The sequence below is a fragment of the Cornus florida genome, unplaced genomic scaffold (assembly GCF_030987335.1).
Source record: "Cornus florida cultivar Cherokee Brave unplaced genomic scaffold, ASM3098733v1 CherokeeBrave_3.0.0_Hap2_Chr02, whole genome shotgun sequence".
NCBI classification, from domain to species: Eukaryota; Viridiplantae; Streptophyta; class Magnoliopsida; order Cornales; family Cornaceae; genus Cornus; species Cornus florida.
Genome location: NW_026775572.1, coordinates 31,379,746 through 31,448,795, shown reverse-complemented (window position 1 = coordinate 31,448,795; position 69,050 = coordinate 31,379,746). Strand labels below are relative to the sequence as shown.

Below are 69,050 nucleotides of genomic sequence, written 5' to 3'. Positions count from 1 at the left end.
TTTGTTTGTCAGAAGAAGGGAAGAAGACTATCCAAGGAACAATAAATTGCTGCACTCATTTCTTTTGTTTTGCCTGTATCATGGAGTGGTCAAAGGTGGAATCTCGTTGCCCTTTGTGCAAACAAAGATTTGTGACAATTAGTAAGCCTGCAAGATCAAATAAAGGATTTGATTTGAGGACCGTGGTAACACAGGTCCCTGAACGTGATCAGGTAGTCAATTGATACTATTTTTTTCAAGATCCTTGAAGCATAAACTTGCCCAATTATTTCCCCCTTTGTTTCTTTGTGTATTTTTTTTCTCTGCTTTTGTTTGTTTTCTATTATCTTCTTTTTGTTCAAGTTTTTGATTGTTTCTGCCTTGTACAGGTCTATCAACCATCTGAGGAAGAACTTAGAGGTTTTCTTGACCCGTATGAAAGTGTTATGTGTACTGAATGCCAGCAAGGTGGGGATGATGCTCTGATGTTACTTTGTGATCTCTGTGATTCGCCTGCGCATACATATTGTGTTGGTCTTGGACGTGAAGTACCTGAAGGTAATTGGTATTGCGAAGGCTGTAGATTAACTGCTCTTGGTTTCTCAACTCCACAAGCTCCAAATCCTACAACTGATCAAAGAAGAAGTAACTTGTCTGTTGGCACATCTCCTTTTGACAATGTTGGGGAAAGTTTAGACCCCACTTCCATGTATGTTCCTGATACGCCATTGACTCAAGGAACTGGGCTTTTTTCATCTCCTAGAGATCGTGATGGAGATCTTGGATCTGCTTCTTCTGTATCTGGAGCAGGGGCATTTACTGTATCGGAAAGACGCAGGATTCAGAGTCATATACACCATCTACTTAATAATAGAATGAACCGATTGGATAGTAGAACCAATGGGATATCAGCTAGACCTTTGGGAAACAATTTTTCTGGCTCTGAGATTGATCAAGGTAGGGAAGTGGCATATCAAGATTCAGTAACATCAGAAAGGGTAGCAACCTCTCACAATTTTTTCGAGGGAAGGTTACAGGATAATCCCACATATTTAGCACAGAATAGGGATCATTCCTGTACAAGATTTAGCAATTCCAGGGCTACATGTACTGATGGTTCTGTCAAGGGGCGATCTGAACTTGGGATCAATGTGGGGATAAATTTAAGATCGGATAATGAGCAGCTCCTTCCACACCATAGCAGATCAAGCATTGGGTCTGACGCAAGTGTATCCATGACCCACTTCATTGTGGAGAAAGAACAAGTGCAATCAATGGTTAAAAGTCATTTGAAAAGCTTGTCCAGAGATACGGAGTTAGGTATGTTGAGTTTGCAGTTTCTTCTTCATATATTCATATAGAGTCCTCATTTTCAAAATAAATAATATGGTATAATATAAAATTTTGAACTCTAGTTGTACAGGCAAGGGAAAGTTGTTGAGCCAGATTATTCGAGATCTGGAAGATCAGATCCTTGTTCTGAATTTGTGAAGTAATTCATGCTGTTAAATGTTGATATTTTTAGGAACTTTATAGGACTTCAACTATATATCATTTCCTTTTTCATTTTGTCCGTCTTTCCATTTTTTTTCAGCTGGTGGAAAGGGGATGTATGTTTTAGCATGGGGCTTGGTGATAATTATAGCTTTACGCGATGCACCCTGGTTTACTGAATTATTAATTTTTTTTTAGAAATGGTAGAAATTTTGTTTTGTTTTTCTCGTAAACCGTTCCATGAAATTGAAGAAATTGAGCCATTTTTAGGGAACATCAGAATGAAATTTTGTTTTATCTGTTATTGTTTTCCGGTTAAAACTAAAAGATGAGCATTAATATTGTATACTCAAATGTTCTTGCTGTTCTCAAAAAACATGTTTCAGATAACTCAATTCTGAAACCTTGCCAAATAGGCCCATATATTCTTTGATTCCTGCCTTTTGCTCTTAGTGGTTGGCCTAAATTTTTGTTGGGACGATGATATTTGTTGTATATGAGGAGGGTGTGTGCATGTTATTGTGTGGCCATGCATTGTGCCCTTGTGGACTGCTGCCTCTTGTCTGTCCCAGGAATTATTCACATCACGGAGGGTGACCTCTTTAGATGTCTGCTTGACCATCATTCAAACTCATTCTTGGATGTAATCATATCATTGATGTTAAGAATAGCAATAGGTTTCGACTTTGGTTGTAACTTTATAAATTTTATACAGATCATATGAAGTACCTTTGTCATGCTTTTAATCTGGACTGACTTTCTTTCCCTTTGTTACCTAGCCTTGAAGTGCCTACAATTTTCATTGCATACTTGTTCAAACATGTCCATCTTCCATGTTATACTGAAAATGTGGACGATGCCCTTCATTTTTTGTTGCAGGCTACAGTACCTTCAAGGACATAGCACGGAGCTCTACACACACAATTTTAGCTGCATGTGGACTGGACCATCGTGGTAGTGAGGTTTACCCTGTGCAGCCACCGCCAATCTGTAATCATGTTGAACAAACGACAGTTGGGCAGATGAGTCCGACGAAAGGTCACTGCTCAAGTTGTTTTGATTCATTTGCGAGGGATGTAGTGCGCGTGATCATGAATTCGAGACTGCCTCCATGCTCTAGGGACTAGGAACCAATGCCGGTGAGTAACCTGTTCAGCAAAACTGTTTTGTATGCCTCCTTTTTCGATAGGATTTTAGACAAAATTCTCTAGTCAGATTGTTTATAAAGATGATGTTTACAGTTTTTTAGTCATTGTTTAGACTGGCTGTGCACAAATTGTAATATTTCCACTAATAATCTGCTAATTTATTCATACAAATAAATCACTTGGGTAGAACTGTTAGTTTATTGTTACCTGATCAGTTTGGTGATCAGTGCTTTAGACAGGCTGTGTACAAGTTAAACTTTTATTTTACTATTAACTTTCTGTTTGATTGCTTCTATGAATATATCATTGACATTTGAACATGTGATGCTTTGTTATATGTTTTTCGAATGGAGAATACTTGCTTGCCTACTACCCCATAAGAAGGAAGTTCCTTCTTATGAGTGACGTGGACCAAGTAAATAACACCACCTGTTCCAAATTTAAAATATTATTAAAAGGATATTAGTAGTGGATTCAACCTGTTTTTAATTGGGTTTTATTTCTCTCCAGGGTTAACCAAAATCTAGCCTATTTTTAGGGTTTCTACATACATATAATTCTGATTACTGATTTTCTATATTTTTAGACTTCCAATAATTTGTTAAATATCTTGTTTGAGTCAGGTAAGTGTTTCACTGCACCCATCACCGTCTGCTCTCCATCTTCCTCACATACACATAAATCTCTACTTAGTTTTCAAAAAACTAAACCAAGCAGAATTTTTTGTACAGTTTTTTTAAAACAAAAAATTATTTTGAAAGTTACAAACCAAGCCGGCAATAAAACACTAATACAATTGATTGAGTGGGGGAAAAGAGAAAGAGGGTGGGGGGCAGTGGTGGCGGGGAGAGGGGTCAGTGGAGAGAGAAAGAGGGAGTGGCGGTGGTGGCGGCGGTGGGGAGGCACATTAGGGCCTTTCTGGATTAGAGGTTAAGAGGGGATTTCAGATGGGTTTTAAATGGTTAACCCGTTAAAAATTGGTCAAATTTTTATTTTAATTTTAATTTTAATATTAATTATATTATTAAAACATGCGTTAAACTTTCATCTTCTAGAAGGAACATCATTCTTTATGGGTAGGAGGCAAGCATCATCCTTTCCCAATATTTTCAAGTACCTTCACCTTTTTTTCACACCCTTAGGTCCGAATTTAATAATAATAAAAAGAATAGCGGGTACATGTTTGCTCTTTAGAATAGCCGTTGAGGCGTGTGAGTATCAATTATATATATATATATATATATCTGATTCCAACTTCAAGGTGGTAATTCGGTATTCCCCAACACTTTTCAAAATGACAATATTATCTCCCTTGATGAAATATCAACTTCTGCATTCAGTCAAATCCATTTTATCTTATAGTTGCATGAGAGGATTTGAGCTGTGCAAGAAAACCTCCCATCACCGTTGCCGACTTGTTGCCACCGGAAACGGAAAAAGAACGTACACAGAATTATCATTATTTATCAAACCCGATATGCAGATGTGCTGGTTTTCGTGTACATTTTTCAGGCTTTTAACAGAAAAAAAAATAACAGAAAGTTGTTATCCAATCAGACGCGTAGATATCCTTCTATATGAAGATAGGTCTTAAGGAAGAAACTCAATACAGAGAGAAGCTGCAAAGACAAGTATCGAAATAAGTTTATTATCTTCTCGATTAAGCATGAACTGGAATGAAAATGGAATATGGAGTCAATGACTCTGCCTGGCTACAAAGATTTCACATGCAATATATATTACATTTACTACTACCTGTTATTTCACTCCCTGCTTTAATACATAGGCAGACACTACAAACAAACCGCTTCAGGAGCTCGTGGCTGTAATAAAAGCCCACAACAGCAGCAGCCATGATACATATCTTCTTCATAAGTTGTCATCAAGAATGGTGGAAAACAACATTCCCTGAACAAATTCACATCTCCTTGCCTTTTCTTCCTGATCCTTGGTCGATAAGGGAGGTGATTTGGAATTCCTGTCACAAGCCAATATTAGATTCGGAACTAAATAATTCTGAGGTAGTAAAAGCACATCAACAGAAACAGTATGAAACCACAATCCATTATAACACCTACATAATTGCCAGATATACAGAAACCATAATAGCGTGGATGAATTGCCCCATAAAAAGAAAAGAAAAATCATTCAGCGGAAAAAAATATATATTAAAACTACAATTTAAAAAAAAAAAAAAATTTAAAAAGTACAATAATTAGATGGTTTAACATGGCAGAAATGTAGATCGACACCCCCATGAATTTTCCCATAACGTCTTCCCCTATTACCTATTTTATGATTATCTTTTATCTTTGTGAGTTTTTCTTTTTCCCTCAGACGCAAACACACTGTAAGTTCTATCACAAACAAAAATTATTGAAGGTGGGAGTTTACCAATTATCAGAAAGAAAAAAAAAATGCTAGAGATGATCAAGAGAGTATTTTGCATTTCAAAGATTGATTCTTCCTTTCCATTTGGTTTCCATTCTATTTGATATTTTCTTCATTGGTTGCTTCTTGTTTCAGTGTTTATTTATATGGTATTCCCTATGCAACATTTGTTGATAGGTTTCTTGCGTGCAATGCCTGCAAATGCCCCATTTTACATCTTTCACTACTGTTGTAGCAAGGAGCTATATGCTTGTTTCTACCCACGAGATTTTCCAACTATGATGGGTTTGCACTTTGCAGTGATTTAAAAAGCTATGAAATGGATTAGATGGAAACCTTAGACAAAGGTGTGGAGAAACACCAAAAAATGGAACATCCTGCCAACACTTGGAAACATGAAGTAAAATACATAAATGCTTTAAACTATAAACCAACCAATAAAAAAACAGAATACATTTCAAGCTTACAAGAGAGCACACTAGGATAGAATTGAGAAATAAATACATGTAAGCCAAGCCATCACATTATAAAAACAATTCTTTACTACTAAAGGATTTATATATATAAGTTACACCCTCTCCAACAACTTAAGCTTTTGGAGTAGATGGTATATAACATGGTATCAGAGCCAAAGGTTCTCATGTTCAACCCTCACTATCACCCTGATAATTAAAATTGAAACACTGTGTTGGACAAAAAGAATGCCACAATTGAGGGGGCATGTTGAAGGATTTATACATTTAGGTTACACCCTCTAACAGCTTAAGCTTTTGGTAGATGGTTTCCACTACTACTACTCATTAGGTGCTATTTCCACTCCTACTACTCATTAAGCGCTATTTCTTGGAAAAATCTAAAATGATTTTCTTGTCTTGTTAGGTTTTAGCACGTCAATCTGCCTCTTATTTCTAAAATGATATTCTTGTCTAGTTAGGTTTTAGTACATCAATCTGCCTCTTATTTTGAGGAAGATATGGACTACTACCTTTTAACAGTCACCTGTATTGCGATTAACAAAGATAAATTCAATCCTTTTAAAGCAAACACACACGCCCCTATTATCCACAATATGTCCCTTTAGGGACTTGAACTTACACTCGGTTTTGGTATGTTTCAACCATTTTTTGGTCGGTGTCAAAAGAAACTACTTCATTCCCAGTAAAAATAAAAATTGCAGTTTCAACTATATTAAGTTTCGGCTCACTGAAAAACGGAGATCTTTTGGCAATATTGATTAAAACAAAATGAAATTTTGATCCCCGTGCCTGTATCTAAATATGATGGTTTACTTGTTGTCCAACAACTATGCCTTTCAATCCTTTTAAAGCAAACACACACGCACCTATTATCCATAATATGTCCCTATAGGGACTCAAACTTACACTCCGTTTTGGTATGTTTCAACCATTTTTTGGTCGGAGTCAAAAGAAACTACTTCATTCCCAGTAAAAATACAGGTTGCAGTTTCAACTATATTAAGTATCGGCTCACTGAAAAACAGAGATCTTTTGGCAATATTGATTAAAACAAAATGAAATTTTGATCCCCGTGCCTGTATCTAAATATGATGGTTCATTTGTTCTCCAACGACTATGCCTTTCTGATCTTAGGCCTTGCATCACCCTGGGTGGATAAACCTTGCAGAGGAACCCCTAGGTTTTCAGGGCATTGGATTCTCACCAATGTTGGGTTACACAAGCTAACATTCTCGCTTCCGCTTCGTCCACCGCTGCTCACGAAGGGTGCTTCCATGTAAGGTGGAATGCTCCCCTCTTTTACACACTCTTTCAAGGGTGGCTGCTTCTAGGCAAACCTCCTGGAAGAGGATATAACATATCTACAGGAAAATGTTACATGTAACTTGTGTTTTGGTTCTTCTATTGTGTTATGTACAGTCCCTAATAACACTTTGCCACTAATGATGCAAATAGAGAGAGGACAGAGTCTCCTTCCACCAATAAGTACAGAATGCTATTATTCTAATCAATGTAGAAGCCTATATTTCAAAAGGAAAATCTGAAAAAAGCCTTGGAACCGAAAACAGTTCATAAATTGATAAAACACCAAATCATACTGGAAGAAAATTGCTAGAATAAAGGAGTTGTCCTTTTATAATACGATCACTAATGACACCATAAACTTTGCTAAACAAACCTTTGATGTTCTCACACAAGACAACATTAGCAAAACTTTCAATTTCCTAAACTATCACCACGTATTTTCAGACCTTTATTACTGTTTTCACAGACACAAGATTAACTCTTTGACTTTTCATTGATAACAATATACTTTTAAGCACCATTAAATTGTTGGCACCCAATCACCCTTACTTGAAGAAAACTTGTTCCTGAGTTTTAGCACTGACCTGGAGGAAAATTGCTAGAATAAAGGTGTTGTCCTTTTATAATAGGATCACTACTGACACCATAAACTTTGCTAAACAACCTTTGATGTTCTCACACTTTTTTTTGATAAGGAAACTTTGATGTTCTCACATAAGACAACATTAGCAACACTTTCACTTTCCTAAACTATCACCAAATATTTTTAGACCTTTATTACTGTTTTTACAGACACAAGATTAACTCTTTGACTTTTCATTGATAACAAGATACTTTTAAGCACCATTAAATAGTTGGCACCCAATCACCCTTTCTTGAAGAAAACTTGTTCCTGAGTTTTAGCACTGACCTGTAGCTCTTACTTTCTTACTCTCGTGGTATGAATACAAAACTGAAAGCTTAAATGTAAATTTAGGGATAACGCTACCCAAGTGTTGTGAAAAGTCAGTTTGAGAAACATTTGCTCCAATCTTAATGATGATTCCATAGGGTCCAATATTCCTTTTTGTCTAATTCAAAATAAGTGTCAGTTGGAAACCTCTCCTCGCATACGTATTTTTCTTAAAAGCCACTGGCATGCCTTTTATTCTCTACATACTCCGTATCCTTGGCATTTAATTTTAGTCAATTTTCAACCTATTCTGATCATGGAACTCATTCATGTCATCTGCCACGTTTCCACACTTTATATTGCTCTGCTGGTATAGGGAATAGGGGCTGAAAATGTGTTTATTGTCTTCCATATACAAATAGTTCTTTAATGTTTTAACCAAGTTCACAGCTGATTAATGTGTTTGTTTCATTTCATCTGCCACGTTTCCACACTTTATATTGCTCTCCTGATATGGGGAATAGGGGCTGAAAATGTGTTTATTGTCTTCCATATACAAATAGTTCTTTAATGTTTTAACCAAGTTCACAGCTGATTAATGTGTTTGTTTCATTTCATCTGCCACGTTTCCACACTTTATATTGCTCTCCTGATATGGGGAATAGGGGCTGAAAATGTGTTTATTGTCTTCCATATACAAATAGTTCTCTAATGTTTTAACTAAGTTCACAGCTGACTAATCTGTTTTTGCAGATTCTTAGCATTCTCTCTTTTAATCATGTTGCCTATATTTATGGCTTGAGATGTCTCCTGGGTCTCCAGGATTCCCCTCGGAGTTGCTTCCTTACACATCCACAGATCCACAAGAAGAACGTATTATGGAAACAAATTTGATACTCCTAGATGCAAACAATCCACTTACTACTGTAAGTAAAAACTGGTACTAGTCCAGTTACTGTTGAAACCTAGATTTTTTAAGGAAGATCTAGAAAGGAGAAACTCTTCAAAGCTAGAGAAAAATTTTAGTGGATGTCGTCCATTTATAATACAATCACTAATGACCTGAAAAGCTTCCTTAACTAGACCTTTAGTGTTTCCAAACAACATTAATAACACTCTTCACCTTCATAAGCTATCACTTAACCACTGTCACCGGTCACGGGACAAGAGTTTCCTTTTTTCGTTCCAACCAAAAGCCCATGCGACACAAGGGCATTGTACCCCTAACAACAAGATTTTTGCCTGCCTAACTTGGCTTTCACCCGCACTTGGCTTACACACACCCCCACACACTTGCGCACTTGTTAACAGGAGAAAAGAACATTTGTAATACTAAGCAAACAATTATGTACAAGGTGGCACTCAAAATAGAGCTCCCACACGCACTAGAGCTTTTCTCACTCATATCATAATTTTACCCATGCCTTAAATATTTTCTACCCTTTCACTTGATTTCTTGTTTGAATCTAGAATTTTTGGTTTATTATTATTTATAAATAAATTTATTTTGATTAATTATATAAAAGAAGAATCTTGGATTTTCTTTTTTCTTTTTCCTGTTTGAATTTAAGAAATTTGGTTTACCTTCCTCAGCCGACCCCAAATAGTTGGAAAGAAGGCTTGGTTGTTGTTGTTGGTTTACCTTTCTTGAACAAAAGCTATGATCTGGCAACCAAATGCAATGAAAGCCACCTTTCTTGGACACAAGTTATCTGGGAGACTGAGCTCTTGAGCTCGGTTTGAGGCAGGTCAGGTTAGGTCATGCTTGGGGATGGCATTCTTCAGGTTTATTTGGGTTAATCTCTAACCTAAACCAATCCATCGGAGTTGCACTAAACTTTGTTTTATGGAACCGAAGTACCATGGTTTTGAACATGTTATCCAAAATGCAAATCGCCTGATAACATTAAACTTGGCTTACCCTTCGAAAGTTAGGTTGATTTGCTCTGGACCTTCCTCAAATCTTCTCCTAAAAACCTCCACTTGATCAAAATTCAGATCTTATTTACATTTCTTATTATGAAGAAGAAAACTAATGAAGAAATTGGAAAGAATTTTAGTATTGGTAAATTTAGTCATATAAATTATGTTCATTGTGCAATCAATGTAAACCTGTACAATAAAAAATTTAAGGTTATTCATTATTGGGATGGCTTTATGTACGATACAGAAGGTTGGGTGGCTAAAAAACAAAATGTTCATAAAATGAATATGTTTCAAGGCAGATGTTAAGATGGTGTGTGGTACAACAATGAACAACAAAATTAAAATGCCTAAAGATGTGAAACAGTTAAAGCGGCATCTATTAGATAAAATGAGAATAATTTGACTAAGAAGGATGACCACGTGCAATGATACCGATTATTGTATTAACGAGGAAGAGTTTTAGGGTATTACTAGGGGAAGAACAAAATTTTAACGTAGATAGATATGGTAAAGAACACATGAATATATTGTTGAGAAATAATGTGAGTCAATATTTGAAACCATGGATCAGGGTCATTCGCCCTCTAAATAACAAAATCAACTAACAAACAATGGTTTTTCATTAATGAGTGAGAACCTAACATACATTATTCAGTTTTCTAGTACAAGATTAATTAGGAAAGTATAGAAGGTTTCACATTCAACAAACAAGGAGGTAAGAAAAAAACGTAATTACATACCTTTCTGAAGCATTCTCACTAGAACTTTTCTTGACTGAGATTGTTTCAGCCGAAGACTGAGGCTGAAAACTCCCAAAATCATCACCCATAGGCAAAATAAATGATGACAACAATGGATCAGGTGCCACGTTAGCTGAAGAAACTATACGGGAGGACCCTCCAAAGAGGGACTGCAAATTTCCTTCTCGCAGTTCCCTCCTCAACAAAGAAAGTGTTGAATGGGCTCCACCTTTACGGGATTTCCTCTTGCGCTGCATGTAATCTCTAGTTAAGGAGTTCAGAGCATATGGTCGAATCCTCAAAGTGGTCAAATATTCATATGCTTAAGGCTTATACATTCATTGCTATAAATTAGTGGTCAAACATTCAAATATTCATATCCTCGAAGTGGTCAAATATTCATTGCTATAAATTAGTCAGTTGAACTTGACAAGTGTAATATATTTAAGGGTTTTGCACCAACTTTGGCAGAAAATCAATAGAGGAAAAAAGAGAAGAATTTAGATAGAGATATATACAGGCACATGCGTAAGCATGCTAGAGAGCTGCTAATCTTTCCAAAAACTTCACAGTAAGTTGTCCTTTCACATAAATGCCAAAAAAAGAAAAATCATTTTAATCAGGAAAATCATTAAGATTCATAGTTCTGTGTGACAAATGACTAAAACATCACATAGAAAGAACGTTTTTGGAAGCAAAGGACATGTTACATGGACAAGAACTATTCTTGAAGTGACAAAATGAGCAAACTGATCAGCGATCAGTACAAGCTGTTTTCATGGACTGTCTTGTTCATCCAAGGTACTTGTGTCGGCACAACGTTACATGGGCATGGCCACATGGATATGAGACATGTTCAACGCACAAACCCAAATCTCTACATGTAACATTGAAAGCAGAATAGAAATAGTTCAAATTTGATAAAGAGAAGTATTCCTAATAGAAAAACTTTTGTTCTTTCACCACGTCACATTTAATTTAAATTCTAATTATATTTATCCTTATATAACAAAACATCAAACATTACAATATTAGATACCTAAATGAGTAGAACATGTCTAGGTATCCATACTCAACTTTTGGACACATTTCAAGCAAATTCCCTGGTTCCTAAAATTTGGGGTTCAGACAAATCCGATACTTGGATACACACACCCTTACCAACAATACATGTACATGAATCCATGTAACAGAAGTGCAAGAATCAAAAGCCAAAAACAAAAAAATACCAACTAAAAGGATATCTTGAGAATGTTTCCGTGTTGCAGCGTTATATGTGCAACCATGTCAACCCCCACCCTCATTGCACAAACTGGGCACACCTGCAAGGAGAAAGCCTTCACTTTTAGCAAGATAAGCTCAAAAAATCAAACCTCCCCAATCAACAAAAACTTTTCATTATACTGCTCAAAAAACAAAAAAGACATGTATGCAGTTTCAAAGAAAAACCACAAGCCTCCATATCCTGGCTCACACAAGGTATGATTATACCCCCAATATCAGTCTTATCCAATAATTGACATGGGAATCTTTGAAACAAAGAAACACTCATAAACACAAGGAAAATATTTGCAAAACCAAAGGAAAGACATCTTTTGTATATATTTCCTTTAATGCTTCCACCTGATACCCAAAAAACAAAAAAACAAAAAAACAAAAAATAAAAAAACAAAAAAACAAAACGAATAAAAGCATTCTGATAAACTTGTATATGGACCGAACCAAGCCCCCAAAAGAAAAATGAAATAAAAGGAAAAAAATTGAATATACTTATAAATAAAAATCTAAACTTTGCAAAGTTATCTAGTGTAAGATGTGAAAAATGATCATCATGTGACAAAAAAATTAGTAATACCCCATGCTTTGCCTCTACAGGATGCTCGTCGTCAATATGACAACACAATCCGACGATATCAAAATACTCTGAACAGAACGGGCAAGGAAACTCCTCTCTTATATCATCATCTCCATCAATTTCTTCAAAACCCATGAACATATCTGCACCAAATACAAACCCATTTCAATTAGATCAACAAACACACACATTCGCAAACACATGTTCATCAAAACCCGTAAATGGAAGAATCTGGAGCTCACCAGATCGCGATTGAAGAGCTGATTGGTACCGCTTTGAGGCATAAGACAGACGAGCACTCCACGAATCAGCGTCCATGACTTTGTTCAATCGACAATCAGAGAGAGAAAATCAAAGCAGTTCGACTGCCAATGAATTAGGTTTTCAAGTGATTAGCTTTGTTGGACTCTAATATTTGATTTAGAAAAAATGGATGCAAAACCCTAAAGGCGATTTGGAAATGAGAGAGATATCGAGAGAGATGGGGAGGTGTTTGATTCGTGAGGAGTGAGAGAGAGAGCTGAAACAACGAAACAAAAGAGCAGAGCAGGTGAAATCACCGAAAGGAGGAGAGAGCTTCTTTGTACAGACCGTTTTTATACTCACCCTTTATCTGTTTCTTTTGTTTTTTGTTTATGAATTTATGACAACATATGTATCAGAAAAACAGGAAACAGAAAACATTCTAAATAATGTATGTCTATATAATGATTTTTTTTTGCCACAATTTATTGAGGATTCTATTTACAGTAATGTTACAAAGATTAAATTGGATATGAAACCAATTTGTCACCTTGTTTTTCGTGGTGCGTCAACTTTTGTTGAGATTAAATTAGATATGAGACGAAAACATACGGGTAATTAAAAATAAATAAAAAAATTGTCTATATTATTCACAGATTAAATTAATATCTAATTTTGTTGTGACACTTGTTAATTGACTGTTAAAAAGTCAAAAATTAACTAATTAAAAAAAATATAATACCAAAATTATCTTTTACTAGTGAGATGAGATGTATGAGTTCATAAATGAGTTTGAAACTAACTAGGCCATAGATGAGGTAAATCTTGGCTTTTTTTTTGTTTCATTTTTCAATGAGTCGGTTGTTTAATTAAGACATATATTAAACAAATTGTAAAATTATATTAACATATTGTTGGATTTTTAATTGAAGCATATGATTGATAAAACTAATTATATGTTTCATGCTAATTAATGTTTTAATGTTTCCCATCCATTCAATTCATAAAACGAAAGAAGACAAAGGAAAAATAAAATAAAATAATAATAGATAGAGAAAATAGATGACATCGTGTTATAAACATTATATAAAATATATTAAGTAATCGTGATTTATATTATTGACTTAATAAACTAAATTGTGTATCATGACTCAAAATTAATTTTATAATAATTTCATTGAATTGATTTAAAGAATAAATCAGGAACCAAATCAGATTGGGAACCTTAGATGTTATTTTTCGAATTTTTCATGAGATGCCTAATCATGTTGTGTGTATTCCAGATTCTTACATATATGGTACCTGCACTTTTTTTATTCATGGTTTATGCTTGAATTAAAATGATATATCTAAGTTAATTTAGATTGATATTTGTGTCCAAATTAAAATGACTTAAATTGAGAAATGGTAAACCCTACAGGATGGATCAGTTGGTCAGGCTTTGAGTTTGTTCTCTAATGATCATCCGTTCGAATTTCCTTAAGACCATTGGAGGTTTGCCTAATCGTTAACTCCAGGACCTGTGGGATTAATCAGGGTGTGCCCAAACTGCCCAAACCAAACACTCACTATTGTCACAAAAAAAAAAAAAAAAAAAAAAAATGGAAATGATGATTTTGATTTTATATTTTTTAATTAGTTGACTTTTGACTTTTCTTAAGTATGAAGTAACAAGGGGTGTCAGGGCAAAGGTTTAGATTTTATTTATTTTATTTTTTATTAATTTAATCTGGAAGCAATAAAAACAAACTTGAAGATGGTAGAAATATTTAACCCTTTTATAAATTGATAATTTAATAGGGGCTGAAGGAAAACAGCCGGACAGGTGTCCCATTGTCGTGCTGTGGTGTGTTATTAATTAGGGCAAATTTAAACCATATAGTCAGTGGGAATGTCCTTTTTTGTCCAGAACTTTTCTGTTGAATTTTTTACATGTTCGTGTGTCCATTTTTGTTAATGATTATCATGCTTGCATCATTAGGCTCTGTTTGGTAATTTTGCTGCGAATTGAATCACTAACGTTTTCACGACGTCGTTTACCTATGTTTCAAATCCAAATATATTTTAAATTTTAGAGGATAGGAATGAAAAGTCCTCTATATAAATATATCTACATATTATACATAAAAAGCAGCGGCAACCCTAATTAGATTGGGGATTATCCTAGAAGGTCTGTCGGCAGAGGAAGACATAACAACGTTATGATGGAGGATTGTTCAGAAGTGATCATCTGGGTGTTATCTGTGCTAGCCTCTGTGTTTTATGCTATCATCTGTGTGTTCGGAATGCCTTTGCTGATGTTTGGTATTCTACAAAATCTACAAAGTGACGGCTCTCTCAGCAATTGTATTGTTTCACTTTTTTTATTTCTTATTGGTCTCGCAATTACCATCTTGGCTTACAAACAATTAGTTGATCTTGCTCCAGAGTGCATCAAAGTGTTAAAGGGTCTCTGTGATCACTATGAAGAGGAGTCGGTCACCAAAAAATTGCACGAAGAAGAGGCTGACAAAGTATAGAAGCATGTGGGATAAATATATATGTTTTTAATTATACGGTCTATGTTAATTATTTTATCTCTATTAGGATGATTATTATTATTTTGTTTAAGTGACCTTATATGAAAACTTTTGAGTGAATTTATTACTTATTCTAACTTCACTTGAAATACAATACAATTTATATATGTCTTTTTTTGTGACCATGGGATTAATCAGTGTATTCCTTTTGTTTTTTTCGAATTTTCTACTTACTCTAACTTCACTTGAAATACAATTTATATATGTATTTTTGTGACAATTGGATTAATTAGTGTATCTTTTTTCTTTTTAACTTAAAAGCATCTTCGGTTGCTCATGTAGTAACTAACTTCTAGAAAAAGGGGGCCGAGACTTAACAAATTCAACTCTGCATTGTTCACAAAATTTCCGGTCTTTCTTTTCATCTCCGATTACTCAATAATTGATATAGACATAGGGCTGCTTGATCACGAGTTAATTAATCACATTTGTATTTGTATTTAAGCATGTGGCTGTTTTACATTCTATTGCAATCCCAATAAATAATGTGCTATTTTGATACAAATTAAAAATTAAGTACTAAAAATTTGTATTAATACAAATTATCAAGCATGAAAAAGGAATCGGGTTTGATATTGGTTTTGTTATATTACCTATTTGTTTGAGCTTTTAGTGCAAATTTGAGCACTATCAATAAGCCTAAGGTTTCTTCATCTTATTTTTTTGCTTCTTTTATTTAATGGGTTGAATTGTCTTAACTAAAAAGGACTTTAAAGGGAAGAACGAATTAAAATGAAAACTGTAATTCGTGAATTGAATTTGCGAGAATTTGGAAAATATGGGAATTGATATTGCAAAAGGAATGCAAATAAAATATAAGGGAATAACTAATAAAAGAAGTTGAATTAAAATATAATAATTAACTAAAGGAAAGTTGAATTAAACTATGAGAGCCGAATTAAACTAAAGGAATTAAGTTTAACTAGGAAACATGATCGAAAGAAATTGTATTGATACAATTCTTTTACAATAATATTTCTACAATTATTTATAGAAAACTAAAGAGTCCTAAAATGAAATAAATTATTCCAATTATTTATATAAAACTAAATAGTCCTAAAATGGAATAAATTAACCAAATCAAAGGGGGAGGTTTAGGCTTTCTTTTCAGTAGTATAATATTTGACGCAAACTAAAAAGTATAATTAATACATATTTCCTATTTTAATGAAACTTTCAAACTTAACATTTTAGAATCAAATTAGTCTTTAAAATTCTTACATCTTTATTTTCTTTCCTGTTTGTATATATACACATACATGTATATAACCTTCATATTTACCTTTTTGAACAATTTTATATATATATATATATTAGTATGTAAATATTAGGAAAAGGCACGTGTCGCACGTGTGAATGTTTCGTAACTGAATTTTTTTTTTTTTTTTTTTAAATTCTTTTAGGTTTTTATATTAATACTGAAATATTTATATTTTACTTTTTTTAATTAATATATATTTTTTAATATTTGTTGTAGAGTTTGAGTTTTGCAAAGTAATAAATTTTTTTAGGTAATGTAAATTTTATTAGGTAATTAATAATTTGAATTTTATTAGGTAATATTTAAAAATATATATATAATAGTATAGATTTGAATTTTATTAGGTAATTTGAAATTTAGTATAATTTTAAATTTACAATAGAAATTCAATTATATTAATTTTTAATTAAATTTTAAAATAGAAATTCAATTATACTAATAGTACATTAGATTGAAATTGATATAAATTTTTATTATATGGAGTTTGTAGTTTTTTTGGAAGACTCTAGGTTATATTTTATTTTCTTTAAATATATCATTGTCTAAAGATAAATACAAAGAAAATAAAATAGTTAATTTGTGATAGAGTCTATGTAATTTGTGTTAGAGTTTTATAAAATCTCTTTAAATATATCCTTGTCTAATGTGATAGAGTTTAATTAAAAATAAAATAGGTAATTTGTGGTAGAATTTTATATAAATTATTTATTTTCTTTAATTATATATATCCTTGTCTAATTAGATTTTATTTTATTAAAAAAAACTCATAATAAAAGATAATTTGGGGTAGAGATTTAAAAAAAAATTTATTTTTTATATCAATTATTAAATATTTTTATATTAATAATTCTTGTCTAGTTATATTTTCTTTTATTAAAAAAACTCATAACAAATAGACAAACAAGTAATTTGTGTTAAAGTTTTATATAAACTCTTTTAAAAAAAAAAATTATTTTCTTTAAATATATCCTTATCTAATTATATTTTCTTTTATTAAAAAACTCGGAATAAATAGATAAATAAATGTTATATGTGAAAGAGTTTAAAAATAAAATAAAATAGATAATTTGTTGTAAAGTTTTATATAAATTTTTTTATTTTTTGTAAAAATATTCATAATAAATAGATAAATATAGGTTATATGTGACAGAGTTTTATATAAAATAAAATAACTAATTTGTGGTAGAATTTTATAAAAATTAATTTATTTTGTTTAAACATATTCTAGTCTAATTAGATTTTATTTTATTAAAAAAATCATAATAAATAAATAATGTGATAAAGTTTTATATAAAATAAAACAGCTAATTTGTGGTATAATAGTTATCTGTTCGAGTCTCCTCAAGGCCACTTCAAAGCCACCCGTTAACTTTAAAACCTTGTGGGATTAATCGATGTGCGCCCAACCAGACACTCACGATTGTCACACAAAAAAAAAAAAAAAAAAAAAAAAAAAAAAAAAAAAGGGAAATAATGGTTTTGACATTATTTTTTTTAATTAGTTGACTTTTGACTTTTCTAACTATCAAGTAGGCAAAGGTTAAGATTTTATTTATTTACTTTTTTATTAGTTTAATATGTGAGCAATAAAAACAAACTTGAGGTTAATTAACCACATTTGTATTTGTGTTTAAGCAGGTGGCTGTTTTACATTTTATTGCAACCCCAATAGATAGTGTGCTATTTTGCTAAAATTGAAAATTAAATACTAAAAATTTGTATTAATACAAATTATCAAGCATGAAAAAGGAATCGGGTTTGATATTGGTTTTTTATATTACCAATTTGTTTGAGCTTTTAGTGCAAATTTGAACACCAGCAATAAGCCTAAAGTTTCTTCATCTTTTTTTTTTTTTTTTTTTTTCTTTTATTTAATGGGTTCAATTGTCTTAATTAAAAAGGACTTTAAAGGAAAGAACGAATTGCAATGAAACTGAAATTTGAATTAAACTGAAAACTGGGATTGAAATAAAAATCAAAGTAGCTACTTGTAATGAATTACCGTGAATTGAATTTGCGAGAATTTGGAAAATATGGGAATTGATATTGCAAAAGGAATGCAAATAAAATAAAAGGGAATAACTAATAAAAGAAGTTGAATTAAAATATAATAATTAACTAAAGGAAAGTTGAATTAAACTAGAATTAAAGTAAAGGAATTAAGTTTAACTAGGAAATACGATCGAAAGAAATTGTATTGATACAATTGTTTAAGAGGTGCTGACCTTTTATTACGATATTTCTACAATTATTTATAAAAAACTAAAGAGTCCTAAAATGAAATAAATTATTCCAATTATTTATAGAAAATTAAATACTCCTAAAAAGGAATAAATTAACCAAATCAAAGGGGAGGTTTAGGCTTTCTTTTCACTAGTATAATATTTGAGGCAAACTATAATGGTCCGTTTGGTTAGATAGAAAATTTTATGGAAAGTGAAAGTAAAAGAAAGTGAAGTGAAAGAAAGGAAAATCAAGTTTCTATCATACATTTGGTTAGCAGGAAATATTTTGAAGAAAGTCGTAAGAAAATATTATTTTATTAGTTTGGATAGTATGAAAAGGAAAAGAAAATGATTCTACTTACCGAAAATACCCTTATAATTTTAAATAGTAAAAAAATAAATAAATTTATGTTTGATAAATATTATTTATACTTACCGAAAATACCCTTATAATTTTAAATAGTAAAAAAATAAATAAATTTATGTTTGATAAATATTATTTATACTTAATTATTTATTTTAGTAAGGAAATAGTGAAATATGGAATAGAATAGTATGTGATATCATAACATAATTTTTTTTATTTTCTTCTCTCTCTATATATATTCACTTGTTCCTGTGTAAACTTGCATTCTCGATCTTTAAGGTAAGAAAAATAAGTTTTTGGTAAGGTGGACTATCAAAGTTCAAGTATTTATTTTCTCTTTATGTTAGTTTTAATTTTATTATTTATTATTTATTTATAAATGATGTAACTGGATACTAATATCTAATTACAACTTTCTCACTGAGAAAATAAAGCCATAGACAGATTATGTAAACTATTTACTAATCATCAATTATTTATTTCAAGATAATATTTGATGTTAAGTATGAAACAAATTGTATTAAGATAATATAGAGTATTTTTCACCTAACACTCTTGTTATCAACAAATAGTTATGTATATATATAATAACTCATAATCATTATCAATTATAGAAAAAAAATTTTTACTTATTTAAGACATTTAAAAAAAATATGAAAAAAAAAAAATTCAGAAATAAAAGGAAAAAATTAATTAATTTTGGATGTACATATAAAAAAAATACAAACAATTTAATTAGTAATGCATGATTTTATAAAAAAAAACAATTTATAGAAGAAATAAACTCTCATTTTCAAAGAAGTCTATATAATTAAGTAAAGAAAAAGAGATAACTAACATGGCTATAATAGGAAAGTAATATACAAAGTGCACACCTTTTGCGAGAAACTCAATTTCCTTGCATTTTTTGCACGAAAAATTTTGAGGAAAATTTTCAAATGTGGGAATCTTACTTTCCCGAAAACTTTCACTTTCCCTTCTACCAAACTTCCAAAAAATTTAAATATTTTTCTTTTATTTTCTTTTCTGGTTACTTAACGCTAACCAAACGGACCCTAAAAATAATTATGTGTCACATTTTTATACGTTGAATATATTTTTGAGATACTTATCAAGATAATGGAAGGGAATTTTAAATTCAATCTTTGAGCAATAAAAGCAAACCTGACCTAAAGCTCATTGGTTGAAAAACCAATCATAAAAAATATAATTAATACATATTTCCTATTTTAATGGAACTTTCAAACATAACATTTTAGAACCAAATTAGTCTTTAAAATTCTTACATCTTTATTTTATTTACTGTTTCTATATGTACATACATGTATTTAACCTTCATATTTACCTTTTTTGTACAATTATCTTTATATATATATATATATATATATACACACACACACACACACACACACTAGTATATATATTTATTTCCTGTGGTGAATGTTTAGTAACTTATAAAATTTTTTTTTTTCAAATTTTTTTTTTTTTAATTGTTGATTTGAAGCCGTAACAATAAACCTTACAAAAAATTACAATTTTTTGTAACTCTTTTTATATTAATTAATAATTTTTTTTATATTAACTAATAAATACTGATTTTTTTTTTTTAAAATTGGTGGTAGAGTTTGAATTTTGTAAACTAATAAATTCTTTTAGATTTTTTATTAATACTGAAATATTTATGTTTTAGTTTTTTTATCAATTAATAATTTTTTTTAATATTTGTGGTAGAGTTTAAGTTTTTCAAAGTAATAGATTATTTTAGGTAATTCGAATTTTATTAGGTAATCAGTAATTTGAATTTTATTAGGTAATATTTAAAAAATTATATATATATATATATATATATGTAATTTTTTTACAAATTACCTAATAAAATTCAACTTACAAATTATTATATGGAGTTTGTGGTTATTTGGAAAACCCTAGGTTATATTTTATTTTCTTTAAATATGTCCTTGTCTAAAGATAAATACAGGTTATATGTGATAGAGTTTTAAAGAAAATAAAATAGTTAATTTGTGGTAGAGTCTAGGTAATTTGTGTTAGAGATTTATAGAAACTCTTAAATATATCCTTGTCTAACACAATATATTTTAATTGAAAATAAAATAAGTAATTTGTGGTAAAATTTTATATAAATTATTTATTTTCTTTAAATATTTATATCCTTGTCTAATTAGATTTTCTTTTATTAAAAAACTCATAATAGAAGATAATTTATGTTAGAGTTTTAGAAAAATTATTTTAATTTTTATATCAGTTATTAAATATTTTTTATATTAATAATTATTGTCTAGTTATATTTTCTTTTATTAAAAAACTCATAACAAATAGATAAATAGGTAGTTTGTGTTATAGTTTTATATAAACTCTTTAATAAAAAAAAAAATTTTATTTTCTTTAGATATATCCTTGTCAAATTATATTTTTCTTATATTAAAAAACTCATAATAAATAGATAAATACATGTTATATGTGATATAGTTTAAAAAAATAAAATAAAATAAATATTTGTTGTAAAGTTTTATAAAAATTATTTTATTTTTTGTAAAAATATTCATAATAAATAGATAAATATAGGTTATATGTGATAGAATTTTATAAAAATAAGATAGTTAATTTGTGGTAGAAATTTATACAAATTAATTAATTTTGTTTAAATATATTGTAGTCTAATTAGATATTATTTTATTAAAAAACTCATAATAAATAGATAATGCGATAGAGTTTTATACAAAATAAAACAACTAATTTGTGATAGATTTTATAGAAATTTTTTATTTTCTTTTAATATATTCCTTTTTAATTATAATTTCTTTTATTAAAAAAAACTCATAGTAAATAGATAAATAGATAATATGTGGTAGAGGTTTACAGAAAATGTTTTAAAAACTTTTTTGATATGAATTAATAAATATTTTTATATATTAATAATTATTGTCTAATTAGATTACCTTTTATTAAAAAAACTTATGATAAAAATTAATTTGTGGTAAACTTTTAGAAAAATTATTTTATTTTTTATATCAATTAATAAAATATTTTTTATATTAATAATTTTTGTCTAATTATATTTTCTTTTATTAAAAAAATCATAATAAATAAATTAATAAATAATTTGTGTTAGAGTTTAATAGAAACTATTTTAAAAACTCTTTTTATACCAGTTAATAAATTTTTTTTTATAGTCATAATACTTGTCTAATTAGATTTTATTTTATTAAAAAAACTCATAATAATAGATAAATAGGTAATTTGTGTTAGAGTTTTACATAAACTCTTTTAAAATCTCTTTTTATATCAATTAAAAAATAATTTTTTGTATTAATAATACTTGTCTAATTAAATTTCCTTTTATTAAAAAACTCATAAAAAATAGGTAATTTGTGTTAGAGTTTTATAGAAACTCTTTAAATATATCTTTGTCTAATGTGATAGAGTTTTATTGAAAATAAAATAGGTAATTTGTGATAGAGTTTTATATAAATTATTTTATTTTATTTAAATATATCTTTGTCTAATTAGATTTCATTTTATTAAGAAACTCATAATAAAAGCTAATTTGTGGTAAAGTTTTAGAAAAAATATTTTATTTTATACATCAATTAATAAATAATTTTTATATTAATAATTCTTGTCTAATTAGATTTTCTTTTATTAACTATTCATAATAATAAATAGATAAATAGGTTAATTAAAATTTTATTAGGTAGATTTTAGAGTTTTATCGAGGTTTTTTTTTTTTTTTTTTTTTTTTTTTATAAAAATTCCTTTTTCTTGGTTGGTATAAATCCAAATATTGTATAGTGGGTGGTTTTTCTATTTTGTACAAGGACATTTGTTTTTTTGTATCATTTCCTAAAAGGTTGACAAACTGGGTGGATACGTAAAAGATATATATATTTTTTGTTTTCCATCACTTTGGGATGTATAAAAAAAATATTGTGACATTTCGTTTCTTACAATGGCCATTTTTTATATATCAGAATGGCCATTTTTCTTTCATATCATATAAATAAATACTAGTTCTGTATTTTATAGATAAAAACTCTTTTTATATCAATTAATAATTTTTCTTACATAAATAAAAAATACTGGAATTCAGGATTTCTATAATTCTCAATTTCTGTACCACTTCCTCCTTCTTCCATGCTTCTATTTATAAGCTTCTTCGATTGATAGAACGATGCCATGTGTTCTCTCCTGATAATGACAAATCATAACTGGGCCGCTGTTATATTATGATAATAATCTATAAAAATATAACTTTTCCTTTTACATCAATTAATAAATATTTTATTGTAATTAATTTTATTAGGTAATTTTTAAAGTTTTATAGAAACTATTTTTATAAAAACCTTTTTATATCAATTAATATATATTTTATAATAAAGAAATAAATAGGTAATTTGTCTTAGAGTTTAATGGAAATTCTTTTTAAAACTTTTTATATCAATTAATAAATATTTTTTATATTAATAATTCTTGTCTAATTAGATTTCCTTTTATTAAAAAACTCATAATAAATTGATAAATAGGTAATTTGTGCTAGAGTTTTTTAAAAACTTTTTAAATATATATTTGTCTAGTGTGATAAAGTTTTATTGAAAATAAAATAGTTAATTTATGATGGAGTTTTGTATAAATTATTTTATTTTCTTTAAATATATATCCTTGTCCAATTAGATTTCATTTTATTAAGAAACTCAAAATAAAAGCTAATTTGTGGTAGAGTTTTAGAAAAAATAGATAATTTATGATAGAGTTTTACAGAATTATTTGATGTTATTTAAATACATCCTTGTCTAATTAGATTTCATTTTATAAGGAAACTCACAATAAAAGCTAATTTGTGGTAGAGTTTTAGAAAAATTATTTTATTTTATATATCAATTAATAAATAATTTTTATATTAATAATTCTTGTCTAATTATATTTTCTTTTATTAAAAAATTAATAATAATAAATAGATAAATAGATTAATTTGAATTTTATTAGGTAGATTTTAGAGTTAGCTAATTTGTGGTAGATTTTATAGAAATTTTTTATTTTCTTTAAATATATTCTTGTTTAATTATATTTTTTTTATTAAAAAAATCATAATAAATAAATAAATATATAATATGTGTTGGAGTTTTATAGATAATCTTTTAAAAACTCTTTTTATATGAATTAAAAAATATTTTTTATGTATTAAAGATTCTTGTCTAATTAGATTACCTTTTATTAAAAAATATTCATAATAAAAGGTAATTTGTGGTAGAATTTTAGAAAAATTATATTATTTTTTATATCAATTAAAAAATATTTTTATATTAATAATTATTTTCTAATTATATTTTCTTTTATTAAAAAAGTCATAATAAAAAAATAATTAGGTAATTTGTGTTAGAGTTTAATAAAAACTCTTTTTATATCAATTAATAAATATTTTTTAAATTAATAATTATTGTCTAATTATATTTTCTTTTATTAAAAAACTCATAATAAATAGATGAATAGGTAATTTGTGTTATAATTTTATAGAAACTCTTTTAAAAACTTTTTATTAAATCAATTAATAAATAATTTTTTTATAGTAATAATACTAGTCTAATAATGTTTCCTTTTATTAAAAAAACCAATAATAAATAAATAAATAGGTAATTTGCATTAGAGTATTATAGAAAATATTTAAATATATCTTTGTTTGGTGTGATATTAGTTTTATTACAAATAAAATAGGTAATTTGTGATAGAGTTTTATAAAAATTATTTTATATTATTTAAATATATTATTGTATAATTAGATTTTGTTTTATAAAGAAACTCATATTAAAAACTAATTTGTGGTAGAGTTTTTTAAAAAATAGATAATTTGTGATAGAGTTTTATAGAATTATTTTATTTTCTTTAAATATATCATTGTCTAATTAGATTTCATTTTATTAAAAACTCATAATAAAAGCTAATTTGTGGTAGAGTTGTAGAAAAAATATTTTATTTTATATATCAATTAATAAATATTTTTTATATTAATATTTCTTGTCTAATTGCATTTTATTTTATTAAAAAATTAATGATAATAAATAGATAAATAGGTTAATTTGTATTTTATTAGGTAGACTTTAGAGTTAGCTAATTTATGATAGATTTTGTAGAAATTTTTTATTTTCTTTAAATATATTCTTATTTAATTATATGTTCTTTTATTCAAAAAAACTCTTAATAAATAGATAAATAGATAATATGTGTTAGAGTTTTATAGAAAATTTTTTAAAACTCTTTTTATACGAATTAATAAATATTTTCATATATTAATAATTTTTGTCTAATTATATTAACTTTTATTAAAAAAATACACATAATAAAAGGTAATTTGTGGTAGAGTTTTAGAAAAATTATATTATTTTTTATATCATTTTAAAAATACTTTTTATATTAATAATTATTGTCTAATTAGATTTTTTTTATTAAAACAATCATAATAAAATAATGAATAGGTAATTTGTGTTAGAGTTTAATAGAAACTCTTTTAAAAACTCTTTTTATATCAATTAATAAATATTTTATATATTAATAATTTTTGTCTAATTAGATTTTCTTTTTTTCAAAAACTCATACTCAATGGATAAATCGATAATTTGTGTTAGAGTTTTATAGAAAATCTTTTTAAAACTCATTTAAAATCAATTAATAAATAATTTTTTGTATTAACAATACTTTTCTAATCAAATTTACTTTTATTAATAAACTCACAATAAATAGATAAATAGGTAATTTTTGTTAGAGTTTTATAAAAACTTTTTAAATATATATTTGTCCAGTGTGGTAGGTGTTTTATTGAAAATCAAATTGGTAATTTGTTATAGATGTTTATATAAATTATTTTATTTTATTTAAATATATCGTTGTCGAATTATATTTCATTTTATTAAGAAACTCATAATAAAAGCTAATTTGTAGTAGAGTTTTAGAAAAAATAGGTAATTTGTGATAAAGTTTTATAAAATTATTTTATTTTCTTTAAATATTTCCTTGTCTAATTAGATTTCATTTTATTAATAAACTCATAATAAAAGTTAATTTGCGGTAGAGTTTCAGAAAAATTATTTTATTTTATATATCAATTAATAAATATTTTTTATATTAATAATTTTTGTCTAATTAGATTTTTTTATTAAAAAATTCATCATAATAAATAGATAAATAGTTTAATTTGAATTTTATTAGTTAGATTTTAGAGTTAGCTAATTTGTGGTAGATTTTATAGAATTTTTTTTTTATTTTCTTTAGATATATTATTGTTTAATTATATTTTATTTTATTAAAAAAACACATAATAAATAAATAAATAGGTAATATGTGTTAGAGTTTTATAGAAAATGTTTTAAAAACTCTTTTTATATGAATTAAAAAATATTTTTATATATTAATAATTCTTGTCTAATTAGATTACCTTTTCTTAAAAAATACTCATAATAAAAGGTAATTTGTCATAGAGTTTTTGAAAATTTATATTATTTTTTATATCAATTAAAAAATATTTTTTATATTAATAATTCATTATAATTATATTTAATTTTATTAAAAAAACTCATATAATTAGATAAATACGTAATTTGTGTTAAAGTTTTATAGAAACTCTTTAAATATATTTTATATCTTTGTCTAGTGTGATAAGAGTTTTATTGAAAATAAAATAGGTAGTTTGTGATATAGTTTTATAGAAAGTATTTTATTTTCTTTAAATATATCCTTGTCTAATTAGATTTTATTTTATTAAGAAATTCATAATAAAACTAATTTTTGGTAGAGTTTTATAAAAATTATTTTATTTTATATATCAATTAATAAATATGTTTATATTAATAATTGTTGTCTAATTAGATTTTCTTTTATCAAAAAAATTAATAATAATAAATAGATAAATAGGTTAATTTGAATTTTATTAGGTCGATTTTAGAGTTTTATTAAAACTCTTTTCATATCAATTAATAAATATTTCTTTATATAAATAAATAAATACTTAATACTGAAATCTTTGCACATTTAATAATAGTATAGATGTATTTTATTCTGGAATTCTAAATTTATAATATTCTCAATTTCTGTAGCCCTTCCTCCATGTCTCTATTTATAGGCTTCTTGGATTAATAAAATGATCACACGTGTCATCTCCTAATAACGACATAATCACAACTGGGCGGGACTGGTTATATTGTGATAATTATCCATAAAAAACAACTATTCTTTTTATATCAATTAATAAATATTTTATTGTGATCGATTTTATTAGTTAATTTTTAGAGTTTTATAGAAACTATTTTTATAAAAACTAAAAGAAAAAAATAAGATTGGTTTCATAATTCATACATGATATGGTTAACTGTGTGTGTGTATATATATATATATATATATAAAACAAATTAAAGAAAATAATTGAAAAAAAGAAAAAGAAAAGGAAATAATTTATTCACATGTGTTTTTTTTTTTTTCCTTCTTTTCGTTCACATAATCAACATTGAGCGCCCACATACATATATATATATATATATATATATATATATATATATATATATATATATATAAACAGTTAAGAACCATTTAAAAAAATAAAATAAAGAATGAAGGTAATATATATGTAACAAATGAAAGAAGGAATATTATACATGCGTATGGGAGAGGAAAATGTTAAGTTTTACAAGTTAACTTGGTCATAAAATTTTAAATTTTAGATTTTAATAAAAATAAAAAAAGATGCATAAATTATACATTTTATAATTAATTTTTCAATCAATCAGGGGCATGACAACTACGGTCCTCTTTTGTGATACTTATAAAGATAATTGAAAGTAATTTTAAATTCTATCTCGTTGCAATGTTGCTACACGTTATAATTAAGCAACAAATTATGTAATTTTTACATTCAAGTCTCTAGTACGAATGAAATTTCCTCTCAAATATATATATATAGTCATATTGTAAATTTGTAGCACAGTATAATTGTACGTTTGTTTTCAACTTCCTAAAAGAATATACATAGACAAGGAATTTAATATTAAAAAAACAAAAACTCAATGTACATCTCATTTAATTGGAGAAAATAACTTTGCTCTTACATTAACTCTATCACTCGTGTAAACAGAGACTCAAAATTGATAATAATCACTTTATAAAAATAAAATAAAATTGTCCCAAAAGAAATTTGGAGATAGACCTAATAATGGTAACCCTCTCCTCTCATCATTTTACATTAATAGAAATTTCCGCCCAAAATTAAATTTCATTTAAAATACAAAAATCTTAACTGCACAATATATGTCTGTTATAAAACATTAGAAAAAAATCCTAACATTTTAATAAAGTAATGCTCTTTAAAAAAGCAAACTCTCTATATTTAATCTTGAAAAAAAACAGAAAAAAAAAACTCTCTATATTTAATCTATGAATTAAAAAAAATACATTAAATAATTCGTCTAACAGAAATTAAATATTATTAATATTGTTTTACAACTTCTATTGTTTAGTCAAAGTTTTACTACTGTATTTCATTAATATTTTTGTATTTCCCTTAAAGTCCCCAAAACTCATTCATACGTGCAAGTATGCCCCTTTCTGGTACGTCATGACTATTCAACCTCTCCAATTAAATCGTCTAACAAACGTACGTACCTGTAATCCTCCGACTCGGCTACCGATTCCAACCTCACCGGAAGTCTGACAAACTCATCTCGGATCAGAAGATCTCATTCCCAGCATCAGTATTATATCGACAAACCCTAATCTTCATCGATTATTGGCCTCTCAGCACGAGCTGAACACGAGACAACGTCCTTTGACTCTTATCGTTTTCAGATCTGCATAGAATTGGTTTGTAGTTTGAACATTATATAGGGTTTGGTTGATCAATGGCGTCGAGGAACAGAACGTTCTTGTATAGAAAGTACCGAGATTCATTGAAGAGCGTGCGTTCGCCGACAAATTCTTCGCCGTCATTTTCATCTCCGAATTCGAGGTCCGGTGGTCCCGTCATCGAATTGGCAACCTCTTCGCTCCTTCATCCGAATCGGTCTTATGCTCCCCTCAGTACTGAGGATCCTGGAAGTTCCAGGTATATATATATATATATATATATATCCATATGCATGCATCCCTAGATATGCATATTCTGCATTTGAATTTCCTTCTCAGATGCCTTAATTTGTTATCTAAAATTTAGATTGGAAGTTCTTTTAGCTGCGATGCCTTCATGTAGTTCATGCATCTCGACACTGACCTAAACTCTATGCTTTATACAATGCATTTGAGAAAAAAATTGAGTGGAATGGATATACATGGAGAAGAGGATGCAATTATTAAATTAGAATAGAGTCATTCTGGTAGCATAATTCTTGAGAGATTTATTCTCTCTAGTAAATTGAAAATTTAGAGTAAATATTTTTATTTGGTATTTTGGAAGGAATGGAGGTACAGTTTTTTCTTAAATAAAATTTTCACATGTTTCTATGAATATAAAGTTGTTTAGTGATCAATGGGTACCGCCCAAGTATGAAGGTTTCAAGACTAAGTCAGAATGGTTTGGAGAACTGCAAGAGTTCGGGTATATAGATATCTGTCCATGAAAGGAGTAGGAGTGGATGATTTTTTTTCTATTTTTTTTATTGTTTTGCACAAATTTTCTTTTAGTGGAACAAAATTTAATGTCTTGATCTGTTCAAAAGTATGTAGGTCAAGCCCTTCTTGAGCTAAGTCGAGAGGATTGTAACTTTTTAGTGGACTTTGTTGGTGATTACACGAGGAGAGATAAAGCTACCAAAATTATGATTTCGGGATAATTGGAGTATTTTTTAATTCAATAGGACCATTGCCATCAATTATCTTATTTAATTGCAATAATAAGCTAACGGTCCTTCTTGGACATGAGTAAGCTCAAGAAGGATCTCAATATGCCTTGATCTCGTTCTTGTAGATATAACCATGAGAATGGAGCTCAAAGTAATACCACCAAGGCGCATTAGCTTTGCATACCTATCATAGATATTGATCTTCTGTTAAGATTTAAATTGAGCAAGCTTGGAGGTTTTAGCTTTATTACGGAAGTTCTCAACAGCTATTTCTTGGTATTCTTTTAATAAAGCAGCATCGAAATAGTAACTTCTTCTAAAAACACATAAAAAATGCATTGTCAAGTAATGATATGTCATCTACCAAATTATAAATGTATAAAATCTCAATAAAAATAGGTAAATGGTTAGATCAAAAGCAGATATTTACATATTGACTCATACAGTATCGGAATACATACCCAAATGCAGACACATATAATGTTCAAATGCTAATAAATACATAGATACATAACTAGGCATGTATAAAAACTTGAATTGACATTTGTAAATACACAAATGTGAATGCGAGGGGAAGCACTTCTGCAGTTAAAAACTGGAAGTTAGGCCAGTAACTGATTTACTGCTCCAACCTCCTAGATCAATAGGAATGCCACTCAGTAATGGGATTTCTTCTTATGCATACCTAAATTCAAAAAGCATGTATGCTATAATGCTATCTTTACATTTATAAATGTACTCTGAGGAACATCTTAATATGCAAAATAATATAATATGTAATACACTATGCAGCCTACCTGTTTTTTATACTTGGTTTTTCTAAGTACTAGCGAGAATAATATGAAATAATATAGAAAGCTGTTGATATTTTAATAATATATAGTTTCTCAAAATGTTTATAATGTTTTAGTTCAATGTTGTCAAATAACAGTCAAACTAGTGACCCAATACGGTATCTAAGTGCATTGAAGAATGGGTCTGAATTGTTTTTCATTGTTTTTCCTTTTTTCTTTCTTTTGAGATGGATAAAATCAGTAGCATCAACAATACAGTAGTAAGCGCCAAGTAAATCCCAAACACGATGTAAAGGTTGCTAAACCTCCCAAGCCATAACAAAAATCATTTTGAAGAATCTTGTAAAGTTCCTTCAAGTCAGAAAGTGCATTTAAATACCTTTTCTCACAGACCAGAATTCCTTCCATGGCATGAGTTTGAAAAAAATTGATTGGGAAGGGCTAGAAGTCTGCACCTTGCAAGGGAAAAAATAAAAGAAACCCTAAGAGTTTCTACTGTTTTGAAAGCAAGAGAGCTAACTGGTCATTTGTTAGGGTCAGTGACTCTGCATAAAATTTTATAGCCTTTACATTGAACCTAGACATGGTTGCTGCCATAAGAAACTGGTTTTCTGAATGAGTTTTTCTTTTCTCTGCTGACTTATATTTGATAATTGCCATATCCTGATGCAAAGTTGTGACTTCTGATATGCTGGGTTGTAATTAGGCTTTAAGTAAGGAAGATATGGGGCAAGAGATGAATGGAAAACAAGAGAATTGATATGCACAGATCTTGCATCTATCACAAATTTTACAGTAGTATGCTTAATAAAAGCGTGAAGTGGAAATGATCCTGAGTAAGAACTGTGAATTCAGAAACTTCTTGTAATATTACTAACAGTATGATGCAAACTATAGGCGAGTGTCTAAAAGTCAAATGCCTTCAATTTATATATTCAATTTATGAGGCTATTTATCTATAATGTCCTCGCTAAAACGAGAAAGAAGGAAGGAAAGTGCAGATGAGCAACTTTCCAAAAAAAAAAAAAAAAAAGTGCAGATGAGCAGTTACCAGTTTGATCATTTATTGGTTTATGGTATCTACTACCTGGTCTAGCATCAATAAGCTAACAAGCATACTTAGCAGAAGCAAAGCATAGCGTGCTGGTAATTATTATTTGTGGTACAGGACTGTTCTTGAACAGTATGCCTTGTAGAAGTTTATCATGGTGATGCCCACTACTTTTGGCTACTTCCAGTGTGTAGATGTGCTTGCTAAATTCTGCTTGTGCTGGTCAAGGGAGGACATTCTAAAATTGCTTCATTCGTCTCCTAATCATGAATCATTGAGTTAGTTTCTATCGTAGACATGGGGCATGACTATATCCACATCCTGAAGAATACAATGGTTGATCCAAATGCTTAATTTTATCCCGGCCTAGCTTGATTTATGAGTAAATTTCCCCTTGACAATCAATCACGTGACTACAGAGATCAAAGGTGCTTGCTTTGTGGATTTCATCAGTTCTTATAAGGTTTTTCTATTCATTGAAGCCAGGGCGGGAATTTGATTTGAATAGTTCTTGCTTAAACACCAGAAATCATAGTGCGCGACCCAAGATCTTTTTTCTTTTTTTTTTTCTTTTGTCAAATGACTTAATGAGTTGTCGATTCCAAAATCCTATGAGTTATAAGTTATAGGCTAATTTTAATTATTAATTTGTCTTCTTTTTTTCCCTGCTTTGGAAGAAAGGAGGGGGGGGGGGGTCTCTCAGATAGTTATTTGATAAATTTGTTCTGATATAAAAGACACATGATTTCACTAATCACATTAAGTGAAACCCAGGGACTCCAGGGAGTCATGGCATGAGCAATTCTGTGGCATTATTAAATTTGCATAAGACATTCATAACTAAAAACAAATGCAGCTAATCATTTAGTTTTCTTCAGAATTTGACCTTTATTTTCCTCAACTTTTGAAGACATTGCTTTCAGTTTCCTTTACACTCAGTACTCACTCTATAGTAGGAAAATGTGTTTCCTCTGCTGGTCAGAGTCAAATATTGGTTTACTGCTGCAGTAGAGGTGCACTTACGGTGGGTCTACCTCCATCTTGGGTTGATGTATCTGAAGAAATAGCAGCAGATGTGCAATTTGTGAGGGCAAAAATGGTAGAGCTATCAAAGTCTCATGCCAAGGCTTTAATGCCCTCGTTTGGGGATGGTAAAGAAGATCAACACAGTATTGAGGCTCTTACACATGATATAACTGCTCTGTTGAAAAAATCGGAGAAGAGATTACGAAAACTCTCCACTGCTGGGCCATCTGAGGATTCTAATATTAGAAAAAATGTGCAGGTATGATTTGATAGCTGATGGCCATTATGTTGCATCCTGTGTAAATTGTAACCTATCACCGCATGTAAAATTTTGATGGGATCTTTAAAATCCTTTTTATGCTAGAGGTTCTTCACTTAAATTATTTCATATTGCTGGAACAGATGTTGCCATGGTTCATTAGCACAGTCATGTATCTGATCATTTTGGAACAGACATGTCTGACAAACCATTTTGTTATAGGGAAGAGAGAAGAGGAGGAGAAAATTTTAAAATATTGCTTTTTCTGTGGTTTGGTCACTCATTGAGGAGATAGAAGAAGATAAATAAAGTGATCAGGTGAGAAAATTATTCTTTGGACCCAGGAAACTATCCCCTTAAAAGTGAGACAACTTGGAGTGACAGGAGAAAATTAAAATATCGTAGCCTAAAGAACAATATTTTAAAAAGGCCGTAGGTGAGCCTCATCATCTCTTTTCCCTTCCTCTCCATTTTCTTTTAAAACATTAGATGAAATATTTTAAGCTTTCTCTTCTTTTCTCTTATCTTCTCGCTTCTTTTCAAGTAAGGAACCAAACCGTTTATTATTCTCTCTCTCTCTCTCTCTCCTCTTCCTGTATTCTGATATTGCAATGATATTGCAATGATTTTTATTTATTTATTTATTTCGCTCAACTTGAACGGTTGGATGTTTGGGGCTGCAGCATATCAGTAAGCCACCTTTGAGAGATTGATTCTAGCATTATGGATTTACAGTAGTATGATCTACAGGGTTATAGGCATATAATTTTCTTTTTTTCTTCTCAGTGATGGTTAGAAATCAGGAAGAAAACTTCCTTTTTTTTTCCTTCCCCCATGGGCTCCTGTCCCTTTCTATATGAAATTTCAATTTAACATAGTTAAAGCTGGTGACTATGGCAAGTCTGGTTGTTGCTTTTTATGAGCATGAGTAAATTGTAGGGTCTTGCAAAATGATACTTATCATAAACTTGTATTTTTGCAAAATGAGGGGACATCCAAGTGATCTGTATTCATGTTTTGATGTTTCTTGACAGCGTTCTCTTGCCATCGACCTTCAAAACCTCTCCGTGGAACTCCGCAAGAAACAGTCAACTTATTTGAAGCGTCTACGGCAACAAAAGGAGGTCTGTGCTGAATGTTCCCATTATATAATATGTTGGACAAATTTTTTAGTAGACGCGATCAGATATATACTGAGATAATGTTGGCTTTGCTGTTCAGAATTCAATGCTATTCATTGCCCTTCTTTTTGGCCTTTGGAATTGCCTTTTTTGTCCATGATTCATTGCACCGCTCAATGTTGCTCTTCTATTATTTTTTAATTTATAAGGAACTTTTTTTTTCTTTTTTCTTTTATAATAGTCTAGGAAGTGCATTGTTTACTTGAAATTCCAGGAGGTACATGTTTCCAATATTTTCCTAATGTAATGTTTTTTGATGTAGGGTCCTACTCCTGATGGGGTTGACTTGGAAATGAACTTAAATGGAAATATTTTGAGAAGCGAGGATGATGACTTGGACGACATGGTATGCCGACTTTTTGCCTTGCCTTTTTATTCTCATAGATTTTTTTGCCATATATATTATGTATATATAAGTGGATAATTCCATTAGATTCTCATAAACATCTTGAAACATTAGTAGCTCAGTCACCGCTATCAATAAAATTGTTGAGTAAACCAAGTAGGAAATCTATTTGAACACAAAATTGAAATTACGTTTTCCGTTATTTGGGCACGAGGATCAAGAGGAGGGGGAGGAAAAAAGCCCAACTGAGGGTTATTATCATGTTTGAGTTAGTTTAGTTTCCATTTATTAGGTCCTAGCAAAACAATGGAGGTTCAGTAATGCGTTTAGCATGATGTCCCATGGACCCTTGGTCGTTCTTGTGCAAACTGCAAAGTTAAGAATAATTGCTGATTTGATTGTGGGACATAATGATATTATAATTTTTTACATAACACACGCTCTAATATTGTCGTGCAAATAACCTGTTTAGGGGTTTAACGAGCATCAGATGGCCAGACTAAAGAAAAGCGAGGCATTCACAGTGGAAAGGGAAAGAGAGATACAGCAGGTAATTGAAAGCTCTTGGCTCTCTGTTTTCAACACTGACCTGATGCTCCATTTCTAATTGATGAATGAATTATTGGTTTATGTTTTCTCTTATTCTGGTTATGGTACTAGGTTGTAGAATCAGTGAATGAACTTGCTCAAATTATGAAGGATCTATCAGTCCTTGTGATTGACCAGGTAAACAAGCTAAGCATCCTCTATAAATAATAGTTCAGGAACTTCATCGCAGATTGAAGGTTACTAATAAAAAAATTGTCCCCAAGCAGGGCACTATTGTTGACAGGATAGATTACAACATTCAGAACGTCGCAGCATCAGTGGAGGAGGGCTTCAAACAGCTTCAGAAGGTCCTCTTACTCATTTCTTTTTCGTCCAAGCTTCACCGTTTCCCTTTCTTTATGATTTTAGTTTGAAATTTCTGCTAAGCTCCGTTACTGGTTCCAGAATCTTTGTTTTGGTGTTAATATATCATGTTGGGATGTCTCGGGGTTTACAGGCGGAGAGAACGCAGAAACGAGGGGGGATGGTGATGTGTGCTACAGTGCTCGTTATCATGTGTTTCGTCATGTTGGTCCTCCTCATTCTCAAGACTATACTTTTCTGATCTGCTAACAATAACACAGTGATCTTCTTCTTGTGACCCTACCCTGCAGCACACTGAGGCAATCTGATTTGTGATGCCCAATGGAATATTGGGAATTTGAATTATCATAATTAATCATTCTTTGTTTTATACGGTTTTTGTTTCTTTTTTTTTTTTTCTTCTTTTGTAGGGGAAAGGAGGATTTGTATTATTCAAGTGACTAGTAGTAGTGTACATGTTAGAGCATTTATTGTTATCTTAACTCCCATTTTTTGAGACTAGATGAGTTGAAATTCTGTGTTTATATCGATTATTTCTTGAAATAATCGATACATGTACATAAAATTTAATTGCATATTTAAAAAAGAATGGCTATGCTATGTCATTGGGATTTTGGTTGTTTTATAGCCTGATACATGACGATTCTGATTTGTGTGGATTAAGAAATACCTGTACCTGATGCATTTGATCCGTGGGAAGTCTATGCTGCCTGGATGCATGACTCTGTGGAGGCATTAAAAGTAGTACCTGAAAAACCTGTATCTAATGCATGTGGGCTAGGGTTGTGGTCGGACCTGCATATTATTATTATTATTATATATTCCCTCTGTCCCTTATTAATAGTCAATTTTCTAATTGTCCTATTTGAAAAGTCAAAGTATCTTTTTTTTATATTTTCATAAAATTTCAAACTTTGTAACTATATATATTTAAATTAAAAAGGACAATTTGATAATTTTAAAAGGAGACAATGCATTAATTGCATGTCTATTTCCTTAAAAAGTTATAAAATAAAAAATGGACCATTAAAAAGGAACGGTAGTATTATTATTATTATTATTATTATTTTACTTCTACAAATAAATTTCAACAACTCTTAACTTTATAACTTATCAATCAGAAAGGAAGAAATGACATTTCCCTGTGAATTTGTAACGTAACAAAAACACAAAAAAAGAAGTAAAGAAGAATTGAGTTCCTCCTTCATTAGTAAAACATACTATGTACATAGATTTTCATTTTCCCACAAAAACATATCTCCCAAAAACAGAACTACCTTCCAACCTCGAAAGCAACACTCCCCTAAATCCGAACCCCTTTTACGAAAAAATAAATAAACAAGGGGTATTTCATATATATATATATATATATATATATATATATATATATATAAAACACAAAATCTAAAGAAACTAGTAAAACATACTATGTACATAGATGTTAAGTTGATTGGTTAGTGTTTTTTGTTTGAGCCCCTGCTTACCATGTAAGAACAGAGGCACAAGACAGAGCCATCAACAGAAAAGCAGCCTCCTCTTCCTCTCCCAACTTCCCAACCCTGCAAGAAGAAGAAGTTTGTCTCTTCATTGGAGGAGATCGCTGCCTCTTCTGCAACTTCACCACCTCTTTACCCAAAGCCATCAATCTCACCCTCAAACCCTCTTTCAACTCACCATCCTTACCATCATTACTCACACTGCTACTCTTCTTCTTCTTCTTGTTGTTGGTACTAATGGTGGTGGAATTTTCTTTACTCTTCTCTGATCCTTTGCTCACTCCTGCCACAGCAGTCCTTTTCTTCCTGTACCTAATCCCACAAGCATTACAAAGAGACTGATCCAAAAAAGAAAGAGAAGAAATGAAGAAGCCAATTGCAATGAAGAAGCCAATTGCATGAAATTAGAATCTAAATCATGAAATCATATACATTAATAAAACTAAGGATCAAATGGGTGGTGGTGATTCACCTTGGGCCCATCTGGACCGACCCTCCACAAGGGTGTGTTTGTTGTCTTGCAATCACCACAACATTTCTTGATCTCGTTTGTTTCCTCAGAGAATATTGATTCCTAAATAAAACCAAAAAAGACACACAAGCCCATCATTGAAATATCCATTTGAAGCAGACACAATGGTATATTACTTTGAAATTGCATGCATATATATGATGAAGCTTATATATGATGTTGTATGGATTCACCTTTTGGGTTTGATCCATAAGCTCTAATGGGTTTTTAGATGGTGGTCCTGTTAGGAGTACATGTGAATCTGAAGAAGTAATCATTTCTTGGGAGGAATGGAAAGGTAGATGGAAAAGCAGAGCAAGTCCTTTCTTTTGTGTGGAGAGAGAGAGAGAGAGAGTAATTTCTAGAGAATGTTTGCGTTGATGGAAGAGACTAAATAAACAAAGACCAAATGCGCAAAACTAGTAGTAGTAGTAGGTCAAAAAGATACTTTAGCAGAGGTATTGATCATCTGCACTGACAAGGAAATGAAAGAGAGAGAGAGAGAGAGAGAGGTGCATAAGTTGGTTTAGACGAGTGACTGACATGCAAATCTACGAGCTCTGGCACAGAGAGTGCGTGTAAGAGTAATGGGGTTCTTGGGGAATGGTGAACCGGACCGGGGGCTGAATACAAAACCCTAATCCTAGGAAGTGTAATGACTAAAATGCCCTTCACTCCAACTACCAAAATTATGAAAATGTTGTGAGAAAAGGAGGTCTCCATGTGTCAACATGCATGAGTGGCTACTGTCTACTTATGAAATACTCCATGTTTAAAATCGAAGTGATATGTGTGCAAATCCAATCCGCAAGATAACCATTAGTGTTCAAACTCGAATTATTGTTCTTAATTCAATTTTTAAAAATCTATATTAAAAATATTTACGTTTGAGTGGTGTTATTATCCTAACGAAAAGGTTAGAACCAAAAACTAGCACGTGTTCCCCTAAATGCATCAAAGGGTTGAACAATATTATTATTATTATTATTATTATTATTATTATTGTTCAATCTTAGGATCAAGGACCATAAGACGGGATATTAAAGGCCTGGCCCTTCAATTAGAACTGTGATGATTTCGAAACTATTTTTCTTACATTATACTTTCTCTCTTTTGACAAAAAATCCCCGTACCCATTTGTTCCTATTAGATTTTAAACATTTTATTTTTAAATAATTAAAAAATTGTTAAAAGGCACTGTTTGGCAGCAGTTGTGCATCATCTTTTTTTTTTTTTTTTTTTTTTTTTCAAATTAAAGCAAAGTAGAAATCTGAAGTGTTTGGGAATGTGTATTGTAATTTGAATAGTATCGAAACGTTTCCGAAAAAAAGGCCAAAACTATAAGCACCAAATTAGTATTTTGGATTCTTTTTGCACTACAGCAAAAACAGTATAAAATAAAAACAAAGGCGGTTACAAACACTGCCTAAATTAGATCACATTCTAGTATTAATGGTAACATTATATTTTCGGTGTCCAATAAGTACATAAAACATTATGGGACAATTTATAGAAAAAAAAAACAGAAGAAATTGTTAGAGGGAGCATCTCACCAGCTAATCTGGCGACAGAATGAAACAGAAAGCTCCAAGACCACAAACATCTTTTTGTCTTCGAAGAACAAACACAAAGCCCATAACCCTTAGCAACTAAAAAGAACCCACTATCCTTCAAAAATAATTAATTAATTAATTAAAAAATCATTCAACCCTCTCACTTTTTCTTGTTTGAGTGGAAAACAGAACAAGTTATAAAAAAAGAAAAAACCTGTGGAAGAAGAGATGGTTGTCTTTTGAAGTGCTCTCTGTCCAATGTTTATTACATTTGATTAGTGGGTTTGTGTCTGCTTTTCAAATTATCTATGCTGGAGACCATTTAATCAATTAATTAATAGTATATATAGGAATCTCTCCCCACATATTATAATTTATCTATGACTTTTTACAGCATGAGATAATCTCCCATTCTCTATTTTAACATAGCGCACGTTCAAAAACTAAGAGGTTAGCTCATATGAGATTACGTGGTAAAGAAAAAACTCATGTGAGATTACTCTATAGAAGCTTTTTTAAATAGAAATCACGGTAAAAGTTTAATATTCATCGTACAATATATTTGAAAAATATACATATTATTTTCCTGGCTTTTGATATAATTTTTTTTACAAAATATATGATAAAAATAAGAGTTACTTGAATTTGTAGAGATACAAATATCATCAAGTTGTGCAAGTACAAAGAGTAGTCAACTTTAACTACAAATCAATAGTAACTTTAAACTTTATAATTTTGCAAGTATATATTTGAGATTGATCCTTCTCTAAAAATTAATTAAATACAAATTCTACAAGTAAACAGGAAGAAAAAAAATAAAATAGTATATATATATATATATGCTAAACATTGTTAAAGAGCCATTCACAGGACGAAGTTAGGATTTTAAGTAAGGGAAAATGGTGCAAAATATATATATATATATAACATAACAAATATAAATATAAAATAAAATAAAAAGAAAAAAATTATTCAAATATACACGTTAAAATTTAAATAGAAAAACTTTAAAAATTAGAAATAGAAAAGAAAAATGAGAAAATTTTAAAAAGAAAAAATTAAATGTTTCAATTGAGGAAGGAAATTTTAATTTTTTATTATAAAGAATTTGAAGTGTGAAAGAAAAAAAATAAATAAATAAAGATAATTTAGAAACCACAAAATTTGGGGGGCACTAAATAATTTTGTTCAAATATATGAATTTTTTTTTAAAAAATTAATAGATATATTATAGAATACGGGCCAACTCAGGGACACCTAGGCCTTCATTTGCTCCGCCCCTAGCCATTCACAATCTTCTATCAAGCAAAATATCCCTCTTAACTTCCCCATCTCTCTCACTAACCCTCCCACTCTCCCCACAGACATTAACTTTTCAATTCACATTGCCATAAACACTGTACCTGAATTTCACAAGAAAATTTTAGAAACTCGCAACCTTATCGAAATTTCACAAGACAATGTACGAATTCGAAATTAATGTACATAAACTGCAATAAAATTATCACCATGCATGTTATTTGACACCCGAAGTCGGGTGGTAAGGTCTTTGGAAGTACTCCCCTAACCTAGGGATACCCTTATCCTTCAACATGAATCTAAAAAAATGCCTTTAACTAATAAGAAAAATAATAAAAAACAGAGAGTATACATATCAAAAGCAAGAGGGAGGGAGGACCCAAAAAAACCATCAATATAAATGCTTTTAAGGAAAAAGAATTCTCATGCTCCCAAAAATTACAAGGGCTAGAATAACAGTTTGTTGAAGTGCCCAAATCACCCAGTAACAAATAGTACAAAATAAAGACTACTTGGACAGTAGCAACTACGATACCAGAACCTATCATACTTCTCTATTGAACGAATTGCCTATTTAAAATAAACAATAGCGAAAAAAACCCAGATGTCTCAAGACATGGAATTGTAGAAGCAACAAAACCAGACACCAATAATGCTCTACATTTACCGGCATTGTTAGAAACCCGAGATAGCGCAGCAAAGCCTTCAACCACACTTGAGAATGGACCGAGCAGGACCCGAAACAAGAAGACAAGACACCTACTAGACTCCACAACTATAATCCCACCACATGCAACGAGGACCTTTCTTCTTTTTGTTCACCACACAGACTGAGGACTTCAATGAAACAGCTTCTTGGAAGTCCTGCAAATTTAAGATTGACATAAAAAGGACACTAACATCAGGCAACTCTGTGTAAAACTTAAGAAGCCGGTTATGTGAACCGCGCAAAATTATACCATTGAAACAGTGATTTTTGAGGTAGAAAGGGCATACAAACCTTTAGTTGAAGTTGAAGCCACCGGAAGGAACAGGAAGCTCACCCCCTCCAAATGGGACCCCTGGAACGGAAGCATCACCTGGTGGCATCGTTTCATCATCCTCCTCCAACCAGTATGTCTCAAGAATTTTCACTGCCTTCTCATAGATCTCATTGTTGTCATGACTCTGAAGGTTCTCAATTTTCTCTAAACCCTCGGCATCATCAATCATTTGAGCATAGACATTTACATCTCCACTACGACCCAGATTCTTCTCAACTTCACCAACCTTCAAGATGTTTTCAAGCCCTTCTAAACAGACTGTCACAATCCTCGGATCGGGACAAACAAGAAGATCACACAATGGCTTGATACATGCTTGACTCACTAGGTACCTGTCACCAACATATATATTGGAAATTGTATATTGAAAATATAATAAATTAACACAAGAAAACAAGAATTTTATTGAGATCATACTGTATTTGGTCATGAGTACCGCCAGAGGTGGCATTTGAGATTCCCCATGCAGCTTCCTTCTTGATATCAAACTCAGCATTTTGAAGCAGATTAACGAGAGGGCCAATAATATTAGCCTCAATCACAGCCTGTAGAAATTCAAAAATCATCCATGAGCATATATACATAAAATTGATGAGAATGAGACATAATACAACCAATCATTTTTCTCACGTGTCTATCAGTCCAGTTAGATAAAACCCAAGATGGTCGAAATACCAGCAAGATGAAACTAAATTTCACACTTAGGAGAGGCTTATATCTGTTGTATACCTGAATCTGCTCCTTGTTGCCAGCAGTGATGTTTGAGATAGTCCAACAAGCTTCCTTCTTAATGCTCTTTTTGAAATTACTTGTCAAAAGATTCTGAAGACAGGGTAGTGCCTGATGGTTGATGATGCACTGGAGGAAATTATAAAAAACAAAAAATATATATTAGCTCAAGGGCAACCTTAACACAGTCCAGAGTTTGAAAATCTACTTCTCATACAATGATACAATAATGCTTTAAAAATAGAATGATTGAGATGAAAAAATTACTACATAAAAAATAAATAAATAAATAAACCTGGTCAACTACAAAATCCACCAAATGTTGGTAATTTAGAAGTAGATGCATGAAACAGCATATTTACCCCATAACACATCATCTCAGGTATAATTTAAACACCCCATAAGAATGTCAGCTATATATATAGGCCACATGGATTACAATAAAAGAATTTTTCATAGAAGGTTCCAAACTCTAACCGTTGTTTATTATTTATTTGTTTAAATGAATGATTCTTGAACTTCAAAACACATCCACACACACACAATAAATAATAATAAAGAAATAAATAAATCATGCCAAGATTATTCACCTCAGATTGTCCTTACAATTAATCGTCAGTTTTGTTCACCTTAAAACCTCCATTTAATCGAATAGTTTGCAAACATAGCTCCTAATAGCTCCAATATCCCATCTTTAGAACTGTTCACCTGCTCATTGGTGTGGAAAGAATTTAACCACAAATTAATAAGCCCTCGTTGTTGGATATAGAAACATAAACTACCCAATGAGATCTTCCACCTTAAAAAAACCCTATTTTCAAACCAGCAACTTCCATGAACCGAACAAAAGACATGCAATCTAACAAAGAGGCGTGAAAAGAAGTTCAGATCCCTTGGAAACATCCACTGATACAATTTTCCATGAACATGTCTTCATCAGCCGTGTCCGATTGTTGCAATAGGGTGCCTGACCTATATCCTGCGTCGTCGTCCGTGTTGTGTCGACACAAACACTTTAGGCTAGCCAGGTGAGAAAAAGGTAACATAGGTAATTAGCATGTCTTTGGTTAGTTTTATGTGCTTACTTAAGTTTCATTAAATCTGCAATATTTGGAAGTGAATACAAGGCCCATGGATTTTTTATCTATTAGATGGACTTCGTTGTGTTGATGTTCCTTTTAATATATTCTATGTAGAATTTAGATTAGTTTAAAAATTAGCTAGAATATTGGAGTCTTCAACTATGAAAAAAAAATCTATGCCCAAGTTTTCAAACTCCCAAAGATTGAATAATCTCACACCCAAAACCAAGGTCTAATGCCACCAGCAATGCCAAGGGCGATTCTTTAAAATTTCCCATTTTCTCTTTATACAAGGAAAATCTTGTGTTCTGCACAAAATCAACCTTAACCTATTATCATGCAAACCAAATTCCTAAAACCTCAATTTTTCCAAGCTTACAAACCTTTAACCCCCAACATCCAATAATATATATTATGAAACTCCAGAATACATATTATGAAATTTCAGCATCTAACCACCTTTGAATCCATGCTCTAGTCAACTCGTCTCTAAAGCCCACTGCCTTTAGATCCTCAACCCATTCAGTACTTATTATGGCACTATACGAAACAGCACTATATCCCAATTCTGTCCTACATCAGATTCCTCAAAGAGTGAAGCAGTTCAAACAAATAACCTACTGCTGAATTTGAAGATTTAACACCATCCAGAATATATAAATTTTACCTTCCAAAAAAATTGAAGATTAAACCAATATTTATGCTCCATAATATAGCAACAAATAAAAGGCATTGCTAACGGTTTGAAGAATGCCAAAAACAATTACTGATTCAATTATTATTCCAATTGGGTGTAGAACTGGATTTTTTTTATAAATACTTCGGTGTTGAACTTCATGAAGAAGTACACAGTGTGAGAATTTTCTTTTTATCCAAATTTCACTAGACATGTCTCAGATTTCATAGCCCTTGAATGTATTCTAAAGTACAAACAGAATTTTAGAAATATGTTCCATGTCTAATGACTGGAAGAACTTTAGATAAGGGAGAGCAAAGAATGACTCATCTAATGACGTGAGGAAGCTTATTTTGGTGAAGAAGTTCTGGGCTACTAACATTCTGAAATTCAACAGCAACTAGCAAAGGTATATTGCCACTGATTGACTGGATGACTTGGAAAAATCTTAGAGAATCATTATAATCAATTCCACCATGACCTGAATGAATGCCACCAAGATGCGACTCTGTTACGTACTAAATGGAATTACACGTTCACTTTTTTTAGTTAATTATGTATTCCCACTTCATTTTATGTTCACTAACTATATTTCAACATGCAAAATTTCATAAGGTTGTTTCTTAAACCCAAATTCCACTAATAATGCCATCCTCAACTTCTAGACTCAGCTGACAAAAACAGTGGTAACTAGGATGTAGTTCATATAGATACTCAAATTAAATCAACTGATCAAGCATGCTATCATCAGTTCATTACTTATAATTACCATTTATTATTCATTAATTAATTGTCAACAAAATAATGCTTTCTGGTTAAAGTTCCTGTTATAGAATAAACCTTTAGAACCATAATCACACTAAGACTGTGACCCACATAAATCTCCATAATTTGCTAATTGCTTATAATAAAACACTTCCAATAAGGTGGTTGTGCTCCTGAAACTTTTGCAATTAAAGTTTTGAATCACACCAACTCACCCTCAAACTGTGAATGTAATTTAGGCATTTGCAACCTCATTCACAAAGAATGAAGTAGGCTGAAGCATATTAGACTTCAGAAATTAGCCTTCATTGAGCTTAAGTTGAGGTGCACCAGCCAAGAAGCCAACAAGAACTCCAAGCTAGCTTCAACCGTATCAACCTAGACTACAAATTCGAGGAGGATAATTCAAGTAGTCATTATTACATGCATAAGAAGGGAACATCAATCCTAGAAGCTAAGACTTTTTTAGTTGGTTAGATTTAGAAGATGACGACAAAAAGGACATTGCAACAACTCTACAGCCACAATAATTTTTTTTTTGATAAGTAACTCTACAGCCACAATAATCTCAGCATGTTTGTCCCAGTCATCAATTTAGTGCTGAGATCAAGGCAATTAATTGATGGAGCCCCCTACACTGAGCCCATCTGATGAAAAAGGCTCCAGCCAAATCCCTACCCATTATATATGAAACTGGATTAGAATATTAGCCCATCATCGACCACGATTTCAATCTGTAAGTTCATCCCATCCACTCAAGCCACAACTCCAAGTGTCTTCAACAATGAACATAGGAAAGAGATTCAAATTTGAAAATGTTCCAACCCAAAAGCAACAATAGTTTTTAAAAGCAAAAGTCACCTATCAAAAATCCAAGAACACATTTAAGCTCCGTTGGTTTTCAAGTAAAATAAATTATCTTTTGTGGTTGGCTAAAATTCTAAACTTTTCTCAACATGATTTTAAAAGAAATGGATTAGTCCTATACAACTTTGGGGATGATATTGGGGTGTATACTAGTGTATCTCAAGTCTCTCATCTTTTACCATAAACAAATTTATTAATTTTAAAAGGTAACCAAACACAAGTGATAAAAGGATTTTTCAGGAAAACATCTTACTTTGAAACAAACGAAGCAATGTTTTTGTAATACGAAACACAAGAATCAGAAGCAGTATATTTAGAAATGAACAGATTGAGATGGTGTATGTATAAAGAAACAAGTAATAAAATAAGATAAAGAACTAATGACCTTGTCTCACAATATTAAAGTAAAAATAAGAATAATAAATATCATATATTTCCGAGTGTGGACAAAGCAAATTATAATAAGATGCAATGTTTATGATATTGTTGATCACAAACCTAAGGGAGGATGTGGTCACTAGTGATGTGAGACAAGAGTGTGAATGGACTGAGAGATTAAGAATCCCTTTTAACACGCTTATACATAAAAGGGAAATTGTGGCATTTTAAAAATTACTCGAAGTAATATGATAAATAAATGTACTAGCTACGAGGATGAAGAGGAACCGAATGGATTCCCCTAATCAAAGCCCACACCCAATTCAAATGGGGCACACATTTTGTTCCCCAATCCCTCCCTAAATAGGGGCACAACGGAGCTATCACCAGAAAGGTGCATTGCCATCTTATGCATTATGTTTAAAGCTCAAACTTAAATCCAGTAACTAATCAAAGTGATGATCGTCATCGCTTGAGTCAACTTGGTGAGGATAATAATGATAAAATAATAATGGAGATTGCTATGACACGCAGTGATATTGGACCTTGTGGTGGTATCAGTGGAGCTAGCACCATTGATATACTGTACAAACCATGTTGGTATTTCTCCACATTATTACTATAAGGTCAAAATCCTATTCCACACTTACCGTTAACTGGTACAAGTGGAGGTACAACTACGTTGAAAAAAGAGAAAAAAAAATGCGATTCATCTAAAGAGACTTCATGTTTTATTAAAAGCTTTGATCTGGTTTTGCTGATTAATCTTATAGTAATGATAGCCAAAACCATCAACTACCATAAAATCCATCACTTGTCAAAAAAATACTACCATAAAATCCATCAAATATTATTATTTATGGACATGAAAATTGTATAGTTCAACTCATGTTTAATTCCATGTTATTATTTTCCCACCAGTCAACTATTCAGAGCAACCATGGTAGGGTGGCATGTTGGTAGCATTTGTGTATATTTCAAACAAGCTAGGGAGAGAGAAAAATAAAAACTAACTGTGCAAAATAAAGAAAGATGTTTCCAATGGCCCAGTACCTGAGTTTGCATATCGTCTCCAGTGACAATGTTCCCAACCGTGCGAAGAGCAGGAATCAGAACTGAAGGAGATGGGTGACTGAAAATTCCACCAAAAACATCCAGAGTTGGGATGCATAACACACATCAGAAAAACAGAAACAACAAATAACCAAATATACCCAACAACTACATAAAACTAACTTAAATACTCACTGTAAAAGCTCAACAAGGCGGGGGCAAACCCCTGCTTCAATAACAGCTTGAATTTTATCATTTGTACCATCCGAAAGATAAGAAAGGGCCCAACATGCATCAGTCAAAACTTCTTCATCATTTGAGTGAATAAGAAGCTGAAGAGCTGGAAGTGCAGGCTTTGTCTGTTCAATTATTGGGAAAGGATGTTAATGGCATATTATGTTCATAATATCATGAAACTGTTGGGAAATAATACAAATGAGGTAAAACATAGCCATAAACACAGAGACTGTTTTTGACATGATTCATTCACCATTAAGACAAATAGTAATTATGTTAAATTGATTTTGTGAAGATGAAACATAAAACCTAAATATAAAGCACGATCCCCAAAACATTGTTAACAACCTTAGGATTCATTCTTCCTCTCCAAAAAATAATAGTTATGTTAATTTGATTGAGCCAGAATAAATACCCCATGTAGGTACACAACCACAAAGGTAGACATTGTTTCCTCAACAATAACTTTTTTATTTAGAAATAATTTATAATATGTACATTAATTTTTAATTCTTCCCATATCAAATTTATACTAGTTAAATAGATAGCTGCATCTGAGGACTTATATACAAAGGCCAGCATCTCTAATTATCCAATATATTAATCCCTATTAAGATATGAGTAGAAAACAGCACATTTAAGAGACCAACCTGATCAAAAACAGGCTGTGGCTTGCCCCTACAAAAATTTGAAAGCGTCCAGGTAGCATTTCTCAGCATAGAAAGCTTGGCTTGCTCGTTTAACTGTGCCAGCAAAGGAAGCAAAGCTCCATGGCCAAGAACAAAGTCACGACATTTGGGGGAGTCACCAGCGATGTTTCCCAAAGCCCACACAGCCTACATGACCAGAAAGGAAAGGCACCACACACATATTACTTATACTTGCAAAATAAAATACTCAGTCATAGTAAAATTCAATTTCAATACCTCACAGCACCTAAAAATGAAGAATATACCCCAAAAAAAAGCCACAAAAAAAAGCCAGAAAATAATATATAAAAAATGACAACAAGAAAAACTAAAAAACTAGATAAAGAAATAAGAGTCTATCTTCTATCAAGAAGGTACCTGCTCCCGAACATCATCACTAGGAGAGCCAAGAAGTTTCACAAAAATTGGGACAGCCCCGTGATCAATTACCACCTTGGTGTTCTCAGATGTTCCAGAAGCAATGTTTGTGAGAGCCCAAGCTGCCTCGAACTGTAAAAAACAATAAAATTGTAAGCATTCAATCGCATCTAAAGAAATTCAAAAGAAATATAAGATATCGTGATAGACCTGAAGCTGTGGGAAGTCCTCCCTCATAAGAAACTCAACAAAACGAGGAACAACACCTGATTGAATAACTTCCTCTATTGGAGGACAGCGCTCTGGTAAATTATTAAAAATAAAAATTCATACATCAGCTAACCTGGAAATAAGTAAACTAATCAGCGTACTTCACTAAAAGGACATAATTATCACCTATTGACAGCAATTTCCGAAATTGAGTAGTAGCCTCGAGCTGTAAATTGCCATCGTCAGACCAGACACCCGCAACCATTGCAGGTAGATTTTCTAACTGCGAACAAAACAAATTAAACAATCAACCACAATTACAGAAAGAAAGGCGAAAAAAGGTTGAAGAACAAAGAGAAGACAATCCGAGAAGGCTCAACAACGGCATTAATTAAATTAACAAACCATCAATTAGGCAAATCTCAACTATTTTTCAAAAACATGAGAGAAATACTTTACTGCATACAGAATTTGCACATAAGAGTATAAATTTCAATCCCTCGTAATCACAAAAACCTCAACCCGTACAATTGATTCAACAATACAAACCCTAACTGTAAATCGATATAAAAAGTGAATTAGCCCCAATTTAAGTCCAGGAAAAAGAACAACTAATCAAAACCCTAGTTTTTATAGCGAAGAACACAGGATTATTACCTTCTTCTCGACGGCGGAGGTGGCCTGAACTGAGGTAGGGAATTGCTGATTAGCCTGAAGGCCCTCTCGTCGCTTCTTCTGCAAGCTCTCTTCTCTTCGATTCTTCCGAATCTCCACCATGTTGTCTTCTCTCCTCCGCCGACCTTCATCGGCATCGACGGCAACTTTGTATTGGTTGCGGCGAACCTCGGTTCTCGAGTTCGGTCTCAGCGACATGGTAGCCCGTCGATCAACTGATACAGTCTCTAGCTATATATATGTATACAAATATATATCTAGAGAGAGAGAGGAAGAGACTATATAGAGAGAGGAAGAGACTATAGAGAGAGAGAGAGCAGCTGCTGCAATGGAGGAGGGTTCGGGTTTGATTCTGGAACAGGAGACCTTAAATAGGGTTTTTTAACGGCGAGAGTTAAGTAAAATAGACATCGTTGGGGACTTATTTACGAAGAAGGACATTGATTTTGAATTTGAAGGTGAGGGAAAAGTAGGATGTAACGGGTGGGTCGGGTTTCGAAGCCGCACCACTATCCCAAATTCACCATGGTTCAAAACACCCTAATTAGTAGTAATTATATTGTTTTAGAAAAACAATTTAAATTCAGACTAATTTAAAATAAATTTTGTAAAAAAAAAAAAATCTAGGTAAAAACGAGTACTTAACAGTTATAATAACAAATAGAATAATATTTATCTATATTATTATTATTAATCGAGCTTGAGATAGGATGAGTTTTACACTATACATCCAAATTCCTTCTCATGCTGTTAGAATGATTCCCAAAACAATTATAATTGTAACAGAACTTAATGAGACATGTTAAATTGATGATGTCCCTAGTAAAAACTAATGACTGCATTTTAAAGTGCATGACTAGAATAAGAAAAATAAATTTTAAACCAACTTTTTAAATTAATGTGGATAGAATATTTGAGATTTTATTATTATCATATAAATAGGTCCAAATAACGAGAAATTATTAGATGATACTAAATTATTAATATTCAGTAAATCAGTTAAATATAGGTTTTTAAATTAATAAAATAACTCGCGTATACATAAGTACTACTATAAAATGTTATGATTGAAAAATTGTGTTGAATCACCAAATATCAAATAGATCAAGACCATATAGTAATTTCTCATGAATAAAGATTCTTCGGAATATCCGTTAATTATGTAATAAGTGAGAGTAGTGGCAAATCAGTGGAATACTAATAAATTACTCGTAGTTTAGATGTATGCAATGCAGACCTAGAAAACATTGGTTTCTATGGTAGGGCATGGTCCATAAAAACCTTAGCGAAGATGTCATTGTTAGGATGAGGGCGACCTTACAGTACACGACACAAACTCTTGTTTGGTTACTGTATTTAATTTTAAAAAACTTAGCTCCTAACACATTTTTTTTTTTTCTTTGTTATTTCTAAAACTGATAAATGATAAGAGGGAACCGTCCACATAACTAAACAGTGGTTGTTGCCCATTGAAATTGGCAGATTGTTAAAAATAAAAAATAAAATTGGCTGAGAGTTGTATAAACAATGTGCAATAAAGAAAAATCTATGAAAGACTAATTTTGCAATTTCCAACATTGCTCCCAACCAGGGGTGAACCAGTGTGTGCCCGGTGGGGCACATGCCCTCTGGCCTCGCCCGCTGGCCTCGCCCGCCTTATGTATATATATATATAATTTTTATTTTCTTTTTTACATATATATATATATATATATAAACTAGTATATTATGTCCTTCTAAAATTATTAGTTTCTAAATTTTTTTTCAACTTTTTTTATTTTTTCTATTTTACTCTTTAAATTTTTTTAATTACCGTTTTAAACAAGTCAAATTTCTCTTATTTAATCATGCTCTAATTTGTTTCCTTCAAAATTCATTTTTTTTTTTTCCTTTTTTCTTCTTCTTATTCTTATTTATTTTTTATAAAAAAAATCCCACTATGCTCCCCTAAATTCAAATCCTAGCATAATTAAATAAAAATAAGACACCTTGATGTTAGAGACACTGGTCATATTGGTCTCAAATTTTGTTAATCAATATAGCAGCACATTAGATGAACACACAATCTCTAATTAGCTTTTCAATGTCTAACTAATTTTTTTTTTTTTAAAATACTAATTCTACAGCTGAACATAAATTCATAAAAAAAATTATAAACAAACTCTCAGGACATTAGTTTTTGAGAAGATTAAGAGGTAATAAATTAAAATTAAACAAAGTGTATATTCTTCTAAGTAAAAGGTCAATCATGATCTGAAAGATATGTACTGTATTTATATAAAATGTTGAGTTAGAGTCCCGGTTGGGTTGGACTCAAGTTGCTAAGCATGAACTCAAACCCTAATTAAGTTTGATTTGACATTTCCACTCTAAATCAATTCTAAACAAAATAATAATAATTTTAATTCTAATATTGTATTTGGTAGGAAGGAAAGAAGATATAGAGAGAAAATAGGAAAAAATGAACTAATTACTTTGTTTCGTAGGAATGATACAAGAAAAGAAAGAAGAATAGAAGGAATGACTTATTTTTTTATAAATGGACTATTTTAAAAGTTTTAAATTAAATATTATCCAAAATTATATAAGTTTTAAATTACAGTATCATTCTCTATAAATTACAATATTATAAATATTATGGAATATAATGATAAAAATAATTAAAACTTTCTATTTCCTTCCCTCTTAACGAATATATTAAATTATATAAGCTTATTCTCTTCTTTTCTCTTCTATCTAACCAGAGAAAAAAAAAAAAAAAAAATACTCAATTTCTTCTATAAGGATGCCTTATCCATCCCTCTTCTTTCCCTTTCATCCAAAAATAATATCCCTTTCATCCAAATATTATTATTATTTTTCCCTACGTAGCATAACTGTAAAATGATTGTATAAATATGTGAAATATCAAATTGGGCTCAAATGGGCCCGTCCAAACTCCAAAGTGAACCCCAATGGGTATTTTGGCCTGGGTAGTGAGATTTAGCTTGTCATAGATATGAGAACACACATGATATAAGGCCCATTGTTTAATATAAAATCTTTGAAATATAAAATTCGCTCTTCATCTATTAAAAAAAGACTTTAATTGTCATAAACTAATTTATAAATTTACAATATTAAGAAGTAATCTATAATAAAATGTCAAATTACACTCTTCTTCTACAGCTCTAATTCAATGGTTTAACCTCCCACACCCTCAAAGAGGAGGAGAGGAGTTTGAGTGTGTGTGTGTGTGTGTGTGTGTCCAAGTATGTGTGAATATTTACTTATTCACACAATATTGACCCTACAAAGGATAATATCTTTTGCAGTAAGTCTTTGAAAAGATTGCTCTTATTCGAGATCGCAGAGATCGCATAGGCAATATTCAGAATAGGTAAAAAAGTTATACAGACCGTTGTGCTTGCACTAGTTAAAAAAATTCGAGCTAATCTAGTATGTTTTTTTAGTCACAAGACCAAGTTCGTATGTAGGCCCAAAAAAAAAAAAAATCTTATGAAATGAAAATTACTAATAGTATTTAAATCTTATATCATTCTTTTTTTCTCTTTACAACTAATCACTAATGGTTTATACATAACTATATCATAATGTAATATAAAAACATTATTTTATAATTTGTTGTTCGATTTGTAATTATTTTTAGGAATTCCATACTATTGCATATTTTTGTGAATTAACTAATTTATATTACTATTTACAATGAATAATACTAAAATGGACATCGCAACTACAAACCATGATCGGGAGTTATAAGGGCACATAATAAAGTAACAGAGGAAGGGGTCCATCTATGTGTACAATGGCAATCAGTTAGTACCAGTCCATGTGAAGCCCACCCATCAAGTCACGATTCATTGCATCCAATTCTTGTATACCCCACAAACACATCGTCCGCGTGGAGCCCATTTGTACCATGATTGTTCAATACCTTAATGAGTGCCACGTTACCAAGGTGCAATTTTGAGCCCATTTTATAATATTATTCAAATTTAACTTGATTTGCTCCTACTTAAACCATACTCGGTTAGGATTAATAAAAAAAATATTTATTCAAATTTGGATTAAGAATACCATGTTTGGGTCAAAGTTGACATTTCAACTATTTAAAAATAAAGTGAATGTATAAGTGTGTTTTTTATTAATAAAAAAATATTGTAGTTGTAAATTGTGAATTATAAGTATTTAAAAATTTAAAAATCAAACTTTAAGCCAAAATTTTAAATTAAAGATTTTTTAATATAATTTTTAAAAAAATTAGTGTTCAGAATTAAGTGACAAGTGAAGCCACGGACTCACGATTACTTAATTTTATTTTTTTCTGATTTTATATTACGTTATTTTTTAAATTGGCATTCCTATTGCATTTGATAACCAAAAAAAAAGAAGGTAAGACCAAGTACAACTTTAAATATTTTAATTTGAGTAAATGATTACCTCTCAATTTTTACTTGTGGTTTTAGGTTTTTATCATAATGAACCTTTTTTTTTTCCCAATATTATTTCTTCATATACAAGTATTTAGATCAAGAACTGTATAGTCTGCTGATTAAAAAAGAGGGTTAAAGTTTTCGTAAAAGTAAATAGGAATATGTGAATGTATTTCTTGAAATATATATATAAATATAAAGGTACTTAATTATGTGAACTTTGTCCATGCATGTTGCATACTAATCATGCTAACAGCCTTTATCACATAATTAACACGGTATAAAATAGCATGTAGACCGTCAAAGACCAGCGTAGCACGATTAATTGATGATAGAAGTCTTGTCACTTTGCCAAATTTATTTATCTTGGAAATTGGGCTATAAAATTAAAATTGAATGAAATAAAATTTTAAAATTTTATTTTTCCCCTAATTTTAAATCCCAAATGCTAGTTCCGTCCTTCAAAGTGCAACTTAAATATTTTTATAATTTAAGCTTAATAAGATTGAGAGTTATGTCCTCAATTTTTTAAGATTGTTTAATAAAATTAAGAATTATGTCCTCAAGATTTTAAGATTAAAATTTTAAATCCCGAAAGTTCAGGTGATAATTATAAGTAAAATTTTTTGTATGTACTTTGTTTAAGAAGTGAAATATCCTTAATTTAACATTTATTTTTTAAATGAAAATAAAGTTATACTATAAATTCACTTATGGCACAATTAAGTATCACAGTGAATTATCAAAATATACTTACAAGTTACGAGTAACACTGCATATGTGTTTCTTCTTGTCCCTAGGAGCATAACGGTAATAGTAGATATTTGGAAGGTAAGTTCTTGAGATCTTACTTTCGAATCACACTTCTGATTTGAATAGTACGTATGTTATTGAACAAATACCCGAGCTCTAACGAATATATATATATACTTTAACAATATGCTATTTTTCACCTAATCATTTTTTGTATCCTAAGTTTGCTTTTTTCTTTTCTTTTTTTAACAATATGCTATTAGGAAATGACTTCCTCAATTTGTAGCTTCTAAATTGAATTTTACTCACTAGGTAGCTAAAAACAGTTCAAATTGACAGATCTAAACAACATTTTCTTACCATTTTTTATGAAACTATGATGTACCTTAATGAATCCATAACACATTGTCACAAACCAATTAACTCTTAATCTTTACATTTTTGTTTTTAAATTACTCTAATACCACCTTATAATAGATATTTCCTCAGTCATAAAAGTAATGTGCCTATAAATTTTGTAAATTTTTGAAATGGTCCTACCAAAATTATGAAAAAACTTCAATAATGTTTTTTTTTTTTTTTTTTTTTTTTTTTTTTTTTTTTTTTTTTTGCGATAACGTCTCTACTTAACAAAATTTATGGGTGAATCACGAAAAATTTATGGGTGAATCACTGCCACTAGTATCTTCTCTTCTGTCATTTCATCCTATCCCTATCCGAATCACACCCCATTCAACAAAATTTTTTAGTCCGTCACTGCCCCAATACGACTCAAATTCTCTTTTCTGTCATTACGTCTTGTGTCACATTTTGTATTTTTATATTTGTTCATGCAACAATTTATATTAAATTACTTCTTCAGCAATTTTAATAAATAAATAAAATAAATCTGAATTCCTTCCCCAATGAGTAAAGAAATAACCATATGAATAGCCATTAGTGAGTTTGAATTTCCAATGTTTGGTACTAATTCTCATCTCAAACCAACTTTACCAAAATTGAAATGCAAAGAAAATAATTAAACTTCCAACAAATAATCAAAAGATAAATTTCATTACGCAACGCAATTACAATGGCTTCAAGCATTTCTTTAGCCACCAACCACATGAAAAGTCCAAAGGACCTGACTAAATTACCTAAACTACCCCCAAAATCAGTAACAACAACAGGGCGGGGGCTGTTATCCTCTAAGACGCACCCTGATAACGAGAGGTGGAGTTGCGTTTCGCTGCACTGACATTGGTTGCAGTAGCTTCATGTCCCCTCTTCTTGGCCGTTGGATATTCGTTCCCGTTGTGATTCATCAAATCTCCACCGAAGATCTCCATGAAACTTCTCTGGAGGTCCTCCAGAGTCTCCTCCTGCCAAGTTAATTCAAATTAACTATGGTCTAACCACACATTAAATTTACCGTAATACCCTAAGATCCGTGTACCTGCTTCCCAACATTGTCGTCCATCATCTTCACCAAATCATGTAAAAAATCGCCCATTTCCTGTTTCAGGATGTAAGGGCATAAACAAAATTAAACAAAGACTAAAATTTGAAGTTATTACAAATTGCCCAAAAACTTATCTAATTAACAAAAAGAAACAAAAAATAATAGACACGTGCACTCATCGCAATTAAATTGAGTTTTGACACATTATACATTACTTTAAGCAAACACAATTTAATTGTCGCGTGGTGTATGTTGCCTTGCTACATGGCAAAATCTGGCAATAGTCAAAACATAATAATAATAAGGATGAATCTAATATATATATATATATATATATATATATTTTACGGACTTCGTCTTCCTCCAGCAGATCGAGGAGTCCTGCATCGTAAATTGACCTCTTCGCCTGATCAGACAGCACTGCAAAAATAAATAAATGGAGATTTAATTAACCACCGTTAATCTATGTCAATTGAATCAGATACATTTCATGCTGTTCCGTGCGGTTGGTGAAATTTCACAAATAAGCTAATACAAATTCGTGAAATTTTAATTCCAATTAAATGGTTAAAAAAAAACCATTAAAATTTCTATATATATATATAACCTGAGTATGCTTCATGAATTTTCTGAAAACGGCGGTTAGCTTCTCCGGCCACCGAGGGTTTCTTCGTCCACCTGTCCGGGTGCCATTTCTTCACAAAAGCACAAATCACATAAACACACACATATCTCTATATATAAGTGAAAATTTGAACGAATTAAAATTGAACAAATTCAAAGAGGGAGGAGAGGAGATCGGAATAGAGAAAATAGAATACCAGAGCAAGCTTGCGATATGCTGCACGAATGTCGGAGGAGGAGGCATCCCTATGAATCCCGAGAACAGAGTAGTAGCAAGATCCGTTGAATCCTCCTCCCTCGCGATTCATGGCGTCCTCTTTCCTTGAGCCAAGATAAGAGGAGCGAGACAGAAAAAGAGAATATATGCGTGTATATAATTTTATATGTATGTACAATTGATTGATTGGTTACACCATGGAAAGATATAGAGAGAGAGAGAATGGAAGGAGATGGTTGGCTAGAGAGAGAAAGGAACAGGGGAAGGAAAGCCAATGGGGAGAGGTTAAAAGAGGATGAAAAATATCTAGCGGGACTACTGAAAAATTAGAATAATTGGAAACTTCGAGAGATTTTGGACTTTATTGACACACTAGATATTTTATTGATCACAAAGTGATTGACCCAGAGAATGATGCAAATTACAAATGTGCCATGGAATCTTACACGTATGACAATTTTTGGAGAACCAGAGAAAAACAGAACAATAATGAGCACTCGATCAAAAAGAGTCTGCACTCTGTTCATAACATCATATAAACAAAGAATATTTCCTTTTGTTTGTATTCCAAATTTTTTAATTTATATATATATATATATATATATATATATATATATATTGTTTTGTAGGGACCTAATCACGTACCAAGAAAGTTTATTTTATTTTATTTTATTTTATTTTTTTATTTTTAACTTAATGGTAAAATACACTGTATTAGTCAAAAATAAAATAAAATAATTTCCTTCAATTTTAGATAATAGAAATTATAGGAAATAACTACAATGTATAAAGGCATGTTTGGTATCCATTCTTGTTTTGTGTTTTTTTTTTTTCGTTTTTTGAAAGATATTATGTTTTTTTTTATTGTAGCATTGTTTTGCACTGTAACATGTTTAAATAATGATGAATAAATTATCATAATTTGTCATAGTTATAGAGACTTTCTACCTATTTTGAAAAATTATTCGAAATTTCTTTAAAAATGAAATTATCTTAAACCTCCCTTACATGTGAAGGGCCGTCACTAACATGCTTGTCAAATTTACTTAAATGCCCTTAAGTTTCTAAGTTAAATTACTGAAGTACCATCAGCTCATATCAGTTGTACAACTGCCCTTTTCTTTGATGGAAAATTTCCATGCCTTGTTGTTAGATGGAAAATTTCCATCAAGCACTTCTCTTTCGAAGAAAGACATGTCCTTTCATATGACTTAATGAGGATGAAATTGTAAGTTAGGGTTTGTGATACCCCTTGGATCCGAGACATGGGTTTATCAGGCCCAGGCCCAAACCCGAGGGAAATCAAACAATTAAAGTATTTTAAAACGAACACAGATGAAAAAATGAAATAAGAATAACTATTAAAAGCTAAACAAAATACTAATATAAAATCCTCAATAGCCTGATAAAACTTAATAAAATCCAACTTCCAAAACTTCCATGAATTACAACTCGGAAATCCATCTAGTGGACCCCTAAATAAAAATCTCAACTGAAACGTAAACAACTGACATAAAACCAAATACTAAAATATGAAAGGACATCCTACGTCGTCGGTGGAATGAATGATAATTCCTGCACAGCACGATTAGGCCTAAGACTGGAACTGTCCGATACCTGAAAAATAAGAGTGGGTCAGGCCCACGAACAAGTTCTAATCTAACTGCAATCCATACAGTGACCCGATACGCAGATATACCTAAATACCTCACAATATCTATCTAGTCCATACATAAATATATCCACACTAGAAGACCTTCACTGGACTATAATGGGGTCTCAACCTGAGTAGAAGGCAACATGCAAAAACGCACCCAAAGGTGGGCATGAATACCTAGACCTAACAGGGTACACCTCAACCATCATATCCAGCTATACATCCCAATGCATATACGCTCCCTAACCAACGACTCTGAGACTCATGCCCATATCGTGGTGCCATAACATATATATAAAGTCCGTCTAACCCAAGGTATGCCATTTTATTGTTTATTGAATTGACATAAGAATTTTAATCCAGTTTAGTCATTCAACTTAATCAGTCGATCTGACTTAAACACAACCAACATTTAATCCAGGTAGTCATTCAACTTAATCCAGATAGTCTTTCAACTTAATAAGTCGATCCGATTACACACAAACACAATTAATCCAGATAGTTTTTCAACTTAATCAGTCGATCTAACTAAACAAGGTTTAGGATTCAATATTTTACAATCCATCCCTTTCATCCGATAGGTTAGGTATTAGCATTTTGAGCTAAACCGTCCCTAGTATGCCACCGTCCTGTACTGGTGCATACAATTCTCCATAACCATATAATTGACAGAATATATCAATTCAGCAATTAAAATTCCACATATATATAATCCAAAACCAATATCCAAGTAATTGCAGGAAAACAGTTAAAGTTCCAGCAATTAAATCCAAGCATTAAACCATATAGTTGCAGATTGTGATTTCATAACTCAACAATTAACATCCAGATATGCATAGATCAAATCTAATATATCATTGACTCTATCACGTATTTAAAATCAATTCTATAATCATATTATAGTCCAGTAAATTGTTAAAATTAATTTAAGCAATTTATTTCCTTCCATCCGGTAACAGCGTACTGAGTTGTATACTTGTACTCTGTTTTATCTTTAGCAAAGAGCCCTAGCCTATCCATAAGTCTAATTCATCAATTAAAAGACTTCTCAGTGTATCTAAAATTTAATTTAGAATCCTATTTTAGCACCATAAATTAGCAAATTAGAACTAGACAATGAATTACCTTCCAGCCGTTAACCGCACGCAAAGTAGTTAATTTGCGCACTGTTAATTCCATTAATAAAAAGAGGGTATTTTATGCAATCCAAGACTTTGATTTCATGTTAAAGTATTTGTTTAAAACCCCCATTAAAGTTTCAAAACTTTTCCTGAACCCCAAGTGCCCAAACAGTAGCTGAAAACCCACTGAATACATCAACTGGAAAGAGCCTGCTCTTTTAAAACATTGAGCAGGCTCCAAAATGGAGTTGAGTCGGCTCCTTTAAACCATGGAGCCGGCTCCATTGGGTTAGAGCCGGCTCTATGTAACCTAGAGCCGGCTCCATTGTAGGAGGGAGCCGGCTCATCTCCATGGAGCCGGCTCTCTCCCTCTGTGAGAGCCCTTTCCCCCGTCTGAAGTTTCTGCAACCTTCTGCCTCGTCTCCGGCCAATTGCAACCTGTCTAATTGGGTTTAAACTTTTCTTAGGAGTCCTAATTATGTTCAGTATAGTCCCCAAGATGGGTTTACAGTAGTTAAAATCAACTACAGAACTACAAGTTCCACAGACAAAACATGCTTAGGTAACACAAGTACTGTAATGAAACTTTAGAAATCCATCACCTAACTAATTCAAAATAAAGATAAGATTAATTTGACATATAAAACATGCTTGATTCAATTATTGATCCATTAAACCCTAGAGTATATATAGGTGCACAGAGCACAGGCCAACGGGAAGGAGGAAGAAAAGAACTTGCCTTTAATTTCAGTTATGAAATCCCGGCGTCGTGTCTACTGTTCCGGCAATACGAACCACTGTAAAGCCTCCTCTGGTTCTAGTAAACCCACCACCACACCTCTTTTGTCCTTCCTTCTCCTAGGTCCGACCCTGAAGCCTCAGTCAGAAACCTCACAAACTTGCTCTGCTCTCTCAAAACCTCACTCTGTATCTCTCTGTGTTTTGCAGAACTAACACTTTATTTTTCCCCCAAACCCTAAACCAACGTGATCACTGTATTTATAGGCGTAAACACTAAACCCTAATCCTTGTTTAATTACAGCCCTATCGTATAACTCCAGTCGATCGGCCCATATAGCAGTCTATGTTAAGATACTCACGTAACTTCTTAGGGAACCCTAGTTAAGTAACGGATCATTTAATACTACAATTACTCAATTAATATAAAAACACAATTAATCAAATAATTTAAAACACTTAAAATAATTAATTCAAAAATCATCAGTTAATAAATAAATAAATAAAACAAATAATCAATTAAATAAACAAAATTAACAAATAAACAAGTAAAAATGCAATTTAAACAATACATTAAATACCAGGAATATCCTTTTAAATCTAGGGGTATTACAGGGTTTTTGCATTTCAACACATTGAGAGAGAGATAGAATATATGCTTTATGTGAAACCATAATATTTAGGGTTTCTATACCATCGATTAATTCAACAGAAGATTGTGATCCTATTGAATTTGGGGGTAATTATTTGATGTTGGTGTTCATGACTTTATTATTTTACTTGGTGTTCGTGACTTTATTATGATTTCAGAATTTGGGGCCCTAAGTTGCAGATGATGTCTTCTCCATCTTCATCGTTTTCCTTCAAAATTTTCACATAATCTTATTCTTCTTCTTCTTTTCGAAAACGTACCCTGAAGACTTGATTTGCATATGAACTTTTATAACCTGAATTTTGAGCCCTATGTTGTAGAGGATTTCTTCTCCATCTTCATCATTTTTCTTCAAAATTTTCACACAATCTTCTTCTTCTTCTTCTTTACCAAAACGTACCCAGAATAGTTGACTTGCAGATGAAATCTTCTTATAGATGAACTATGTAGAGCTGCACCCAAATTTGAGCCCTAATAATGACACAAAATTGGATCGTTGTGGAGCAACTGTTATATATATATATATATATATATATATATAATGGTATGGATAAGGGTATTATAGACATTTAACTTAATTAAGTGGATGACATTAGCAGAATTGGTTGTTGACTGGTGTTGAACGGAAGGGAGGTCCGTGTAGGATAGTTTCATTTTTAAGGGAGGTTTCTCAAAACAGAGGGGAGGCCCCTCTAATTATGACAAACTATATGGGAGGTTTGTGTAATTTACAGTACCAAAACACTTTATAAATAGTGACCAAAAATCAAAATATCAATTTAATATTTTTACATGTTTATGTATTGTATTAACAACATTGTATAAAAAAGCCGTAGCCAAAAAAAAGAAGAAGAAACTCATAATTGATCTTTTAAAACTAATTATTATATTTTTCAAACTTGTAACATTTTTTTACTAAATAATTTTTATATTTTTGATTCTAAAAATCTTGTAACAAATTTTACATTTTAAAACATAGTTTCAATCACTATTAAACACACTTCATAACAAAATCGTTTCTGCTTCGACTAAACAAAAACACAAAACGTTTCCGATTACCAAATAGTCCAATGCCTGTGAAATAACCGGAGTAGTTGGCAAATAAGAATATTTTCTATTGAAGTTGAACGTACACCTGAAGTAGTTTAAGTATTAATTTTAGTTGAAGTGAATTATTGATCAAGGGTGAGTAAATAGACTACATTTGTTTAGTCAAAAATAAAATAAAATAAAATAGTTTCATTCAATTTTAGATAATCAAATATAACCAATATAACTAATATATAAATTTGGTATTGGTTTTTGTTTTGTGTTTTCTTGTCTTGACAAGGTTTCGTAGCATTGTTTTGGACTGCAACATGTTAGTAGATAATGATTTATTTTGTATAGTATTGATACGCTTCATAAATAATGACCAAAAATTGAAACATCAAAATTTGGTAGATATCTTATGCATTATATTAGCAACACTGCATTAAATAAGAGTACACAATTTTTTTTTTTTTTTTTGAAAAACTCTTGAATGTCTTTTTTAAACTAGTCATTATATTTTTCAAACTTGTAACATTTTTTGCAAGTGTCATGTTATTTTAGTGGTTGAGTTAATCTCTGCATTCGAGCCTTGCACTCTCCCCATCCCCTCTAACAACTAACCCCTAGACATTCTTGCCATTAAAAAAACCACTTACAACACTTTTTTACTAATTTTTTTTCTTCATGTTTTTGCTCTAAAAAGTGTTTTAACAAATTTTAGATTTCCAAGCATTCTTCCATCATATCTATTTCCAATAAAAACAAAAACACAAAACGTTTATGACTACCAAACTGTCCAGAAGGGGTGAAATAACAACATCTAGAGTCGTTGGCAAGTAAAAATATTTTATATTGAAGTTGAACACTTGAAGAAGTAGTTTAAGTATTAATTTTTTGAATTATTGATAATGGTGAGTAATGGGCTACATTTGTTTTTATTCTATTTGGAATTTGTATAGAATTGTTTTTCTTTTTATTTAAGTTATGACTAATGGAATGCCTTAAACATGCCCCAACTTTGGAACAAAGCATAGTCAATCAGTTTTACAATTACAGTTGAGTTGAAGAAATCCAAACCTGTACTCATTTTGCATTGGGCTCGGATTGAGGATTCATCAACTTGAACCAACCCGAATTTATATATTTCTCTTGCATTCTGAAAACAAAAAATTGTTAAGAAAATTTATTTTATAGGCATAATCAATTTTTATTTTATTTTATTTATTTTTCTTTAAATATTATTTTTTGTGTTACTATTCATTTAAATTTTTTCCAAAAGCTTTGTTATTCTTTTTTATATATTTATAATATTTTTTTATTAACTAGGGATGGCAAAGTCCCCGGGGCATAGCGGCGTAGGAAATGATCTGGAAGGTAAGTTTTTGAAATCTCGCTTTCGAATTGTACTCCCGACTTGAATGATGCGTATGTTGTGGGGTCGATACACGTGCTCTAAGGAAAAAAAAAAGGGATGGGAACGGGGCGGAGTTGGGGCATAATTGACTAAACCCTATTTCGCCTGATTAGAAAATTTGTCATATCAACTCTGCTCCTACTCAACGATGGGTTTGTAATTGGTGTACTCCGTTTAATTGCGGGGCGAGGGCGGGTTATGCCACTTTTATTATTTAGCAAAACAAAACTAGTCCAGTGTACTCAAATTGAGTTGATAAATAAGTTAACTCAACTTTTAAATTACTAAGTAGTGAATATTAATATATCATTAGACATTTTTAGTAAAGTAACAAGGGCCTTAAAAATATTAAATATTATATATATATATATATATATACACACACAGTAGTGTTCAATTGCTCCCTGAAAGCAAAAAATTATATACTCACTTTTAATTGTAGCCTTAGGATCTAATCTTACGGTAATTAGTTAATTAACTTTTCATTTATTTATTTTAAGAAACTTACATTTTCTTTCCATACCATTAAGTATCATTAAAAATGACAAAACTAGACAATTTATTAAAGAAAACAAGAATAAAATAATTTGATTACTTTTTGCCAAATTCGCAAGCAGTCATTCAGACAAAGTAAAATTAATCTAAAATTAAAAGTCATCATTTTTAGTTTCTTTCCACACTTTATCAATTCTATTAATAAATTATGAAAACATATTCTAAATGATTTTAAATAAATAGAGAACATAATTCTCCATTAGAATACTATAAATTAAGGACCTTAAAAAACTTAGGATTTGCAATGATATTATACATATTTTTGCATGCTTTTATAGTATCAACATTTTGAACATTTAATTTACCCAAAAAAAAAAAAAACAAAAAAAACATTGGGATCATTTAGATGGATATATAATAATATATTAAGAGTTGTTTTGCAGGACCTTTCTAAAAAATTTATGAAGCCCATAGTAGTCTTCTAATTCTAAATTAGTTGCTGAACAAATTCAAAATATTTTATTAAGTTGAGTATAAAAGATGGATCAATCTTGAAATTTGAGTTTTGATTATAATTAATATTTTTCAAGCAAATTTTATTCTTGTTTCCTTTAATAAATTGTCTAGTTCTGTCATTCCTTTAATGATATTTAATGGTATAGAAATAAAGCGTAAGTTTCTTTAAATAAAGAAAATAAAAGTTAATTAACTAACTGCCGTAGGATTAGATCCTAAGGCTACTATTAAAGGTGAGCATATAATTTCTTGCTCCCAGGGAGCAATTGAACACTACTGATATATATATATATATATATATTTTAATGGCACATATATAATTAGGACGGGATTGGGGTAGGTTTATCACTAAATTTGCCCGTCCGAAACTCCTTCAAATTTTTAATTATTTTATCAAAGCCGTCCCAAATTCATTTTAGGACTACCAAATTCATTCAAATTTTTAATTATTTTATCAAAGCCGTCCCAAATTCATTTTAGGACTACCAAATTCATCCCATTTGAAATTGCCATTCCTATTATTAACTCAATTTTTCCAGTTCAGGCCAATCGGAGTTAAAAAGTTCAGGGTTGGATTAAGTTGAAGGTTTTATACCTTAAATTTGACCGAATTACCATCCAATCAGCACAGGGTTTGACCCGTAATTCTCTTTATGGAACTTGTCGTGGTGTCATCTTATATCGGATAGAACCATAGTCTCCAAGTCCAGGCTGAACTCAAATAGGGCGGATCCAATTTCCAGTGCAATTCTAATTTATATTTTCAGATCCAATGACAAAGCAAATTTACGTTGCTTATTTATTTTTATTATTATCTTAAATTAATTTTGTTCATAACAAAATGGTAGAGGTATTTGAACAACTTAGTATTTCCGTTTAAAGAAGGGAAACGTAACCTTATCGATAATATAAAATCAGCGTGGAATCAGGAATTGATTCACTATATATATATATATATTAGTACCCCATAAACCATAGAGTTTACGTTTAAGAAAAAGCTTGTTTGGTTGATCTGTTTTGTGTTTAGCAATGGCAATTAATACCAATAGACTGCTTTTCTGTGTTTTTGTGTCGACACTCATGAGCTCCATCTTTCTTCTTCTTGTTCCTCAATCATGCCATGCTCAAATGCAATACTTTGTTCGTCCCTTGATGAATAATTGCCGCTTTGATGCTATATATCAACTCGGAGACTCCATATCCGATACCGGAAATTTGATTCGTGAGACCCCTATCGGAGCTGCTCTGCCTTTGGCTAGGCTTCCATATGGTCAGACTCACTTCAACTATGCCACCGGTCGGTGCTCCAACGGACTCCTCATCATTGACTACTTGGGTATGGCATTGTTTCTCTCTTCTTTTTCCTCTATATCAGAATTAATATATCGTTTATTTCTTTGGTAGTTATTAGGCGCTAATTTTTTTTAGGGCGCTAATTTTTTTGAGGGTTTTTTTTTGATAATTTTCCTACTTATTAGGTTGAACTCTCGCTATTTTTTTTTTTTTTTTTTATCACCAGAGTGAAAATACTTGGATGTAACCCTAATTTTGAGTGAATTAAGTAAAATCGGTGTATTCTTGTATATGTGTTTGATCTCTTTCTTGCATTTTCTGCTTAATTTCGCAACAGACTTCTACTATATAATCTGATAACTTTATTTGTATTAGATTCGGTATTACAATATATATATGTGTGTGTGTGTGTGTTTTTTTCAATATATGTGTGTGTCTATATATATATATATATATATATTTTCCAATATATGAAGGCATCTGGGCTTATATTTCATACATTTGCAGCATTGACATCTGGGTTTTCGTTACTCGATCCCTATAAGAATATTGATGGAGACTTCAGACATGGAGTGAACTTTGCAGTTGCTGGTTCTACTGCTTTACCAACACAAATTCTTGCAGCTAAAAACATCTCATCTCCAGTAACTAGCAGCTCTCTCAATGTTCAACTTGATTGGATGTCTACATATTTCAATTCCACATGTCACGATAACACAGGTTGGTGTATGGTTCATCCAAATTAAATTAAATGGTTTTTAAAACTACTAAAATTGAGTGATTATTTATTTACTTGTTTATGTTTGACAGAATGTGTTAAAAAGCTGAAGAGCTCTCTGTTCATGGTTGGAGAGATAGGAGGGAATGATTACAATTATGCACTGTTTCAAGGCAAATCTATTGAGGAGGTTAAGACCATTGTGCCCAATGTTGTCCATGCTATAAAGGATGCTGTTAAAGTAAGTTTAGTGAAATAACTATTTTTTTTTTTTTTTGTCTAATTTAATTTTATTTGATTCTAATTTTGGTGTATCGGTTGGTTGCAGAGAGTTATTCATTATGGTGCAGTCCGAATAGTAGTTCCCGGTAACTTTCCAATAGGTTGTTTTCCAATCTATCTCACCAGATTCAAAACCAACGACTCAACAGCTTACGATGAGCATCATTGTCTCAAAGCTTTGAACGACTTTTCGACGTATCACAACGATCATCTACAGAAAGCCATTGAAGAATTGAAGCAAGAGTATCCGAATGCAATCATTGCATATGGCGATTACTTTAACATCTTCATATGGTTGTTCCAAAATACTGAATATCTTGGTGAGTCTCTCTACGATGACTCTGCCTTCCACAAACAGAAACATTCAAAGTATTACCACTACTACTACCGTATGAAAGGATTAAATATTAACCATGACGTTTGCTTTTAATTTTGTTGTTTGTAGGATTTAATGCGACCAACGTGTTAAAAGCTTGTTGTGGAACTGGTGGTGACTATAATTTTGATCCGACAAGAATGTGTGGAGCTCCGGATGTTCCAGTTTGTGCCGACCCAGAGACATTCATTAGCTGGGATGGAGTTCATATGACACAACGGGCTTACAAGATTATGGCGGGAAAACTTATTCGTGACATGTTACTTCAACTGCGATGTGTTACTACTAGGGCTGCAAATGAACCGACAGCTCGGGCTCGGCTTGGGCTCGTTCGTTAAGTAAACGAGTCGAGTTCGAGTCCAATTTCCAGGCTCGTTTAGTAAACGAGCCGAGTCTGAACAACGTTAGGCTCGGCTCGTATATGCTCGTGAACAAGGCTCGTTTAGGCTCGTGAACAAAGCTCGTATAAGGCTCGTTTATTAACCAATTATAAGTTCTTGATTCAGCCCATATATATGAGACCATTACAATTATACATGATAAGCCCATTTGAAAACCATTACTATAATCTAAATAACAAAGCCTAAAAAAAATGGCCCATATTCATTTTAAAGACCCAACCCATTTATGTTAACAAACAAACCCTATTCTATATTCAAAGTGTTAGCCCATATAATACATTAGTTTGGCCCAATTTACATCCTTTCATTAATAAGGCCCAAGGACCATTGGCCCATCATCAATTAAGGTTGCATCTTAGCCATTGATTTTCTTTTCTTGAATCGGAAATTAATTCTACAACTTTGGAATTTTAACTTCTTTATTTGTTTTTTTTTTTTCTTCTGTATTTTTTCTTTTTTCTTTTTTCTTCTTGGAGATTGAGATTTGATATCGTGAAAGAAAAGCTTATTTGTTTAGTTCCTGTTATGCAGAGTTAGGAAACAACAATTGGAAGTGCATGCAATCTAGCCCGAGCCAAGCCCGAGCTTCTGGAAAATCTATCGAGCCGATCCCGAGCTTTGCTTAGCCAAGCTAGCCCGATCCCGAGCCGAGCTCGAGCACCTCTCTGGGAGTGACGAGCCGAGCCCGAGCAACTCAAAGCTCGGCTCGGCTCGGCTCATTTGCAGCCCTAGTTATTACAAGAAAAGAGGGCTTCTAGGGCCAAAAGCAAAATTTATTCACGGCGCATTGTAGGCCCTCGTGTACGAGGGTTTCGTAAATATTTAATTTTTTTTACGGGAAAAAATCAATCTCGTAGAAAAATAATAGATTCGCCGTAGAAAACAATTTTGTCTATATATTAAATTTATTTACAACAAGGATATTTTTCCGTTAATAATTAACTTACGAGGCACCGTAAAAAAGTTTTCTATGGAGAATTCCCTTAAATAATCTCACGAGGCACCGACCCACATCGTAGATAAGTTTTCTACGGCGAATTTTAACTACCCATAAATAATATAAACCATTCTCATGAGGTGGCATAGAAAACTTATTTACGATGATTTTCAAACTCCCCGTAAATAAATTATATATATATTTTTAAATAAAACACCCTTAATTAGTGATAGTTAACCAATCATCCACAACCGGTAATTCACATCACTTTTAGTTCTAATTCAATTCAAAAAATATATCAACCTATCCTATATGGTAATGCCAATTGTCATAACCAAAACAATCTCTTAAAATACCCCATTAAACATATCAAAAGAGTTAAAACATTTTTACAATTCATCATTTATAGTATGCCAAAACAATTCAACATTTATCAATGTTCCAAAACAAGAAGTAAATCTATTTGTCAAGAAAATCATCAATTTCCTAATACTTTTGTTGAAAAATTGATAAACCTTTTATCACTTGAGTTTCAGTTTGCACTTGTCAAAAAACCACCCCATTGTACAAAATCCAAGGAATTAGCTACAAAATCCACGGTACAAAATCCAAGAAAGTAATTGCATCACACAAGTTTCAAATTCAGAATGCTAATAAAAAAGAAAATGGATAATTTCACTGACACCCCCTAAAGTTTGGCCAAATATCAGTCTAAAATATCTTTCGAAAATAACTATCACTCACATTACAAACGTTTGCTCCGTTTTTCACTCATACCCCAAAAAGTTAGTTGACAGGTGTGTCAGACCACTTTTTACATGTAAAAAGACATTCTTACCCTTTGACTTTGGTTTGACCTATTTAATTATTTCTTTAATGATTGAAATGACATATTTACCCTCATTCAGATGACATATTTACCCATTTATACCCTTACATATTATTTCAATTCACCCACGTGTCTACGTCCTATTGGTTGTTGACCTTATTTTTTTTTATTTCACCTTATTATTTGGGGCCAAATAGTGAC

The 69,050-nt window shown here is 30.9% G+C and overlaps 7 protein-coding genes across 11 annotated transcripts in view; 3 read left to right on the top strand and 4 right to left on the bottom strand.

Moving 5' to 3' along the window:
• The window catches only part of LOC132294563 (uncharacterized), a 6,365-nt gene extending 3,451 nt beyond the window's left edge, over window positions 1–2,914 (top strand). For all 4 annotated transcript variants that reach the window (XM_059792470.1, XM_059792473.1, XM_059792471.1 and 1 more), the window contains 3 exons: window positions 1–212; window positions 369–1,299; window positions 2,353–2,914. The exon at window positions 1–212 is cut by the window's left edge. In XM_059792470.1, the coding sequence (XP_059648453.1) occupies window positions 1–212; window positions 369–1,299; window positions 2,353–2,600 (1,391 nt within the window). In that variant the 3' untranslated portion in view covers window positions 2,601–2,914. The remainder of the gene's footprint in view (window positions 213–368; window positions 1,300–2,352) is intronic.
• A 1,339-nt stretch (window positions 2,915–4,253) lies between these two features.
• On the bottom strand, window positions 4,254–12,812 carry LOC132294562 (protein DEHYDRATION-INDUCED 19 homolog 3-like). The gene is made up of 5 exons (XM_059792469.1): window positions 12,449–12,812; window positions 12,207–12,349; window positions 11,596–11,673; window positions 10,352–10,608; window positions 4,254–4,599 (listed from the first exon to the last, which is right to left on the bottom strand). The coding sequence occupies exons 1-5, from the start codon at window positions 12,522–12,524 to the stop codon at window positions 4,491–4,493; spliced, it is 663 nt and encodes a 220-aa protein (XP_059648452.1). The 5' UTR covers window positions 12,525–12,812; the 3' UTR covers window positions 4,254–4,490.
• Window positions 12,813–28,467: 15,655 nt separating this feature from the next.
• On the top strand, window positions 28,468–35,904 carry LOC132294561 (syntaxin-43-like). 2 transcript variants are annotated; one of them, XM_059792468.1, is made up of 8 exons: window positions 28,468–28,977; window positions 32,567–32,840; window positions 33,875–33,964; window positions 34,284–34,367; window positions 34,840–34,917; window positions 35,028–35,093; window positions 35,183–35,263; window positions 35,413–35,904. In XM_059792468.1, exons 1-8 carry the CDS (start codon window positions 28,775–28,777, stop codon window positions 35,518–35,520), a joined length of 984 nt encoding a protein of 327 aa, XP_059648451.1. In that variant the 5' UTR covers window positions 28,468–28,774; the 3' UTR covers window positions 35,521–35,904. The 2 variants fall into 2 exon arrangements, with proteins under 2 accessions (XP_059648451.1, XP_059648449.1); XM_059792466.1 differs by having other exon boundaries at window positions 28,469–28,977; window positions 32,564–32,840.
• Window positions 35,905–36,482: 578 nt separating this feature from the next.
• Window positions 36,483–37,856, bottom strand: LOC132286385 (GATA transcription factor 16-like). The gene is made up of 3 exons (XM_059788721.1): window positions 37,481–37,856; window positions 37,248–37,349; window positions 36,483–37,113 (listed from the first exon to the last, which is right to left on the bottom strand). The coding sequence occupies exons 1-3, from the start codon at window positions 37,562–37,564 to the stop codon at window positions 36,760–36,762; spliced, it is 540 nt and encodes a 179-aa protein (XP_059644704.1). The 5' UTR covers window positions 37,565–37,856; the 3' UTR covers window positions 36,483–36,759.
• Window positions 37,857–40,513: 2,657 nt separating this feature from the next.
• On the bottom strand, window positions 40,514–49,270 carry LOC132294560 (importin subunit alpha-1a-like). The gene is made up of 11 exons (XM_059792465.1): window positions 48,903–49,270; window positions 48,432–48,528; window positions 48,246–48,337; window positions 48,036–48,167; window positions 47,619–47,804; window positions 46,927–47,090; window positions 46,732–46,810; window positions 41,911–42,039; window positions 41,599–41,726; window positions 41,139–41,513; window positions 40,514–41,002 (listed from the first exon to the last, which is right to left on the bottom strand). The coding sequence occupies exons 1-10, from the start codon at window positions 49,116–49,118 to the stop codon at window positions 41,141–41,143; spliced, it is 1,596 nt and encodes a 531-aa protein (XP_059648448.1). The 5' UTR covers window positions 49,119–49,270; the 3' UTR covers window positions 40,514–41,002; window positions 41,139–41,140.
• Window positions 49,271–55,140: 5,870 nt separating this feature from the next.
• On the bottom strand, window positions 55,141–56,709 carry LOC132294559 (uncharacterized). Its single transcript, XM_059792464.1, has 5 exons — window positions 56,369–56,709; window positions 56,155–56,242; window positions 55,900–55,967; window positions 55,542–55,601; window positions 55,141–55,467 (listed from the first exon to the last, which is right to left on the bottom strand). Exons 1-5 carry the CDS (start codon window positions 56,477–56,479, stop codon window positions 55,294–55,296), a joined length of 501 nt encoding a protein of 166 aa, XP_059648447.1. The 5' UTR covers window positions 56,480–56,709; the 3' UTR covers window positions 55,141–55,293.
• An 8,333-nt stretch (window positions 56,710–65,042) lies between these two features.
• Window positions 65,043–67,020, top strand: LOC132295958 (acetylajmalan esterase-like). The gene is made up of 5 exons (XM_059794212.1): window positions 65,043–65,349; window positions 65,814–66,026; window positions 66,117–66,265; window positions 66,353–66,626; window positions 66,752–67,020. Exons 1-5 carry the CDS (start codon window positions 65,043–65,045, stop codon window positions 67,018–67,020), a joined length of 1,212 nt encoding a protein of 403 aa, XP_059650195.1.
• Window positions 67,021–69,050: the final 2,030 nt, after the last annotated feature.

What these genes read in the sequence shown, in the direction of transcription:
- LOC132294562 (XM_059792469.1), bottom strand. Translation starts at nt 12,524, where the DNA reads ATGGACGCTGATTCGTGGAGTGCTCGTCTGTCTTATGCCTCAAAGCGG. An exon ending in CTGTAGAGGCAAAGCATGGG is followed by an intron (nt 11,674 to 12,206) that starts GTATTACTAATT and finishes TTCTCCTTGCAG; the next exon opens with GTGTGCCCAGTTTGTGCAAT. An exon ending in AGTGAGAATGCTTCAGAAAG is followed by an intron (nt 4,600 to 10,351) that starts GTATGTAATTAC and finishes GGCTTGTGACAG; the next exon opens with GAATTCCAAATCACCTCCCT.
- LOC132294561 (XM_059792466.1), top strand. Translation starts at nt 28,775, where the DNA reads ATGGCGTCGAGGAACAGAACGTTCTTGTATAGAAAGTACCGAGATTCA. An exon ending in GTCTACGGCAACAAAAGGAG is followed by an intron (nt 33,965 to 34,283) that starts GTCTGTGCTGAA and finishes TTTTTGATGTAG; the next exon opens with GGTCCTACTCCTGATGGGGT. An exon ending in GGGAAAGAGAGATACAGCAG is followed by an intron (nt 34,918 to 35,027) that starts GTAATTGAAAGC and finishes TTATGGTACTAG; the next exon opens with GTTGTAGAATCAGTGAATGA.
- LOC132286385 (XM_059788721.1), bottom strand. Translation starts at nt 37,564, where the DNA reads ATGATTACTTCTTCAGATTCACATGTACTCCTAACAGGACCACCATCT. An exon ending in TTATGGATCAAACCCAAAAG is followed by an intron (nt 37,350 to 37,480) that starts GTGAATCCATAC and finishes GGTTTTATTTAG; the next exon opens with GAATCAATATTCTCTGAGGA. An exon ending in TCGGTCCAGATGGGCCCAAG is followed by an intron (nt 37,114 to 37,247) that starts GTGAATCACCAC and finishes TTTTTGGATCAG; the next exon opens with TCTCTTTGTAATGCTTGTGG.
- LOC132294560 (XM_059792465.1), bottom strand. Translation starts at nt 49,118, where the DNA reads ATGTCGCTGAGACCGAACTCGAGAACCGAGGTTCGCCGCAACCAATAC. An exon ending in CCTCCGCCGTCGAGAAGAAG is followed by an intron (nt 48,529 to 48,902) that starts GTAATAATCCTG and finishes TTTTGTTCGCAG; the next exon opens with TTAGAAAATCTACCTGCAAT. An exon ending in TCGGAAATTGCTGTCAATAG is followed by an intron (nt 48,338 to 48,431) that starts GTGATAATTATG and finishes ATAATTTACCAG; the next exon opens with AGCGCTGTCCTCCAATAGAG.
- LOC132294559 (XM_059792464.1), bottom strand. Translation starts at nt 56,479, where the DNA reads ATGAATCGCGAGGGAGGAGGATTCAACGGATCTTGCTACTACTCTGTT. An exon ending in ATCTGCTGGAGGAAGACGAA is followed by an intron (nt 55,602 to 55,899) that starts GTCCGTAAAATA and finishes ATCCTGAAACAG; the next exon opens with GAAATGGGCGATTTTTTACA. An exon ending in ACGACAATGTTGGGAAGCAG is followed by an intron (nt 55,468 to 55,541) that starts GTACACGGATCT and finishes TTAACTTGGCAG; the next exon opens with GAGGAGACTCTGGAGGACCT.
- LOC132295958 (XM_059794212.1), top strand. Translation starts at nt 65,043, where the DNA reads ATGGCAATTAATACCAATAGACTGCTTTTCTGTGTTTTTGTGTCGACA. An exon ending in CCTCATCATTGACTACTTGG is followed by an intron (nt 65,350 to 65,813) that starts GTATGGCATTGT and finishes ATACATTTGCAG; the next exon opens with CATTGACATCTGGGTTTTCG. An exon ending in CACATGTCACGATAACACAG is followed by an intron (nt 66,027 to 66,116) that starts GTTGGTGTATGG and finishes TATGTTTGACAG; the next exon opens with AATGTGTTAAAAAGCTGAAG.